This window comes from Cinclus cinclus, chromosome 3 (genome assembly GCF_963662255.1).
Source record: "Cinclus cinclus chromosome 3, bCinCin1.1, whole genome shotgun sequence".
Lineage (NCBI taxonomy): Eukaryota > Metazoa > Chordata > Aves > Passeriformes > Cinclidae > Cinclus > Cinclus cinclus.
The window spans coordinates 71,823,927-71,896,015 of NC_085048.1; positions in this window are offsets into that span (position 1 = coordinate 71,823,927).

A 72,089-nucleotide genomic window follows, 5' to 3' on the forward strand; every position below is an offset into this window, starting at 1 on the left:
GTGAGGTGAATTGAGAACTAGCTGAATTGCTTGAGCAGCCTGCTGGCTGTTATCAGTGGCATGAAGTACTACTGGAGGCCAATCATGAACAATGTAAATACAGAAAGTGATCCTGAGACCTCTGGAGCTGATCAGCCTGGAGAAGAAAAGGCTCACAGGGGTGATCCTATCAATGTGAATAGATATCTGAGTGGAGAATTAAATAAGGACTCAGATTTCTCAGTGGGGTCCAGTGATGGCACAAGAGGTAATGGACAAACTGATATAATGAAAATTTCATTTAGATGTAAGAAAAAGCTTTTGTAGTTAGTATAATGAAACCATGTCACAGGTTTCTCAGGGAGGTTTTGCAGTCTTCATCCTTGGACATATGAAAAATGTGACAGGATACAGTCCTCATAACCTGCTCTAGCTGGGCTGATTTGAACAGAGGGTTGGATTAGGCACTCTCCATGAGTCCCTTCTCACTTTCAGCTATTCTATGTTATTCTGTGAAATGCATTTGTAGGGTTCATTCACATGAGCTATTGCAAAGTGACAAGGGTTATATTTTTACTCAGGAAGCATCTGTGTATCTTTTATGGCTACTTGTATACTACTCTGAAATTGTCTTAGCACCACATCTTCCCAGTGCTAAAGGTGAATGTACACAGAGATTTGGTCATCCACATATGTTTGACTGCACGAAATTGCTTACCCTTCATGGCCTTAAAGGAAAGAGGTTTCTCTGCATTTTCTCAGGCATAATAATAATAAAAATAATAATAATAATAATAATAATTAAAAAACCCTTCTACTGCTGACCTAATTCTAGTTTGCTCTTGTAATTCTCATATTTGCAAAAATCACAACCCAACGTATGCAAACACTTTGATTGATTTGAACTGTGTTCCTTATATAAATATATGTCTCAGCAGCCCCAAGGGACACCCTGAGGAGTTTGCTGCTGCTTCTGCTCTCTGTCTCCTGTGATGTTTTGTTATGGCCTTGGAAGGTTAGCAAAGAAACACAGCATCCTCTACCTTCAGTGCACTGCTTCCTATATTCAGCTGAACAAACTGATGTAGTGGAATAAATGACCCAGTTAGTACCAGTGATGAGGTCGATGCTTCAGCTGCACCATACTGTGACAGACAAGCTGAAGAACTGATGAAGGCTGACATTGAAACTCCTGACTTGGAGGCAGTGCAGCTGGCATTTGTGAGAGGTCTGCAGTTAAGGAGGACGCTGACATCTGGGTTCAGCAACTTCTGAGTGAGAGCCTTGCTGTGGTAAAGCAGGGTAAATGCCACAGACCTGCATCTGCGAGCTTGTGCCTAGCAAGCTGAGACCTGCCTTGGCCTCACACTCATCCCTCCTGGGTCCAGGAAACTTCTTAAGTCCTTTGTGACCCTCCCCTTGCACACTGCTTAGTAAGCGATGTTAGAGACCATAACTGTGAACAGGACAGCCAGACTCTGTCATGTGCAGTTAGAAAGTTGATTGGCATCAGGCTGTGTGTCTACCAGATGGAGGGAGGGTAGGTTGTGCTTTTTTTAAATTCTCAGAAACACTCCAGGAGTTATCTTATGATCTGAGAGACCTTGAAGGGAGTTTCAGCTCTACCATAAATTGTTCAAGTCAGGCTGGTGCCAGAGCTCCATGAAAAGTTCAGAATGAACCTAAATGCTGTGAAAATCATGCACACACCCCACACACCCCCTTCCATTGTATAATGACATGCATTTTCTCCTCTGTGTTTCCCACTGGAGTTTAGAATTTTACAAGCATTGGAATACAAGAGAGGACAGGGAAAAACCAGCTCCTGCTGTGTCACTGGCTGCTGCCCATTTCCTTCACTGGCTTTCATATGTGTGCTGGTTCTTGTTTGGCATGTGGGACACTTTCCACTCCCTGGTATTTTTTGACTCACGGGCTTAAATTTTAGAAATAACTTTTGAAATGTGCTGATATGTTTTATGAAGCAAATCGGCATTACACATCTAAAATATGCCTGTGAGGGATTATATGCTGCTCTCCTTTGACAGGGTGTTGAGACAGAGAACAGCCACAGACTGGTTGTGGCACAGCCAGGTGTGTTGTAGGGAGCCAAGAGCAGGGCAGGATGCCCCCAAAGTGTCTAAGAAGAAGTGCATTACTGAGGGGTGACACATTGCTGTTGTCTGAGTGAGTAATGGTGACTTTGACACTGAAAAGCAAATAAGCCTCCTGAAGAGACATACATGGCTTCCAGGAGCCATCACTTCCTCTTGAGTAAGATACAGCCTCCAAATTCTGTTACGGTTTGTCAGTAAACCACATAGGTGGCTTGGCATTAGTTTCAACCAGGCACCTACTTTCTATCCAGGACTCTGCAAGAGGTTTTCAGCAACTCACCTCTTCTTAGAGGGATACCTAAGTTATGTTAGATGAGTAACTCTGTACAAAAGCATGTTTGCATCCTTTGACAGCAAAAGGAGTGACTACTTTTGGAGGAAGATAGGATGTCTGGAATGAGGTGGCATGAAGCCCACTTGTGAAGTCAGGGCACAGCACGGCACTTTGCAAGTGCAGACTGCAGTCCTCACCCAGCCATGCCCTGCCTGAACTCCTGCTCAGGTCTCATTCAGACAACAAGAGGAGGACAGTCAGTGATCCCTGTGAATACTTAGGTGCCAAGGCTCTCAGCAGGGCAGCAATCTTCTGTTTTGTTGTTGACTCTTTTGTTGTTCCCTCTCTGTTTTTCTCTCTTTTATCACTCCTCAATCCCCACCTTTACAACACAAGACACTGAGAATCCATAGATTAAATCAGAAATTCTTGAGGCTTGACTTTATATCTAAACCTTACATATATGTGGTGGAAAATTTGAAGTGTGACAAATCACTGAATGCACTGAATGGAGAAGTGCTCCCACAAACAGCCTAGCTGAGAGATCTGAGGCTGGCAGTAGTCCTTGACAAGAGAGAAACAGCAAGTGTTCCCGGAGGAGTTTGCATCTTGCTTAGCTGGGTTGGGAAGAGACCATGAATCTGCAGGTTCTGAAGATGCAGCAGAGGGGTGTAGGGAAGGTCATGTCCACTCTTCTCTTGTCTCTCTTTTCTCAGAAGTGGCTGAAATGGAGCTGGCTGATGGCTGTTAGGGGAGGCTGACTGTGCTAACTGGGGTCCTGGATGGGTAGGAGGGCGTTTGGTGCCACCTGGAACAAGGCAGAAGTGAAATCTATGGAAAATCCAGAGTGCCCTGCTTTGTAGCAACAAGGTGCAATATCCTACCTGGAGTGGGTGCATCTACAGGTAACCCCTGTGTGCCCTTTCCTTTGGAATTGGTGCACAAGCCCCTGAGAGGAGCGGGTGGGATTCACCTTTGTCTGTGCCTGGTGCATGTCCCTCCCTCATGTGGCTTTGGAGAGTGTCCATCTCCAGCAGTGGCCTCAGGGGATGCGCCGGGCAGTTTGCAGCAGAGGGCAGGAGTGGGAAGGAGCTGCCATCTGCTAACACTGAGGATAAACAGACTGTTTTTCCATTCCCACACTGTTTGTGTTGCGGAAGTACAGGAGGACACATTTCCAGTCTACAGCCTGCTCTGTTTACTTGCTCTGAAGGGGCTTGAAGGGGGAGGAAGGGCAGTGTGACCTGATGATCCCACACATTAACTGCTGTCATTAACTTCTACCTTGTCAGCTCCCAGAAGGAGGTGACAGTTCTGGGGGGGCACTCTGGAGCTGTACAGAGGCACCAGGCAGGACATGCTCTCCACAGGTCCAGATTTTCATGGGTGACAGCTGACAATTAAAAAAAAAAAAAAAAAGAGAGTGAATAAAAATTAAGCTCTATGATATAAATATAAAATCTTAGAACATACTAGAGCTTCCCAGGCCATGTATAAGGCTTTTGTTAGTTATTTAATTTGATGCATTAATTTGTTATTTTTATTACATACCTCTGATGTGGGGTGGAAAGAGAAAGTGTTTGCAATGCAAATAAGTTTTGGGCAGTAGTAAATAGATGCCACAAAGGTCTGACTTTTAGCAGTTTCTCCTACAAATCACAGCCTTCCCTTTTATCACATATACTTTTAAATCAGGCAGCTTTAGCTTTTTTTGTTTAGCTTTTTCTTACTGAGTTTGCATCCCTTAGCTGGGTGACTTGGATTTGAGGGATTTAAAGGACACCAGAAAATAAAAATGTGCAGCAATAAATTCTATTTATTTTCCAAATGCAGAAAATCAAATGTCAAAATGTGTGTTGATATTGATTTCCAGTGGTTAATTTGCTAAAGGTTTGAGGTAAATTAGTTTTTGTTCTTTAAATGAGGCCTTATTATGACTTTGTACAACTTCTTCCAAGAAACCTGACCCTGGGCTAGAAGTCTTGAAGGAGAGACAGCCTCCAGAAATGTTTTGTGGTGTTCCTTCTAGGTTGGAGGAGACCTTTCCCTCTGCATCCCCAGACAGTTGTTAGCACTGAAAACGGGAGCAAGGGCTGCTATATTAAAGCATTTCAAGATGAGCTTTGGGAAAATGCACGAAGTCAGGGAGGAGAAAAAGAAGGAAAACCTTCTGGCTGTTGACGGCTATTTGAACTGTTTCTGTCAATAGCCAGTAGGGTTGGGGTTTTTTCCTCCCTCTCCCCCAAACTGACTAAGCTAAAGCCTGGAAGAGGGAAGTCTCATTATGTTTTCTTCCCAAAAGTATCTCCACTGACATAACATTCAAGTGCAGCTGGTGTTATAAAGGAAGCTGGTGCTGGTCCTGGAAAAATAGAAAGGGAATTTTCACGGGACTTTTAAGGATCAGTTGATGCCAGAACTACTCCACTTAGGAGTCACTAAGCCCTGGCCATTCACTGTGGGTGGTGGTTGCATCTCACGTAGGACCACAGGGAAGGGAACAGCTTCTCTGTTTGCACCATTTGCTCTCTGTGAACACTGAAATGCTCCCTCAGAGGCTTTTTATCAGAAGGACAGATGGAAGCAGGTGAGTCTAAGATGATCTTTCAGAAGATGGGGTCCTCTGTTCCCTCCTGCACCACCACCATTGGATCATTCAATGCTGGTCAGCAGACTTGGGATAAACCAACCACAGTGGAGCAATCTCTTCCTGTTCACAGTACCAGAGGAGCATTTCAGCTCTTGTCTCAGGAGGTGGGAGCTCAGTGACTCTTAGCTTGCCTAGTGTGTGCTAGTGAGCAGGAGGAGATCCCTGATGTAGCAGGGTGGGATATGGTATTTTTACATGTAATACCACAGAGCTGACCATCTTGGGTTGCTACAGCAGGATGGACTGGGTTGTTGCACCCCCAGCTAAGCATCCTTCCCTCTCACCCTGCTTTTGGTCCTGGAGCAAACTCACTCAGAAATGGCTCAGGGATAATGACACTGAATTTGGTGGTCAAGATGTACCAGCTTTTCATTCAGCTATCTCTGAAAATGTATACATTGCTAATGGACCTAATGAAACCTCACACTTGCTTTCTATCTGTGTCAAAATTCTGCTTTTAATTGGTAAATTTTGGATCTCTGTCACTTGATTATTAAGAAAAGGCTGGATTTATTTACTTGGCAAGCTAAACCAGTCTTATTAAGACAAGGCTTGGATGTAAACAATCATTATAGGCCATCTAAATACCAATTTATCATTAAAAACATATTCATTTCAGATTAATGCTTGTGTGGGACCCAACCATGCAACTTCTTAGTCATATAGATAAATTAACTCATACATGTAGTCTCAATTAATTCAATGGGTCTACTCATATGAGTAAGGACTACTCAAATGAGCAAGAGCTGAGGGATCTGGCCCTTAGGGAAACATATTTATGACTTTGTTCTTAATTCTCATGACTTATGTTTTCAATAAGCAAATGGTATTAATTCAGCTCACAATAACTTCTTAATTAACCTCTATACATCAGAGGCATATTCAGGAATCTTAATTTAAAGCATTACTATCTAAGCATGTCATCATCCATCCCATTCGTCAGGGTAACAATTGACTCTGTGCACATGGCAAACACTTTTAGTGGGTTGACACAGTTCAAAGCGCTTCATAAAATGAGTGGGAAAGACTTGGGCATGGTGTACAGGGTGATATTGTATCAAACTGGTTACTCTTCTTGAAAATGGTCTGGGTCCATAAAGAACACTGGCTATTGAAATAAGTGCTTTGGCACCACAAATTGTAGTAATTCCCTCTATGGTGCGAATAGCTCCAGTTTTAGACAGCATGTCAGCTTTGTGATTTGGGTAGTCTTTTTTCTGTTAGTCTCCCACCCTCCCTGTCAAGACCCAGAGACCCTCAGCTTCAGCTGTTTTTGCTGTGTGCCACCTCACTCTTTTGACACAGGATGGTGGCCTCTGGGTACCCCAAGATCATGGTCCCACCCAGCTTGTTTTACCTTCATTGATGCCTAAAACTGCATAGAGACTAGGGAATCCAGACAAAGAAGATTCATAACAGTAATAAGAAACTGTGTGATCCATACAAGTACCCTAAAAAAAAAATAAATCAGTTCCTCCTGAAACTAGACATAAGAAATTGGCTAAATCATCTGAAGAAAAAAAGTTGCAGTAGGGACAAGGGCAAGTAATTGTTATTTGAAAGGAACTTTCTGTACAAATACAAGCTGAAAGAAAAACATCTCTACAGTAAAAGACAGTACACAGTCCTGACTGATACAGAGTTGAGTCTTGTATACTGGACTTCAAGAAAGATGTCAACCATCTAAAAAAACAATCCAGAAAAATCCCAAGGGAAATACTGGAGTAAAATGTCATCTAGCAGGTAAGATCAGTTAAAATGAGGTGAGACTCAGAAGACATAAATATATAAAAGTTGAGATGATACAAATATACAAAAGGTTTCCACAGAGGAAATAATGTGTGTTTTACAGTGCAGAGGATAAGAAATAATGAGGGTACATTACAGAAAAGAGATTTGTATTCAGAATTAGGAAAAGGTTTAAAATATAAGGACAGAGAATCACCACAAGCAGTTGCAAAGGCAGAACAATATATCTAATTGAAACTATTCATTTATGACACTCTGAGCGGCTATGTATATTTATGTACATGCAACACACACAGTGCAATTTAGTACCATGATTTTAGGAGAAGAACAAGAGACAGTTTTTTGTTCACACCAGGAGAAAAGTGAAAAGGCTTTCTAGTATAATTCTTTGTGAGTAAAGGGACCAATTCCAAGAAACAAAGTTGGTAACAAGGAGAGCCAAATGAAATCATACTGCTTGAAACAATAATCTCATCACCTAGGAATATTAATAATTTTTCTCTTTCCTTATTAAGCCCTTAAAATTTTTCATTTCAAATATAGAGGAAAAGATAGGAGACAGAATGCTGTATTTGGCTTTTTATTGTAAAATGCAATTTGAAAATAGTATTGTGTTGATAATTGGATAATTCTTCCCTCAAAGAAGAGAGTCAGCCCCACAGGTCTGGAATAGTGAAGCAGAACTCCCAGGTTCTCAGTCACCCTGTTCCACACAAAGCTGGCAGTCACTGTGGTGTAGTTTTCATTTCACCCCTTTCTTGCTGGCCGTCCCACAGAGTGCTGGGCTCCTGAGAGAGCAAACACACAGAATACTCGTCCTGATCACGTGTGAGCTGAAACTGAGACTGGACTCAGTGGAAGGTGGCCACACGCAACGCCATGGGATCAGAGCTTTCCAGGAAGTCAGGCAGGAGAGATTACTATTAGGAGATACCAGAGGTACTCTGGGGTATTGTGTTTGCTTGCTCCATTAAATGTGTGATTTGAGAGGCAGATGGGGAGACAAATGCTTACCTACCTTAGTGTTACTTACACAGGGATGTACTGCAGCTCAGAAGCAGAAACTATGCCATGTGACTTACGTTATTTATCAACCCTATGAATTGCAAATATATTCAAATTGCAATTGACAGCTTGTAAACAATCTGCAAACCAAGAATTAGCCTCTCCAGGGCATCACATCTCTTTCAGAGCAACATATAAATATGAATATTTTACAATCTGGATGAAGCAATTCATGAGCAGTCGAAAGAGTGACATGCATGAAAACCATCAGATAATGATGTATTTATTTTTGCTAATTATATGTTTGTCTTTCTTTACAAGCAATCTTCCCCTTCCCCCATCTTTTCTGGTTGTCTTCTCTGAAAAGAAAAAGAAAAACAAAAAAGAAAACACAAAAACCCCCAGTTGGCCTTAGATGCTTTTTCAGGCCAGAGAAGAGAGCTCTGGCTACATGCATCTGGCAAATGTCAAAAAAGAATAAACTCCTGCAAAGATAGATTAGAAAGTGAGCCTTAATGACAAATAGAAACAATAGTTGTAAGAAAACAAAAGCAAAACCAAAAAAACCCCAACAATCCCAGGCTCCCATCACACCAAACAATAACCAAGCGTTACTGCATTTGTTTGCACACAAGCTGTGCCCACTGAGCTAAAAGAAGTGTTCAGAAAATGCCAGTACAATCTGGTAGTGGGCAGACCCAGAGCCCTGAGAGCTTTCTTGCTCCCATCATCACCTAATTAATCGGTCCCCTCCTGGAATGAACACACACATACTCACCAGCCTTGTGTGCAAATGAGAGCAGCTTGAGGAGATTCAGATGGCTCTCCTCTCCTGGTCAGGCTGGAATTGCTGGCCAGGCTGTGAGGGCTCGTGGTGCCCAGGTGAGAACATGGCTGGGTTGGAGTGGGGCTGCAGCTCTGGCACTGCTGCTGCTGCTGAGATCAAGAGGGCTCAGGCCAAGCCCCTGCAGACCTTTAACCTCTGCATTGCAGTCAACACTGCCCATGCTGGCTTAGCAGAGCAAAGGAAGAAGGCAGGAGTGTTGGGAAAGCACAGAAGGCTGCAAAATAAAGAGGAGACTGGAAGATGGACCTCCGTAAGAGGTGGTAAGTGGGAGGGGCGCTTCTCACACAACAGAAATGAAGGTCCACGAAGCAGTGTGGTTACATCAGCTGCTGAGATCCTGTTTCTGGTGTGTCCTCGTCGACACCCCTGTCAGAGCTCCGTGAGCACACCCTGGCAGCTTGTGCATGCTGGAGAGGTCGGTACCTAGAATGGGCATTAGCTGTGGACATTTGAATGGAGAGCAGGGCAGAGGGTGGTCACCTCTGTAGTGGCACACGGTGGGAACATGAACCACCTGGCACCTCCTGCTTCTGCTAAACGTCCTGAGTCACAACACCAAGCAAATGTGAGCACACCCATTGCACCAATCCCTGCATTTCCTACCTCAGATCTGGGCCCAGGCTCAGAGCAGCCCCTGCTGCCAGGATGAACTTGGTGTCCATGAGCCAGGAAAGGGCTCAGATGAACCTTCTGTAAAGCACAGGCTCTGGACAGAGAAAGAAAATCCCACTGCAGTTTTCCACCAGCACAGGAACTTAATCCAGATTTCTCCAGAGTGAAAAAATATTCCTGATTTCCCATCCATGTTGTCAGGTACAACATACTGAAGATTTATTGGCCTAGGAGATGCTGCATATTTTACATGTGAAAGTGCCAGGCATTAGTGAGAGCTGCTTTTCTTTGGTAGCAAAAAAATTGCATGTATTTTTCTTTGTTGCTTTCTCACTTTTTTTCATATCCATCCATTCATCCTCTCCTCTCCTCTCCTCTCCTCTCCTCTCCTCTCCTCTCCTCTCCTCTCCTCTCCTCTCCTCTCCTCTCCTCTCCTCTCCTCTCCTCTCCTCTCCTCTCCTCTCCTCTCCTCTCCTCTCCTCTCCTCTCCTCTCCTCTCCTCTCCTCTCCTCTCCTCTCCTCTCCTCTCCTCTCCTCTCCTCTCCTCTCCTCTCCTCGTTGACTGATGCACCTTTTAAGGACTCCTGGAAAGATTACTGGCCTTTAGCACTGTCTGCAGCCACTGTTGTCTTTTCCCTCCTTACTTCCACACAGGTGATTTGGCTCCAAGACAGAACATCTTGATTAACATGTCTGCCTTCCAGATGCACCCTGTGCTTTTCACTCATCTGAGATGTGATCATGAGTAGCAGTAGATGGCCTGACTCAGTGACATGGATGGTGTCTCCAGGCATCCCTCATCCTACCCACAGCCTCTCTGTTCCCTTGGTTTCCCAGTGAATCCAGGGTGATTGCATCCATAGCCACTGCACACATAATTTGGTACTTCTCTGTTCCCTCCTGGCAAACCTGATAGCCCCCTTTGGTCCCAGCCTTGTGCCAGCAGTGGTCAGCACTGATGGAGGGCTTTGCTCCCTTGATGAATGCACAGTTGAACTTCCAGGTACAGCCCCAGACTGCCCCAGTTACTTTCCATGTGGTGAAGGTCAGGGAGAGGCCAGTTTTCCCTTCACGCATCCGATGAGAGCACAGGGTTTGGCAGCAGCGACCTTGGGCGGGGAGCTTAGGAAAGGCGAGGCGCGGTGTGCCTTCCTACATCCTCACTGGGTACTGCACCTGGAAATGGGAATTGAGGCCGTCACAGGAAGCCTTTCCCCTGCCATTTCACATGTCTCAGCAACATGTGAAGGACACTGCTTGTCACTGCAGGAGCTGGCGGTGGAGTTGGGAGTTAATGGAGGTCAGGCAAAGGAAGGGAGGTGATAGTTATCTGACCTGATTCCAATCTGGAAATAGAATCATCTGGTTTACATATTTGCTGCCCAAATCTGCCCAGATGGGATCGGTCTAATTCAAGGCACTATATGGGCTGTGGATCTCCCTTAATTTCAGATGCTTAATAGGAAAAACAAAAAGCTAAAAATATATACAAAGAAAAGATTTTTAGGTATGTATCTGGTCTGATACAGCTATGTCAGTGGCCTGTGTCACACTGTTGTGGCCTATGGCAGAAGGCTGCTGGCAGCTTTTCACTGTCTGCCTACAGCTTTGGACTTTGACTCAAACTACCATTTATCTCAGAGCCAGAATTTCACTGCCTTGAAGATGCTGCAGACCAGATCTTCTCCGAAGTGTGTCAATGCAACCTGGGGCAATGGCCTTACATGAAGAGTTGTATGATGCTATGGAGAGCCCTATGGATTTCGGAGCATCCAGAAGGGCTCTGAAACATAGGTTCATGCACAGAAGAATATCATGGGCTCCATGAGGACTATAGACCTTCAAGGTGTTCATGTCAACATGACTTGGGTTTTCAAGGCAGCAGATTTGCTGCCACCCCATGGCAGTGCACTGGAGAGGTCCTCCTTGGTCCCACAGATGTTGTTTTCACCATTGTTTGTTCCAAGCATTTTGACTCCAAGTTGGAAGCACTGACATGATGTATGGTAGCCAAACAGCCACAGCCTTCACATACTTCTGTGCAAGAAATAGCAATGGCAGTAGGATGATCTACAGTCCCTTTGTAGCAGCTATGCAAGGAGAAAAGGACTGCCAGAGCTCTGTCCTGTCTTTCCTTTTGGCTTCAGAGCACCCTGAAGCTACAGTTCATGTGCTTCTCTGACCATATGTCATTTCTAAAGAGAAAAAATTAAACTCAGGACTGAATCTTGATCTGTTAGTGTAACAGGCAGGAGCCCCCGCATCTAGAATGGCCGGGATGCATTTCTTTTCTTTGCAATACAAGCACGTTCTTTCCGGAGAACTGGTAAACCAAACACCAGCCCTTAGAGAGGTTCAGACACGAAGACCTGACCCCAGGCCATCCTGCTGAGCCCCAGACAGAGAGTAGGCACCAGCAGCCAGAAAATTCCCATCCCCTCTGCCTGCCCTTGGGCGCCTTCCACTGTGGAGACCGCCCTGCTCACAAAGCTTATTCTTACATGTTGGGGTTTGGACTTGGTAACAAAGGGCCTGTGTGTGCATCTTATTATGCTTTCTTATTTATTTTCTGAGATGAGTGTTTGGGGCTCAGGCCAATGCTAAAGGTCTGGGCTGACCTCTCCTCCCCATCAGGAGCTGTCTTCTTGTGCGATCAGTGTCTGCTGAGGCACCAGGCAGGGCTTCTCACCAGCTGAGAAACAGCTCCATGGGATCATTGTTCGTCTCCAGGACCCCTCCAAAGAACTGGGGAAGGGACAGCATTCAGAGTGAAAGAGTATATGAGGCAATAAATTTTTGTGCGTGTGGAAGATGCCAGATTAAATCTGAGGCATTTGAAAAACCACAAGAATACTCCAAGGCCATGAACATTATTCCTGCTATATAACAAGAAAAACAGAAGATTCAACAGACCATAAAATGAAGGGAAAAATCATGTTTTCTTGCCTCAGGAGGGTTTGAAAATTCAGTGCTTCTGCTGCTGCTGCTACCGCTGCTACCACCGCCATTAAGGATTTTTCACTGATGTCAGGTCAGGGGCAAAGCTTAGGTGAACGACAGCTCAAGGGCATTTAACCCTCCAAGTGCTTCACAGCATTAATTAATAGAGCTGGGCAAATAATTTGCAGTAGATTATCCAATGAATTCAGCACCTGTCTCTGCTTGCAGAGAGTTAGTTTGTGCCCTGCTTTTGCTCTACTGAGCAGAAAAATAATTCTCTCCTCATAAATGCTCAGCCTACATGTTTTTTTGGGTTTGGAGAGGAGAGCAGATCCCTCCACCCAGGTGTTTTCCCTGTACAGGTGAGCAAAGTGAGGGCAAAGATGTTGTTTTTCTCTCCTCACTTTCAGGGTCAAGCTAGGAGCTGCAGAAAAATTACACTGCTGCTGGCCTCAGCAGGGGCCAGGCAGTGCCCCGATGAGTGTCCCCTGCCTGGCTCCTCCTGGGCTTATGCTTGTCACTGACTCCTGCATGTGCCTTCAGGCATCAAACCATCTCCACACCGCTCTGACTGAAATGAGCTCTCCTGGTGACAGAGCTATGCTGCTGCAAGTGGGTCTATCCACATGTCCCACCAGCAATCTTCTGCCTGCCAGGGATCATCCGGTCTCCAAGTGAAAAATAACGAGGCGTAGTAAAGCAAACATAATGAGCACAAATAGCTAATAAATAAGCATGAGTATGCTTTAAAATTATATATATTGTTCCTGATTTTTAGCTGGAAATTGTATGAAAATTTAAAAAAAAAACAACCAAAACAGTTGTTTTCTGCAGGTATTTCTATGCACACAGGTGTTTGTGAATGTGTTTGTATGTGTGTAGAGATGCATGCATGTCCCTTGGAAGTCTGTGAATCTGCTGCTGTACTGGAACAAAACTTTGCAGAGAGAGGAAAAGAACAAAGGTGACTGTGACGATAAATTTTATCTACCTTGCAGGACAGCTCTGTACAGTCCAAAGGAGACCCAATATGAAAATCCCATATGGGATTTGATGGACAGAAAAGCCATAGCATGAGCTCAGCTCCCAGCAGACTTCAGAGAAGCTATGTGAGGGAGTGGGAGGAAGGCCTTATCCTTTTTTTCCCAGGCACCAGGAAAGCTTTATTTCCAGCTGATATATTCATATTCACCAGTTTTAAACAACTGTGAGAAATAGATCTGTAAGAAAACATTTTCATGAGGGGCACAGGGAAGCATAGATGCTGTGCATTCTCTATCCACAGAGGACTTCAAACCTCAGCTAGAACAGGCCACGAGGGCTTGGTCTGGCCTTCAAGTCCTGCTTGGCCTTGGGTGCTGCATAGCGACCTCTGAAACCCTCTTGTTACCTAAATCACTCTGTGGTCCTATGAAACCAGGCTTAATCTATGGCATTGTCTATGGAGCTGCATGCTCAGCTCAGGGAGGGAAGGATCTTACCAGCAGTTGATAGTGAAACATTTGATCAAAGTTTGGTGGAAAGGCATGGTCACAGTAGAAGGCTAATATTGCTGCCAAGCAAGGAAAATAATGTACATGAACTTACTAGGAACTGACATAATCATCCATAATACCAGCCAGACGTTGCTGTTGTGGGAGATTTTAATTGATTAGAAGTTTCTTAGGAACAGATGTGGGGCAGCCTAAAAGCTTTTAGAAGTCATAAATGGCCAGTTCTTATTCAGAAAGTTGTGATAAATAAAACAGGGAACCTATTCTAGATTTAGTGGATGAAGATCAATTCATTGACCTTTTACCATCAATTTACCTGGAGCACACCAGGTAAATTATTCCATAGAAAGATTATTTACTGGCAAATAGTGTCAAGAAAGCTGGTACATTGAGGTGTCTTTTACATGCACTAGCAAAGAAAAATCAACTTCCATGCAGTAAACACAACTACAAGCTTGAACTGGTGAAGGGATGGATGAGATAATACTTTGGTAAATTACTTTGGAAAATTACTTTGGCTTTCTGTTTGGCCAAGGTTGCTGCACTTTATCCTAAAACCTTTGAAGTATTTTCTGTATTAAACTGAGAGCCACTTTTGGTTTGTGAGGACCTGGAAAAGATAGATGAGGTATCAAAACCTGCAAGAATATTTTTCTGATAATAAAAACAGGAGAAAAAACAAGATATAGACCAGTTATTTTAAACTCCTTAAAGAACATTAGAGGAAATAAAGAAACTTCTAAAAGACTTCTAAAAACCTAAGAGTTTAAAAGATTCATAGAAGTTTACAAGGATTTATCAACACTGATCTGGTGCTCTTTGTTCCCCAAAAATCCTGCTGCCAGACAGGCTCAGGATCACACATCCTCTTCTGTTCCCAACTTTGGCCCCAGTCTGCATAAGAGTAAAAGAAAGTCACATTCTTCAGTGTCTTCCCTTCTCCTTGTCTTCCAAAAGAGACCAGTATGTATCACAGCAAAGGTAGTTTCTCTTTAGTGCCATGGCACTGTTCCTGCGTCCAATCTGAAAGAATCCTGCTGGAAGAAATTCAATTCCCTAAATAATGGTATTTATAATCTCAAAACTTCTACTTGCTCATCAGTGTCCTTATTCCTTATCCTGAAATAGTCTGTGTAAATTAAAGGGTCTAATGTGAATAAAAATGTACATCTTGTCCACTTTTTTTTTAGTACCATTTGAATTGAAGGATCATATACTCTGCATGTTCAAGTCAGAGAAACCACAGGGCATAGTGAACTAAGAAACTTAGAAAAGACAGCTATAGTAACTTCAATAATGAGAAGCAATTTGCAGCCTTAAGTGAGGACTTTGTTCTGTAGGTCAACTAGCACCTTCCATTTCCACTGAGCTCAATCAGTGGTAGGACAAAATGCCAAAAAACCGGGAAAACTAGCCATGAAAAATCAGACCTATGAAAGGAAGAGCTGAGTTGAAAGGCATGTGGATTTAATCATCAAAGACAACAACAACAACATTTACAACATTTACTGTGCAAGATAATCTTTATACTGAAAAATCAGTATCAATGTGGATTAGCTAGTTGTGCAATACTGCTGAAAATAATGGCTTGGTGGTATTTACTGAGGACTACAGCACACACTGAAGTTAGTAGATTCCATCTACCTTGGTTAAAAGAAAAGATGCTGGCTTGTATACTTCCAATATAATGTACAAAGAACTCTAGGGAATTGAGTAGGGCTGCCAAGGGCTCAGAGAAAATGGTAATGTAGAGCTGAGATGAACAATAAACCTGTCTTTATTACAGACCACAGGACAAAGCCTCTGTCCTGAAAGACTGTAAATAAGCTGGGGCAGAACAATTTCTTGGGATAAGGTAAGGGGTTCTGGGCTGGCAAGAGGGGTGGGAGATCATGGACAGGGGTGGCTGCTGTGTGCTGCGACCAGCCCCACAGCCCGAGACGGGCACTTCCACCCCTGGTGCCTGGCCTTGATGGCCGCCCTGCTCCTTCTCCTGCTTTCAGCTTCAAAGCTGGCAGAGGCAGAGCAGCAGGTGGGCAGTCCTGTGCTTTGCTCCTGCCAGGGAAAGAGAAAGCTCTTACATTTTTCAAAATCATTCTGTAAACACACATTCAAAAGAACAAGTCACAGCACACAAGTACAAGATACACAATAGATTTGGATTTACCAATTCCTTTGATGGCACTGTCTCATGATGCAACAGTGCACATAAAGAGCAGTCCAGATAGGCTTTGCACAGACAGAAATAAGGGACTACATATTGCCAGCTGGGATTAAGGCAAACATCCATGAATGGTACAGTCCCAGTATAGCCAGCTGCAGGGAGGTATCTTTCATGTTACTGTAATTGAACAGTTTTGAGGTTGGATCTGGGATATAAAAAAATCAGTGACAGACTTTCATTTGAGTGCCCTTCTGATCTTTATTCAAAACATGTATTAATGACCCATGGAATTAATTAATTGCATCTTAACAAATGTACAGATGATGCCTAGCTGGAAGATATAAAAATTTCTGATGACACCAGGGAATTACAAGAATTCAGAAAGCTGAAACTATGGGCAGAAAGGAACAAACATACGCTATAGATGGGAGACAAGCAAATTTAAAAACAACAATGCAAATGTTTAGCCACACTGTAGTATAGAATATAGAGATGTTGGGTTCTGGGGTGAAAATAACCTGAAAATGTAATAGTTCACCAGGTGCTTTTGCCAAACAGGTTTATTTAATGGTTGGACTCCATGATCCTAGAGGTCTTTCTCAACCTTGACTAATCTCCAATTTTGTGATTTTTGTTGCGATTTTTGGTTCAGACCTCACACTTGGGAGAGGGAAAATGAGGTTTTATCTCAACAGAGCCTGGGACTGGCATGGAACATTCCACCCAGATGTAAGGGCATCTCTGTGGGTGCATAGACAGATAGAAGTATCCCATGAAGCCACACCAGTGTTCAGAGAAGACCGTGGTGCTCCAGCATCCCCTTCCCAGAAATTGCCTGCAGAGCCTATTTAGACAAAACTTTCCTATCTGACTACATTCAGGTTTGGATTCTGTCTTGAATCCTTGGAGTCTTCCATGTCTTTAACACAAAACTTCTAGACTTGATTTCATACACATATATCTGCTCATATTCCTGCAACTGAGAGTGGAATATTTAATGTACTTCCAGAAAAGACTCCTCTTACTTAACTTGTTCCTTGTCACAGGCAGATAATTCTCATTGGCATTTGTCTTTGCCTAAGGAAGAGAGGTTGCTTTATACTTTGCCATCTCTATTGAGCTTCATATGCCTCTTCAGTGAACAGCAGAATCCTGAGGCCATATGAAGTTCTCTGTGTCCACTGGTGATACAGTGCTGGTGACTCCCAGCTGGGATGCAGTCCCAAAAATCTGCTGGATTTGGTAGCACTTTGAAGCTATTTTACACCTTGTTGCGGCTGCAAGTGAGTCTGCAAGCATCGCATAAACCAGCAAGCATGTTTAGAACTGTCTTTCTTCTGACACAGAGCAAAGAACTTCATAAAAATACGGTAGTGACAAAGCTTTCTCTATTTTATCTCTGCATTCTCAAGTTGGATATTTCCTTGCCTAGCTCCGTGCTATAAATCTGGAAATTTGAAAAAAAATATTGGAAGTAATGGAAATAAATTGGAATGGTGGGAAAATTTAGTACAAATCCAGAAAGAACAATCACTGCATTTTTACTTTATCGGACAGTTCCACCAAATTATATTCTTACTAACCTCCAGATGGTTAGACCTAGACTAGTATGGAAATATAAATGTGCTTCAGCCAAAAGAACAGACTGGATGATAAGCTTTTAGTTTTCTAACATCTATGATAATAGTCTGGTGGCAAGAAATCTCTTAGAATGTAAGCTGTTGTAGCAAAGCCTTGGGTTTCATGTGTAACCACAAGGATCCAGGAGTAGTGTTTGTTACAGGTATTACACCCAAGACACTGGGATATAAAAGAGACAAATCTAGAGAAAAAAAAAAAAGACAAAATAAAGAAAATACAGTTTTATGATGGAGTGTCAGTTTGATTCTCAGAGAGGGCAAATTGACTCCCTCACTATTTAGAATGACAAAAATAAACAGGAACATCTTATTGTGGCAAACACTCCTAAGAGCACTGAATGAGGATGGGTAGGACTTTCTCTTTTTGCTGCCTTCAGGAACTAGTGAGGACACTTGCACACGTAGAGTCAAGCTGTGGATTTCCTCACTGATAACACGGGCATCCTGCTGCGTAAGTGCTGCTGGATCAGGGCTCTGGGCTGCTCCTCCCATTGGCAACTCTCAGAATTAATGAGTTATTTCCGGAGAGGCATATTCTGTCAGCAGCTCACACTGATTGCAGTAATAATAATAGTAATAACAACAATAACAACAATAATAATATCATCACCTTTTTCTAGGGCTTCTGCCTGAAGTCAGTGACTACAGCCTTCCTAATAAAGTTGTCACAAGTCAGTGACTGCAGATGTCAGCTCTGTGAGTTGTGGTGGTGAGCTGTGGTGCACACCATAACCCCCCTGCTTCAAATGTACTGACAGGCTGAGGACAGTGTGCTTGCCCAGGACTGCTGCAGAAAGGGAAGAAAAACATTGCTGATGCAGCTTTCAGAGCTGGATGTGTAACCAGGTCACTTCGTTTCTGGCAGCTTATAAAAGTGAGAGAGGAAGTCTACAGTGTACACTGATGTGAGGTGGAAGGAGAAACAGGAATGAGAGAGGACAAGAGAAATGTGCACACACACATACAAATAGGAGAAAAAGGAAGAGCCCTGATAATAAAGTGCCTAAGACATCTTCATATTAAAGAGTGATGAAGTAATTTCAAATTTAGGTCAGAAAGCAAGCACCTGCCAGCAGTGCTGAAGTACTGTTTTATGCAGCTTTGTAGCCACATCCTCTTGCCTGTCTCTAAGTACTCGCATCATGAAGTCTCCGAATGCTGAGGATCACAAACTCTTGGAATGTGATAGCAATCAATTCACTCCAATGTCTGTAAGAAGCAGGGCACCAGACTGGGAAGAAATTACCTGAAAATTTGACTCCCCAGGGGCTGGGGAAGGTGATAGGGATTGGTAAGCCTGGCACATGTGCATGGGGAAGGGGTAAGCCTGGCCAGAGGTGACATGTGGCTGCATCAGCTGTTGTAACCCGGGGGAGGGCGGGTAGCTCTTGCCATACTGGAGCACAGCCATGTCCACCTCAGGCAGCATCCTGCCAGTGACCGGAGCTGGTGCCGGATGCTTCAGAGGAAGGTGACGCCCTCCCCTCTCACCTCGGATGATGAACACGGTTGATGATTGCACAATCCTGCTCGGGGGAAGGGGGGGCAGACAGTGACTTCAGCCCATGATGAGCTTCCAGCCTGGAACATGGAGATTAATGGCTGCTGCAGCATCTGTCCCAGTCAGCATAAATGGAAAGTGCTTTTTTACTGCGTGGATATTTAACCTTTTCCTGAATCTCAGCATAATTATCATCTCATGAGAACAAACAGAAGACAGGCTTGCCTCCACCAAGTCAGGGTCTCAGCAGAATGTAGGATGTCGGAGTTACCACAGTGCATCACACCAGAGCACATTTGATGGGCCATTGCCCAAAGACACGTGTTCCTCCCAAGTGAAGCTCCAGCTGCACCAGGTGTGCCTGGCTGCAATGTGGGCAGGAGAGAGGGCTGTCTGTTTTGGGAGCTTGGCAATTTGAGTCAGCCAGCCTGAGCTGTGGGCAGCTCTAGTCTCTGTAATCAATCTTTTAACAATTTCTATTGTTTGAGGGGCAAACAGAGGAGAAGGTGAAAGATCAGTATGATTGAAGACATAAGAAGCAGTGCCTTATAGCCTCTGCCCTACAGTGGCAGGTAGTTTTCTCCTGTTTCTGGTTCATCAGCTTGTGCTGTTGTCATAAAAATATATAGAAAATACTAAACTGAGCAATATATTTTCCAGTGCAATTGTTATCTTTCTGCCTCTTTTTGGAGAGTAAGAAATTAACATGCAGCATCTTTTCTGCCTGCCTGCTTCCAAATGATAGTTACTTGCTTTTCCTCTGGGGAGTAACAACGTGAAATATAAGCACTTGGCAACCAGGGCTGCACCCAGAACAGTTTATCATTTACTTGCCACAGGTTACACATTGTATAATGATGGAACCAAGCCCCCTGTTAACGTTTAACCAGATGTTAACTCCACCCTGGCAGCACTTGGATATCCCCTCTTGAACAGATTTGCAGGTGCCCAGAATTTCTGAACAGCTCTTGTATTCCCAGTAGTGCATGAATACCCAGGGGCAGAAGGGAATACATTCACCAGTGCAAGGCACAGGATTACATGTTTAAAAAAATGTAATAATAACAGCAAAGTGCACTTTCAAAACTAGATATTAAATTCAACACTAAAAATGTAATAGTATCCCCTACAGGAGGAATCCTGCTAGTTTTCAAAGAAGTTTCACACTAATATACATTATAATAGAAGCTTCTCTTTCAGAAATACTGCCCTGCTCACCAACAGCACCAACCCAGCTGTCAGCACCAAGCCCAGGTCAGCATCAACCTGACCTGACAGGGCTTCTGCTTTGGTCCAGTGTATTTTTAGTTTTTAAACACACAGTGGCTACTACCTTTTTGATTACATGCAGTAGTGGAAACAAAATAAGCTTGTGTGAGAGGCTGCTTTCCAGGTATTTTTTGAGTCCTGACTTCAAGCAAGATGTACAAGGTTGACTGCTGTGATTTCTGGTGCAATCTCACAGAATTAAGCATATTCGAATAATTCAGTAATGTTTGGCCCACCACACCTGGCTGATCATCCTATGAGAATATGAATCTCTTTATTTACCCTCTGCTTGCTACACTGATATACTTTCTCTCAACATATCTAATGCAATAAGGGCTGTATCCTCTGCAGAAAGCTCTAGTCTTTCACGGGAACTCTTCCAGACTGGATCCCGCCCTAAACACATTCAGTCCCTGAGTAAGCATTTCCTGGGTCAATTCCATATTGTCTTTTAATTTTTGGCATTCTGAAAATTCATTCTTAATCCCTATTGCTTCACTCTGAGTATTTTGGTCCCTGTATGATTCCACTAATCCTGAACACCCCCTGCTTGTAAACAGGACAGCAGAGTTATCTTCCTATTATTTTTGCTAATATCAGGATGATATCTGATGTGAGGGTGGATTTTAGATAAAATTATTATGCTTTTCACCTGGAGACAAGCATAGGAGTGTTTTCTTTATGTATCACTAAGTTGAATGGAGGCTGGGAAAGTTAATATTTTAACTACAGTACTGGATCAAGGCTATCTGGGACCAGCTGGCGTGTGGTCTGTCATTTGTAAAATGCATGTAACTCACTCTGTAGCTGCTTCTCGGGAATTTTGTGGGCGAAAAAAAAAAAAGATTTATCAAGAATAAATGTGTTCAGAGTTTAAAAAGATGCAATTTTGAAAACTTTGGCTCAACTTGAGATGAGCTGTTTTCGAGACTGAAAGTCTTCAACCCTAGCCCTCAGTCTGGATTTGAAAGAAAAGTCCACAGCATGTTGATTTGGCTAAACTGTATACAGAAAACTATGCTGAGCACAGAGATTTGTCTATGCCTCAACACAGTCCAACGATGCTGTAAGCAGCCAGGCAAACAATGACAGCTGATTTTGTGAGCCATGCAGAGCCCAGAGGCAGGGACCAGCATGGCAGGGTGGACACCTGGGCTTTCCCAGTCACAGAAAGCATAAGCAGCCTGACGAAGTCCTTGTCACAATAGGGTAGAGGAGGGGATAAGCAACTTTCCCACTTCCATATGAGTGATAGATGTACACAAAGATAGATATTTCCTACTGTGGTGGCTCGTGGGGGATTGCTAAGGGGAGCAAAGAGGAGAATGAGGGCTGTGACCAAGTGGGAAGGGGAGCAGCAGTGGTGGCAGCCCTGCTGAGTGGATTGTAACAGGTGATTCAGAAACCAGTTGTGCTTTCAACAGCTGCTCTGCCTGCTGTACCAAGCACAGCCCTGAAACTGCACAGCTTTTGTGCCAGAGACATGCAAAGAGCTCTGCAGCTTCAACAAAGCAGGATGAGGTGAGTGGGTGTGTGCTGAACGTGTCCAGGAGGTGAGTGCTGTATGGAGATGCAGCTCTCCTGCCCAGCCCTGCACTGAGCCCCCAGGGCTGGGGACAGGCAGCAGCCCAGGGGAGCGACAGCTCTCTCTCCCAGTGTGATACCTCTTTATTGGTGCCAGCTGAGTCCTGAAATCTCTGCTTTGGAGAGATGAAACACATGCTCATATATTGAGATAGGACAGCTCTAGGGCACAGCCACACTTGGCTCTATTTATTTCATTGTCTTTAATTTATTTGTTATGTGGTATTCACCCTACCAGAAATATAATAATAATAATAATCAGAGAGATAGATTAAACAAACAAGAGCCTCTGCCTAAAGTTTCAATAAAAATTGAGCTTAACCATCTACTAAGATCAAACAAATGAAAAAGCCTCCTAATTAATTTTCCTTTCTGTCCTCTCTTCTATTTAATTTAATTAAAAATATTCTGTGTCCTGAAGTAGAGCTATCAAAATCCTTTGGAAAAGATGTGCATTTCCAGGTCAGCTAGAAAGAAGCTTGCAGTCCTCTGTGGGGACTCATGTTTTTGTCGCTTGTAACCTGTTTTTGCAGTTACAAAAAGATGTCAGTATCTTAGTACCACAAGTGCTTGAATCAGCAGAATTTCTGAAGCTCTCAAAGTTTGTCTATTCCTGTGGGTTTGTTTTTGTTTAAAACCCCCACAAACCCAACAAAATGAAACAATGAAAACAGAGGTGGCAGAGCCACTCCTCCAAAAAGGGATGCAGGAGATCCCCGAGTCCCAGCATGTCCTGGCAAGCCAAGCTGTTTTTAAACTGTGCACACATTCCTGTCCAATGAGTTTGTTTAGTGAGTCTCCATCCTTGCCCAAGTATGAAAATGTATGAAAGCAAATCTATTTTGATCATCATCATTGCAAAATAAGACTTGCCTTACAACAACTAGCAGCAGCAGAAATTTGTCCAGCAAAATTCACTTGCTCCTGTGGCACAAAATCAGAAATCAGTGGTGAGAGGAGAGGCAAAGCCATGCATGTTTTCTCAGCATCGTGTACCTGTGTCATTTATCCCATCCCAGTCACTTGGACACCCCAGCCCTTCCTTTCTGGCAGTACTGATGTTCTTCAGGGAGGTGGCTATTGGAGGATGATATGGCATAATGAACAATGCAAGGTCTTCTTGTCTCCATCCTCCACTGCTTAAATGCTGTTGTTATAGCTGTTCTAATTAATTCAAAAAAAGACCTTAACTGCTCAAAGCTGTATTCACATTTTCCATCACTGAAATGCTGTGGGGCAGTGAAAAGCATTTCTAAGAATGCAATATCCCGGGATATCTCTAGGCAATAAATTATCCTCTCCCCAGTCCCCCTCCCTACTCATTTCATTTAAAAGTGAAGGGTGCTGAGTTTTATTAGGCCCCCTCTTGTCATCACGGCCTGTGATTTGCAGTCCCAGGGCTAGACTTCTCTTCCCTTTTCTCTCCCAAGAACCATGAGATCGCGTTACATTAGACGCGAGGTCTGCCAGGTCACAGCCCCGGTCACTGTCACCCACTTCCCATTTCCTGCAAAATCCATACGTGGGAACATTTTCCCTTCATCTTTGTGAACAAAGAGAAAAAAAAAATAAAACAAATGGTCTGAAGGTTTGCCTGTGCAAAGTTTAGTAAACACACACACTTGTGTGTTCACACACACTTGTTCATGTGTATTGATGTACATGGCTCTACCTATGAGCCAGATGGAAAGAAAACCTAAAAAAGAAAGGAGGGAAAGTGGTTAAATCTGGGTGTCTGGAAAACACATTTCCCGCTCTTGTACCACTTGTCACCGCCTTTCAAGCAAGCCATCACCCTGACAGAAATGTATCTCTGTTCAGCAGCATCCCCCTCACTGCCTGGGCACACAGCAAGTTGGCCCAGCTGCCTCTCCAGGATTTGCCAATTATTAAGCTCAAAGCAAAGTAAAACAAACAATGATACAAGCATCAGTGTCAGCAAGGAAGCAGAGTACATGCTTCCCAAAAAGATTTATTGTGTGAGACCCGTAGGGTTCCAGGATGATTCTTAGAGTGTAGAATTTATGTCCATGTCATTGCATGCAAATGAGTTAATATTGCATTCATTTATACAGCACATGCACCCAAACCTTCAACCTGGGCATACCAGCACAGCCGGGTAGTCAAAGAGCCAGGAGCCACCCTGGCTTGTGTGCCTGTCCCTGGAGGAGCACCTTGTGGGTCCTGCAGAGGGACCAAATAGAGGCTGTACCTCCTTCCCTGAGCAAACAGCTATGGTTATGGAAACTCTGGTAAAGGGACAAAAAATATCTTAGAACTGGCCAGGGGAATCTGAAATCTTAAATGCTTTTGTTCCCAAGTGACTTAGTCAGCAAGTTACAAATTACAAATACTGCAGGGGGATTGTCAAGGATATTACTGGAATTCCAGTTCTGGAAAACAAAGACTGTTCCTCAGAGGAGTGGGAGAACCAAATAATTTTCTTTCTTCTGTGTCTCTTGCATTAAATTTTCGTGAGCTGCCTGTCTTCTGTGCTAACACAGCCCACAGCCAGAGCTGAAATAGAGGACTGACTTTATCAGACTCTGCAGGTTACCTCCTTCTCTTTTATGGAATCAGTAACAGGAAGGAATTTTCTTTCTTATCTAGGAAGTGAACCTAAAATTGCTTTTCCTCAGGCTCCTGGTTTAGCTGAATGGTATTTGCCAGTAATAAACAGCAATTGTTAGCTGTAGGAGAATGGGGCCCCTTACCCTGCGAGAGCAATGGATATGACTGGGCTAGCATCTGGAGTGAAAGGATAGGAGGCACAGCTATGTTTCTTGTATGAATTATTAGGAGTAGAAAACGAGGATGCAACAGAGATTGAAACATGTGTTTACCCAGTGTCTGAGACCAAACTAAAACAGTGTGGACCTTCAATACAACTATGCTGTAGTTTCAAATGTTTGGCATTGACAGTGAAAGTTATACCATATTATTTTTTTTCTAAAAGGTTCATCTTCCATAAAGACACCTCTCCTGAAGCAGAGACACCAGACTTCTTTTTGAAGGTAAGCTTCCAAGTTGTACGACCAAAAAGAAATTTGAATACACAAATCTTGAAGGTTCTTTAAGTATATCAAGTGTAGAAGAGTGCACTGTGCATGAGGACAGCCATGAGAAATCCTGAGGTATTCAAAAAGGACAAGGAATGAGATGAAGCAAAAACAAGGAAGTTGCCTGGAGGGAAGCTATGTGGAGATTCAAGGAGAAAGACAAAAGAGACTCGACCTAACCCCATGGTGCCAGTGAGAGTCTGGGAGATTCACATGGGGAGTGACATCTGAGGAAAAGATGGTGCTGGTAGAGACAATCTGTGTGAATTAATTTCAGTGCAGATAGGAAAAAATGGTGAAGAGCAAAGCAAGAGTTAATGGATTTATGGGCAAGGGACTTCACAGTAAGCACAGGAAGGAAAGCAAATAAAGATCTGGAAAGGAAGAAAATACCCAACAGTTTCCAGTAGCATGTCAGGGTGATGAAAAGGGAGGAGAGAGAGAAATAACATCTGACAGTGGAGATGCAAAAGGAAGTGGCTGGGAAATTAACATCAGTGAGAGAGGCAAGTGGAGCACTGTGGTGGAGAGCATTCAGTGTCTGTCATTCTCCCTCTGCACACCTCAAATGAGAGGCAAAGGAACAGGCAGAAATGTTGAGTACAATACAGATGGAGATACACTGATAGGGAAGTAAGCTGGACAACGTAGGATTGTGTCTGCAGCTCAAGGTGTAAATGAAGTCACCTTAGGGAAGGTAGGGAAATTAAAGAGGATCACAAGCCAAGTTGACAATAAACTCAAAAAGGAGAAACAAAGATCATGCCAGTCAAGAAGCAAAGGAAGACGTAATCATAGAGAATATAAAAAGCTCAGGACTTGAAACCCTGGTGTCTAGAAATGAAATATGGAAGATAATGGCAAAAAACCCAATCTTTCAGTCATATCTGTTGCACAATAGAGGAGCAGTCTCCCCTCACTCCATCCAGTCTCTAAATCCAAGGGTTTTGGTTTCAATGGCAGACACTTGGTGTGCTGCTCCAACATTAACTTCAGGGAAAAGAAGTCAAAATTATGGAAGAATTCTGGTCTGGGACTCAGTTGAGAACAACTGGTTGGCATAGCTCAATTTCACAGTGTGAGGAGACTGCAGCTTTTCTCCTGTGGGGTGTGAAAAGGCAGGAAAGAGAGCACCTGATCCATGTCTGGAAGAGCAGAGCCTCTGTCAGCAGTGCAGTTACACTTACAAGGAGTCTCTGGCAGGCGGTGAAAAAAGCAAAGGTGGCCCAAGTAGACACTGATGATAATAATAATAATAATAATAATAATAATAATAATAATAATAATAATAATAATACAGATTGTGTTGCACTCTTAAAATGCAGCAGAGCTTTATCCAGCTTCATCAGTGTTCATTGTGGGTCTCTTCCAACTCAAATATTCTGTGATATGTATGTGATAGCTTTTAGCTTTTGAATCTGTCTACCCGTGATAATCCACTTTCATATGTCTAACCAAGTATCAAGTAAGGAGACTTAGCCTGGACCCTCTCTGATCAGGGTCTACCAGCTACAGCACATTCCCAATCAGGGCAGATACAGGTTAAGGAGATAGTGTCTTGTTCCAGCAGGCTCACCCCCACCAGCCCTGCAATGCCAGCAGGATAGTTTCTAGCTTACTTTATCACTTGTGCTTCTTTCACTCTTCCCCATTCTCCCTTCTCTGGTGTCTCAGCTCCTTTTCGTCTGACCTGAACTGGACCCCACAGGACAGCTGAGGAACAGCAGCAGCAGAGTCTGGCTGAGAGTGAAAAGATGCTTGGTCTGAGCAGGCAGGGGAGAGCAGCAGTCTCAAAGACCATGTTGCAGGTGGGTTACTCTTCCTGTGGGACTGCCTTCTTGTTTGTCACGTCCAACAAGCTAAAGCAGTGGGCGGCAGAGGTTTCAGTGCAGGCTGCAAACAAGCATCAGTGTATGGGGAGTTTAGTGGTGAGGAGCTGCCTGCTGGTGTGGCTGCCCTGCAGTGTTCAAGGGGCTTAAACTTTGCTAGAAGATGTCTTTGGGAGCTACCAGAACCACACAGGTGATGGGCAGACATCCCAGTGCCTTGTTGCAGGAGGTGTTGTCACCCTGGGCCACCACAGCTGTGTCACTGGCACAGTGGGTGGCTTTGCCTTGCTCTTCTTCATGGCAAGAAAACAGCTTCCAGTAGGAGTTACAACTCTCAGCAAGTTTTGCCTGGCTGTCTGAGAGGAGGATTTATTCCAGGATTTTGCTGCCTTTTCTGCTGCAGTTTTCCTGCTCTGAGTGTATGAAACATTTGAGGTGAGTCTGATTTCCCTGACAGTCCCAAGGGGAATGAGAGGAAGCCTCAAGGAAAGGCAGAAAATTGAAGATTTAATGACTTATAGATGCTCTGCTCATCTTCCTGCTCTCTGTTAAGATTAAAAGCTTGACCTGCTTCATATGTATCTCATGGCTGGATTTTTGTTTTATTTGAACAGAGCAATGCCAGGCCTGTAGGACCTGTGACTCTGTTTCTTCTGCTGGGAAACACACTGTAGGGAGCAAGGGTTCATGAGCCAGGCCTCTCTGTGGGTCAGAGGTCAAAGAAACGGGGACAAAATACTTTTAAAAGTAGACTTCAGAGCGGCACATGAAACATTAAAATCTGATTGAAAACCATGTACAGCTGTGTCTCCTCTTCTGCACAAGCTAATGCTCACAAGTCTCCAAAAAGTGGGACATGGGGAAAGAGTTTAGGCTGATAAAGTAGCAGGAGACATATTTCTGAACAAATTTCCCCAAAATCCCTGTCAGTCTGGAGTGCCACAGACACCTAAGGGCACCTAATTTCTTTCTCATAATGAATCCATTAAATATTAATCTTCCTTTAATTCTTTCCACTGCTCTGTAAAGGCTAAGATGTCTGAAAGAACTAGGTTGAAATATTTGGGTGAGCATTCATATTTAGGTTTCTCAGTCTAGAATTCATGTAAGACACGAGAACAACTGAAGCTGATAAACTTTCTGGCCTGAAAACACAAAACTCTTGGACAGAGCATCCCTTATACATAGTGTGTGTCTTTTGGACTGGTTGTGGACATCCTCCTATCTCACTCAAAGGTCCCTTATTGTGGCTTAAACTTACTTCTCTCAAGTAAGTGAGGTTTAAATTCCTTCACATATAACTACCCCTGAAGTGAAAACACATTTATAAAATTATTGGAGATCAAACTTTTAAAAGTTCATAAATGCATGAGTATTTAAAAGTCTTTCATAAAGGGTTCTAAAAACTCTTACTTGAAGATAATTTGTCCTCCTAAAATTAATTTCTCACAGCAAACAGGGCAAAATTTTACCACAAATTTGCAGTTTATATTGTTATCTGATATTAGCAAAATTAAACACATCTTCATTGGGAAATGTAGCCTGAGGTTTAATTTTTAAGCTGACCATGCAGCAATAGGCAGCAAAGTTGATGATATTACACAGAAACTGAGCCCCGTGCTCGTGATTCAAAACATGCTGGGCCATTCACCTCTGAATTTAAAGTGAACTTTAAGCACTTCTTTGGTGATTAAAGAGCAAACAAAGAGCACCAAAGAGATCACATAAATGTTTTAAGTTACATATGCTTTAGTCAGTTGTTGGATTTTGGTTCAAGTAAGCATGCCAGAGTATGAAATCCAATTGGGAAAATCTCTGTGAGCACTTCAGCTTCTTCTGTCTGTCTACTCTGGTGGCATTTTAAATATAGGTACAGATACAGGTATAAATATACATGAAAGAGGGGTTTTTTCCCCCTATTTCCATTTAGGTTGAATCTAGTAACAGCTTGTGCTTTATCCAGAGAAGCCTACAGAAAACTTTTTCATCTTTTCTACTCCAGTAACGCTCTCCTGGTACTGGAGATACAAAAGCTTTAGACTCTCATAAGGTCTCTTGGTTACCTGACCCAAGCAGACACAGACAAGCCTTTACCAATTACCTGACTCATTAAGAACTGGTTAAAAGGCAACTGGTCTGCCCCAGCTCTTTGCTGTCTTTGCACAATTGACTGGACTCAGGGTTTAAATGAGGCTGTGGTGCTGGATGCCTGGGCTGTGTTTGTAGCTGTGAGAGCAGGGGAGGGCAGAACTGTAGTCACACATATACATGCTATTTAGGCAAAAGTTAAAGCAGAACTAGTACAATTATTCAGCTCCAAGCAGGCTTTAAGGGTAAAATGTAGTTGAGACCCTTCAAGCAGCAAGCAGAGAGATGTTTTGTCACTAATGTCTAAAACTATGGGAGTGCAACATTTTTTTCCACCAGTGCTGCAATAACCCACTGTGCAAGGCAGGGTTAAATTTTCTCTTTCATCACTAGCCAGTTGCTTGAAGTGTTGCTAATGTCTGAAATAAAATTTTAATGTATCCCCAGACAGTGAGATTCTCTGGGCCTCTCTTTTCTCTTTGGGTTCCCATCCCACTGGACATGTCATCACATTAAATATGTATATTCAAGTTGGCTCCTGGGAGAAGCCATGACTGTGTCATGTACTAATGGCCATATTTTTAGGATTACCTACCAAGATTGTACCTTAGCCACTGGCATATTGCCTGAGAGCATAACGATAATGAGCAGACTTGCACCTGCCTCTAAAATTTTCTTACTAATTTGCTATTTTTTTTATTCTTCTTAGTGTGCCTCTGCCCTTCCCTGTTTTATTGCAGGATGCTCTAAGGCTTGTTTGATTTCAGTTAGTATGTATGGAGAGAGAAATAAAGTTTGCTTACCCCAGGTAGGTGTCAGGACTCATAACTCTAGTTAGATGTGAGTGTTTCTGAACAGAATGTGTGGACATAATGAAAAATAATAGAAAACACCAATAATTAGAGAAACACTGGTGCTGATGCTTAGCATTTCATGATATTAGTTAAACAGAAATTTGTTTAGACATTGCAGTCAATGGGCAACTACAGTTCTCATCACATTGGTGTAAGAGACCATTTACTTACATGTCTCAACAGAGACAAAGACTTTAGGGTCTGTGCTTCAAAATGCTGGCCTTGGCCATGAGCCAAATTGTGTTACAGCTACTTTTTTTTTGTTTTAGCACAGGGAGATTCTGTTGTCAGCTCCAGCTTCAATTATCTATGACTGTTGCTCTGCACCTTGGTGTCCCTACAAAAAAGCCCCTAATTTTACAAGAGTTGAAGAAATCAGCTATTTTTACTTGGCACAACAATGGCTGAGAGGGGATGTGACTGCTGAGTGCGAATACATCAAGGAGCAGTAAACCTGAGGGAGGTGACAAAAGCTATTTAAGCTAAAAAGTAACTTGGCACATGAACAAACAAATGCTAAGTGTCCATGAATAAAATTAGCAAAAGTAGAAGCAGGTTGCCAATGATCCAAACAATGAGGAAGGACCTTTCCAAAAGAAGGAATCCAAGCACAATAGTGAAGTATTTTGAGGAAGTAGTTTAAGTAGTTCCTGAAAGGGAATAAGGAGATTCAACTTGTTGCTGTGGCTAAGCAGAAAGGCCTGGGATCACTTCCATGTCAGGTTGATATTTGGGTGAATAATCTCTTTCTTCTGTCTCCTTGCAGCCTATTTTACAGCAACAAAGACTGCAAGTCCAGTAGTAGAAAGCAAAGCAAAGAGGTGGCATGGCATGTCTCAGTCAGGTCACTTTCCTAGAAATACAGGAAGCTGAGAATTTGGTCAATGATACAGAGTGAACCATCATTCAGGTCCCTCTTGAGATGCTGGAGGATTGGAGTAATGTTCAAGATTCACACCAGAAGGCAGCCATTTGTTTTCACCAGTTAATACTTTCCTATTTTCTATATTTAGAAGATATTTAAAGAAAAATACCCCACTTTTCATATATGAAAAAAGGTGAGATCTCCCAAGCATACTTTATCCTCAAAAATCCAGACACTCTGGGAAAGAGACTATCATTCCAACACCTAAATAACTAATCTTTAGTTAAGCTAGTGTTGATTATTAAACTGGACACCTATCTGTTATCCTTACAAGTGTCTGTAAGACCACTGATCCTTTGACTAGCATGGTGACTTAACTTTCCATCTTTGAAGAATACTTCCCTTTAGCAGATTCCATAATATTGCTGAAATGTTTGTTCTATTTCCTGGCTTGACTTCTACTCTGTCACTGTCATGGCTCTTTAATCACCGTATACTCTTTTGTTACATGTAAAAAAGTCAAAACAACTTCTATTTTATCAAGGGAAAATGTACCAGGCAAAAATCAAACACCTTCTAAAAAGTAGAATTTGACTATTGATATTTAATGTGACACATCCCTTATTCAGCTGCAGACAATGTCCCACCATTCTTTCCAAAATGATTGACCCACTTGTTTGTGCTGATAAAACTACTAGATCTAAAATGTGAAGGTCAAACTAAATATACGAAGCTATTTTCTGGCTTTTTCCAATACTGATAGACAGATTGCTAAGTCTCAAATATCTCATATACTACCATTTACTTAGCCATCAATCTTCTAGCTGGACAGTTTATTAATTTTCTCGCCAAGAGGTCCCACAACCCATGTTGCCCTTCACTTGAAGATAATATCATGAAAATGTTCTCTGCAACTTGGATATTATGTTGCTACTTTGTTTGCCTTTTCTTCTGGCTGAGTGACAACCCAGTTTTCTGTGGAGTGATAACAAAGTCCAAGTCTTCATTCCTTGGAGGACCAACTCTCCCACCAATTTCAGATGAAATCTTGTGGAGACAGTCACCCAACATATTGCTCAGTATTGCCCAGCCTCTTTCCTCAGAAGACAAACAGCAAAGATCTTGGTTTCACCATCATCATGAGGAATATCTTATCACTGTCCTTGTGAGCAGGTGTTGATTAACCTCATCTCCTGGGTGCAGAGTGTGCAGACAGCCTTTGTGTCCTGGGAAGTGATCCATGCACAATTGCCTCACTTCTCAGGACCATTACCATCAACTATTCCTCTCTGCTGATCCTTTGAAAGGGGAAAACTTTTCCCAGGCTGTTCATTACTGTGAACAAGGGAAGGAGGGGCAGGAACAGCAGCCACGGTTTGACAAATGACCCTTAGTAACAGATTAAACAAATAGTAAAAATTAGCTATGCTACAAACTCCCTTAACTCCCTCTACCTTCACTTCTGCACAAGCGCCTTCCTTCCCACCTGCATCCATATAATAGGCTCAAAGAGATCTTCTCAGGGTCTTTAATTATCAGGAACACATTAATGGAGAGGAAGGATGACCAAAGCACACACAATTAGTCACTGAATATAATTGTAAACCAGGACGGAATTGATGACTAATTGATTCTCAAATCCAGCATTGCCCAGGCACCAATAGGAATGCCCAGAAGGGGAGTGCTCTGCCCTCAGTAAGCATTTTCACACCACAAACTGTGCCACTATGACTTGCTTCAACAACAAAAGCCAGTGTGTGCAGCATGCAGCAGAGTCAATTGTTAATGTGCCCCACTCAATGGACTCTCACAATCTCTGAAAATGAAAAGGTGCAGCGTTTGTGCAGACCTTTTGGCTCCCATTTGGAGCTGAGGAGGCAGCGAGGGTTAGAGCACAATCTGTCAGTTTAGGACCACAAGACTGGCCAAATTTGAACTATCACAGCAAACCTGTGTTCAAACAGTTCCAGTATCTCCTTGATGAAAATGTTTTAAAACAAGATCAGAACAGAACAAAAGTGTGGTTAGAGGCTACATGGTTCACAGAGAGTTTGTCTACCCCTGAAAAACAAGAAACTCCAAATAAATATTTACAGTCTGCTCATTAGAAGTTTAGACACAAACCTACTAGAGCTATTTAGTTTGCTAGTTAGGAGTTTAGATGCGCACTAATATCAGCACTCAAGAATTAGTCACTCTTCCTATTCCCATTATGCATTGAATTCAAGAGGAGAGTTTTCTTCTCTGATGTTTGCTGTGTGGAAGGTGTATTTAACCACAGGGCAGCTGCTCAGAGGTGCAGAGTTCCCATTGAGGATGTGCCACCTCACTAGCATCCAAGGCAGCGTTATGTGAACAATCTGGATCCTTCAAAGTGCCTGTCTGTGGCAGAGCATCCACACACCTTAGTAATTTGCCTTGGTCATTTTTCTATGGGGTTACTCCTCAAAGGTGGCTAAACTGAGAGTGGTTTGACAGCAAGAAACCAGTCAGAAGCCTTCTACATGGGCACCTGTTTTGTTCAAGTCTCTGTTTTCAGTGTCATCTGTGTATGCACCAAATGCTGTCAGCTGCCTGCTCTCCAGGCTGCTCAGTATCTTCAGAGAAAATAAACAAGCAAACCAGAGGCCACAGGTAGGCTCCATCTGCCTCTGCCCAGAAAGAGGTACCGTGTGACACAGCCTGTACTTCACTCCTGCACGTGCTCTCACTGCTTCACATTAACCACTGCCCATTCTGCGTGTGTTCACCAGACACTTCTTGGGGAAAAGCCTCTGGGAAAAACAGCTTTTTGTCGCTGAAAAGGGTCTGAAATACAGCTATGAAAACAGTTGCTTTTTTAAAATTTTCCTTGCAGCATCATTTATATTTATTTTTAACATGGCAAAAGCTTCTACTGGAATCACTCCATTACAGGAAAAGAACAAAGAGTGAGATTTAAATGCAGCCCAGGCAGGTGCATGTTGTGCTCCCAAATGCTGTTTCCCTTCTTTCCCATCTTCTTCACCTTTGACATAGCTGGAAGGCTGTTACCTTAGCACAACTAGAAAGTGAGTCAATTGTGGTCTCAAGCAGGACACTTTTGGGCAGCCGTGAGTTAAGAATCAGTTAATATTAGATAAAGTAAACAGCACTATTAGTTTTACCTTTCCAAAATGTGGTAATAAAACAATAATTTAAGTCACTGATTCCTGGCCTTTCTCCAGTATTCTGAAGTGTTGTTGATTTATGATTTACTGGATACAACAATGTCAGGCAAATCTATTATCTTTCAGATGGCTGTTTATCTCAAGCCTGGTCTCCAGACCTGGCTTTTTTTTCCAAGGCATGCAGCTTTATCTTTAATTCACAGAGATTGACCTGTCTGACTCCTGCTAGAATATGCTATGGTTACTTTCCAAACTATACACAAATATATACATGAAAAAGCAAAAAAGAAACATATGGTAATGCCAGAATTTTAGTTACATTTTGTGTTGGGGAAAGTTTTGTGTTTATTTTACTTTTAATTCCTCTGGTGGAATGAACCTAGTGGTATACAATACCAGTGAAACATTGGCATGTATATTAAGCAATAACATTTTGGTTTCATAAACTCCAGAGTGGATCTCCTTCTCCTCTTGATATCCTTTACATGTTCCACTTTTACTTTTTGTTTTGTTGGATTGGGTTTTTTGTTTTGTTTTGCTTTGTTTTAATCTGGAATTTGAACTTATTGCATGCAATGAAATGACACATCAATAAGATTAGCTTCAGGCTCCAATATATTAAAGGTGGGGTAATTGCAGTGGGCAATTACTTTACATAAGGTGGGGAATGACAGTGTGTGGATCCAGGCCTCCTTTAGATTGGTGTTCAGATGTCTAACTGGAAAGGACTCATTGCTAGGTCTGAAAATGTTTATTGGTGGTTATTTGTCCTCCAGTCTTTCTATCAGGTCTGCCTACTCAGCTGTTGTGCCTTCCTACTGCAGTGCCCAATAAACTCTTTGTGTCAATCGCACATTGTGTTTTCATCAAGCACTCTAACATTGGGTTTGCTCTTCAGTTAAAAACATCACCTCAGAATCTACAGCACGGGAACATACCATTTTGGAAAAATATTGCATAGAAAAAAGTATGTTTTCCATTCTGTGGTATAATTGCTTAGATATAAGCATTTCCATAGTTAAGTATAAAAGCTGGTATTAAGTAGGAGAGCTGTTTAAAGACTGGGTTCATGCTATTCTCAGAATATGGCAATGATGTTTTGCTACTTATTAAGTATTAATTTACAGAGGGTTGCCACTGCATCCTGCAGCACAGAGGAACTTTTGTTGTTTTCAGAACCAGAACATGAGAGGTCAATAATCCACCTGCTTCTTTGCAATATCTCAGCAAACCTCTTCTCAGTCTAGAGGAGCCCTGCCTTTTCATCTCTTTTGATGCACCCAGGGGCACACATAGAGGAAAAAATGGTAAAATACAGTAAAACCGCAATTATATTTTTATTTCATGACAACACACTGGCTACTGATGACGTGTCTGGACATGACCACCTCATTGTCTCGTTCTTCACAGTGTAAATGTGGAGCAGGATGCTGGAAGGACATCTACTTTGGGTTTATATTTATACTAATATTGGGTTTGTATTTATACTAAAATCAAGAGAGGAATTGTCCTGTGCAGCCTCCCCGTCACACTAACACACAGAAGAGCCCTGTTGAGTATGAATCTAGAATGTGGCTGACAATTTCTTGTTTCTGGGTTCTGATTTCTTGTCAGGCATGTCCTGGTTTGAAAATACAGGTGTGTGCTAGGGAAGAGCAGGGCCTTCCCTCGAAATAGAGCTAATAGACCCCTCCCTCTGAATCAGTATAATTTTGAAATTAAGGGGCTCTCAAGCTAAGATATGGGGATAGTAATAACAGTTTTTTACTAGTGTATCTAACAAGACAAACAAAGCCACCAACAGCTATGAAATCAACACCAAACAGAGCAGTACCCCAGTTCCATTCCTTTTGGGCTGCAGGCACCCTTCCCTGTGCTGCAGGTACCGCTGGTGGGCAGGGGCAGGTCCCACACAGCTGCAGGAGGGCTGGGGATGATGGTGGTGGTGTCCCAGGTGGGAAAGGGATGGAGGAGTGACTTTTGCTCACGGTGTTGGTCCCAGTGCTCAGCAAGGTGCCTGGAGATAGCAGGCTGAAGCGAGAAGACAGCGGTGTTGGGATGGCAGCGATGCAGGAGCAGCAGCAACCATCCTCCTCCTACTCCAAGAGCAAACAGGGGCTGAGCAAGTGCCTCCCCCTCCCTTTACTTGCTGCTGATCTCACGGTTCCCCCCCCCCACCCCCACCCCGCTTTCCCCCCACTTTTTTCCTCCCCTCCCCCTGTCACTAGCCATCAGCACTAGGGTCTAGCCATCAAGACTTTCTTAGCGTGTCAATGGGGAAAATTCCATAGAGAGGAAAGGGAAAAACCCCCAACAGGCACCAAAAGTAACCACAATGTTGATGAGGTTATAACTTGCTTCTCTCAGAGAGATGTCAAACCATTCTCAGTAGTTTTTAGGAAACACAGGATTGCCCTAAGAATTTGTGGATGACCCCTCTCTGGAAGTGTTGAAGGCCAGGTTGGGTGGGGCTCTGAGCAACCTGATCTAGTGAAAGTGTCCCTGTCCAGTGTAGTGGACTTAGGTGATCTTTAAGGGCCCTCCTAAAAAAAAAAAAAATAATCCTGTGATTCTGATTCATAGCAGTGGGAGGCATAGCACAAGAGCTGACCACAGCTATATCTGCTGCAGATGTTGTTCTTACCCAGGCCCCTCAGTAGAACTTCCCTTGAGATCTGACCTGGTTAGTGAAAGAAAGAAATAGTCCACCTGCAAGGCACATTACCCAGTCATTTGTCCCACCACCTGTATTAAGCCAGAAATGTAGTGGAAAATGTCAATGCCATTGCCTGTTTTGCTCAGCAGGCTCCTCTGTCATGGAAGACATAAATCATTAGACATCCCAGACTGAGGCTGAAGGCAGTTTCAGCCAGATCAGGAATGCCAGAGGCACTTCATCTAGTGCACCATCAGACAGAGCTGGCTGCTGCTGAAGACCAGCCATTTGCCCTGTACACTGAATCACAGAATCATATACTGGCTTGGGTTGGAAAGGACCTCTAAGATCATCTCATTCTAAATCTCCTGCAATGGGCAGGGACAGCTTTCCCTAAGCCTGAATATATTCCACTAAAACAAGCAGCAGATTCAAGACAAAGTGTCATATTGGTTGTAGGAAGAAATCATAAAGAGACTGTGTTAACTTTTCCTCTGATGCAGCCTTCCCTCAGCTCCTGAGTCCTGGTACTAGGACTAGTGTCGTGGGTGTGTTGGGTGGTTTCTGGAGAACAGCATGACAACATCAAGTGATTCCTCTAGAATCAGAAAGGAGCCACATATTGTGTCTTGACAGAACTGGTTCTAAGGCACTACTAGTGGACTCTAAATCTGCAGGAAAATGCAAATACTTGCCAGGCAATTAGGTTGGAGTTAAAAGTTCCTCTCTGTTGTCTTTGCAAGGATAATTTTCTCTAGTTTTCAATTAAGCCTCTGTTACCAACCTAGCAGCTTTCTGGCTTGCCTGTTAGATGCAAATGGTGTTCCCTGAACTCCTGTCTGATACCCAGGTTGGGGATCATGCTGCCATGTGCCTTTGCAAGACACCTGACCCTGATTTGCAGTCTTGTCTAGTTGTGAATGCTGCACACCTGGTCACGAGGTCTGGGGGGCATTCCTGCTTTTTCTCCTTGAGGGTCATTAAAATCTGACCTGTTTACCCACAAAAGATACCCCTGGCTGGGCTGAATTTGTTGTGTCCTTGTCTATTTTTAATTTTGTAAAATAGTGACTCTCTAAACCAGTCAACATCATCTGGGAACAGCTGCAAACACCAACATTTTTAAATTATATGCACACGTAGTAGTGAACAAAGATTTGTCAGTGATCCTCTCGTTGGCACATCTCTGCTCAAAAGAAACGTCTGTCTTTTAACCATACTCCTCTAAGCCTTTCTTTTATGAAGCATCCTGTTATGCAAGACCTTGGCTGTGATCCAAACCATATTGGGCCCCTTTTAAGCATCCCTTTTACAACCTATCCTTTACAGTAACACACCAGTCCCTTGTTTCCCAACAACAACTTTCTGTACAGAAAGCTTTCAGCCCCAAAGAAGCCTTTAAACCCAGCAGTTGTGTGATTTTCACCATAAATAACAGCTCTTATTAAACAGCAGCGTTAATCTATAAAGGCATTATTCCAAAAACTAGCAGCTTTTCAGAATTTGCTGAGAATGTTACAAGAACAGTAACACATAGAAAAATCCCTTGCATTTAATTACTGTTGCATTTTTTTGCTGTTAAGATACTGTCTCTCAGTCCTTGCTTTTGATTGACCAAGAAGACACAGTGTATATACCGCTGATCTCCTGGTCCCCAGAGAAATTCTCCTGAACTAATCACTGAGCCTGCTATGGGCTTATCTCGCAATGACTTAAGAACTGAGAATGAGGAGATCTTGATATCCTGTTACACACCCTCCTTGCGTTACCATCTGGTTAACAAGATGCTGCCAGGGAAATAATTCATCTATCTGTAGGTCTTCCTGAAGAAGGCAAAGAGAATGAATTTCTGAATGAAATTCAAAAGCAGGTTGTTACCTAGGATGTGGAAGAAATAATAATAAAAAAAGAAGGCACCATCAAGACTCAAATCTCTTCCTGTGAGTTGTAATGTAAAATTTAGCAGCTTAGTTAAGACGTAATTCTGTCCTGTAGACAGAATACCTGCTCATTACAGAGCTGTCCACCTCTAAACAGTGTGAATGTGTTTTAAACTCTCAGTATTTTGATCTCTTAACTTAATTTTTTCAAGCATTATGCAGTAGTAGGTATGTATAGATGCTTTCCTAGGGAAGTTACAGCTGCTTTTTGACTCAAACAGGCTTGGACGAAAGGGTATTTTGACAGGAGTGTAAAATACCACTGGAGTTTTTTTCATTATAATTAAACATAAAGCTCAGAAGAGCATAGTTTATGTCTGGATTGGCAAATTTTCAGGCTGATTTGAAAGCTGAATTACAATACCTAATTGAGAAATTGCTTATTGAACCATACTAGCCACAGTACCTAGTGAAAATTTGAAGGTGTCTGCATTTAGAGACTGGGAAGTAAACCATAATGGATTACTCACAGCAAATATGTTGCAGCAACAAGTGCAATTGTAATCTGGTACCATGTCCTCAATCCTGTCACACAAAAAATTAAAATTCTTTGCTCTGACTTTTTTGAATTATGCTCCTCTAATTAAGAGATGACAGATTTTATGGGAAAGAAGAATCAAAATTAAACCTGACCTTCCTGCTGCATACATGGACACCTATAGAAGTAGGCAGTGAATCACACTGATGCATACATGCCTTTCACAGAATCAGAGAATCACAGAATCACAGAGTGGGTCAGGCTGGAAGGGACCGCAGGGGCTCCTCTGGTCCAAGCTCCCTGCTCAAGCAGGGCCATCCCAGAGCACCTGGCACAGGATTGTGTCCACATGGTTCTTGAACATCTCCAGTGAGGGAGACTCCACACCCTCTCAGGACAATCAGCTCCAGTGCTTGGTCACCTGCACAGTGAAGAAGTTCTTCCTCATATCCTGGTGGAATTTCCTGTGTATCAAGATCTGCCCATTACCTCTTTATCTCTTGCACCAAGATGAGCCCAGATGAATCCTCTTCACACCCACTCTTTAGATATTTATTCACATTGATGAGGTCCTCTCCCAGTTGTCTCTTCTCGAGACTGAACAGGCCCAAGTCCCTCAGCTTTACCTATGCAGAAGCCCAGAAAATAATGTGTATTTATGCATATGTATCAAACACTGGTAGTCAGATTGCTATGGAGCCAACCAAGGACTGTTGGTAATAACAGCCAAGACTGTTGGTAATAGGCAAGGACAGTTGGTATTAACACACTGTGAAAAAGATCATTTCTACTTACCTTGACAACCTCTCTATTCCAAGAGGTCTGACTCTGCTTCCATCTGCTGTGTATTTCCTGCTCATGCTTGAATAATGACTTTGCTGTGTCTTCAGCATTCTCCAGAGCAGAGTATCTCTTAGGTTTACTTTTCCCCATTGAACTTAGAGTCTGGTCTCTCCACACACTGGGCCAAAGGCAGCTGGTGAAGAAGAAGCTCCTCTATCTTTAAACTACACACCTTGCTTGTAAATCCAGGTGGGATAATTGATCTTACTTTTGAGATAACATCAGAAGAATGAGACCCACAGATCTGTGTAATAAGAAAAACCAGGCACTGCTTCTAATGAATTGCAGAACTTCAGGACCTATGGCAGTCCTCTCCAGACTCTTTCCAGACTTACCAACAATGTGAAGTTTCATTAATTTGTGAGGCTAGTCTGGTCAGGCTAATATATTTGGAGAGAATTTAAGTTAGATTATTAAATATATTTTTGGGAGAGTGGGAATAGGAACAGGGGAAGGGCATTTTCCCCATTAGTTCTTCACCTGAAGCTATCATTGTGCAAACATGATTGGAAACAAAACAAGGATAAATGAATACATGACTTCAGCAGGGCCTTAATTCATTTGCTGTCAGGTATTAATTTAAGCCGCAGCTAAAACAATGGGCTGTTGGGCGCCATTGGTGCAGCTGAAAGCCTGGTGCACATGACTTTTCCACTGGAATGCTTTCAAGGTCTTTTTCCTCTTCCTATCCTAGCTGTGAAACCTTTATGCAAACGGTCTTAGTCACAATTAGATTACATCAAAGAATGTTTGTCTTGGTTTCCAGCCTGCTTGGGCTAAAACCAAGATAAATTGCAAATTGGCTAAAACCACCAACAAACACCCACTTTTTCTGGTCATTACAGATGAGGAATGTACAGTGCCTTTAGGTCTTATATTTCCACCGCCCTATCCTGTCCTTAGTCAGCAATTTGTTAGGTAATTGGAAAACAAAGTTCAATAGACTGTCTCAGAGTGGGTGGGGATTTTTCTTTCCCCTTTTGGCTTTTGTGCGTCACAGAGTACTTACAAAGGAATGAACTCACAACCTGACCTGTGTAAAAGCAGGCACACGTGAAGACAAAGAGAGGAGGCAATCCCCAGTTCATAATCCTCAGAGACAAGTAAAACTTAACATGACAAATGGCAAGGGAAGGCAGCCATTTTTCTGTCTCATCCTCTCCCTCAACAGTGACAACTGAGGAAAATACCGAGCTTGTCCTCTTCTGTTGTTAATGTAAAGCTGCTTAAAGCTGTTGTCCTCAAAATTGTCTATGGGCTAGAAAAGGTAGCCTAAGATCATTTTGGCAGCCACCTAAACAGAGATGCCTCTGGATGGACACACGGACATGGCACAGCAAAGCAGTGGGAGCAGAGCTAAACACCCTGCAACCAGCCAAGGAGAGATTTGAATAACAGCTTTACATTAACTCAAGTGTTTTCCTCAGGTCTTGACATGAGATAGGTAGTGAAAGTGGGAGCCTTGTGAGTCTGACCTCCATAGGCATGGGAGGCATGGAAATATCTTGTTTGCACCAATAATGAGTTTTTATTTCATGGAAATGAAACGTCACTGCTGGTGTGGATGGAGATTTTGTCTGTGGTAGCTGAGGGGGCTGTGAGATCTCATCACCTCAGGGCTGTGTTGCTCAGATCCATGCCACTTCTGCTACTTAAGTTTTAAATCTGTAGCTCAGTAGACACCCCTGGATTTATTCTGAACTTATACCATTATCTTTTAATAGAGGTGGACAGAAAAAAAAAAGAAAAATAGTTAAAGTACAAAAATACTCCTGTCTCAATATTCACCATGAGAAATATTTACTCCTTGACATTTGCATTGGTCAGTCAGCCCAAAATATATTTTCTCAGAAAACAATTCCATGAAGGTACATTTGCAGGGACATTTTTTTCAGATTCTTTCCCTTAAGTATTCCTGTCAAGGCTGAAGGTGGCTGCTAATGCCATGCTGAAATCTCTGTTATTTAATCACGGGATGGCATATAGGCTATGCAGAAAATTTTAACAGCTGAAAGTTCAGGATGTCAGATGGTAGTTTCAGCTGTGTGCTGCCAGATGCAGATGATTAATGTACTCTTCTGGGATGCAGAACAACCATAATCATCGCTTAGTCCAAACTGCATGAGAAAAGTGTTGTTGATGGTCAGCTTCCCAGATACCTGCAATTGTCTGCTTCCTCACCTTCCCTTTCCAAGCATTCCTCACCTCAGTTCCATGTCCTTCACTACAGGAGTTCCTCTGGGTTTTGATCTTTCACGCACTACCATTCTTTAAATAGCAACAAGATTATTTTAAGAATAAAACAATCCTTTACAGTCAGAGTAGAGATATGAAGAACGATGCTTAAGCTAGGATGGAAACTATAGTTTTAAACAAGAAATAAAGAGACATAGCTTTTAGCAGATAAATGTGATACTACACTTTAATTGTGTGTGAATAGTAACTGATACTCTAAATGTCACTTTGGACATTTCATGGTTCATTTTTTCTAAGAAGTTGTGGCTTACAGGGTAAAGTGATGCTGAGTCCAGAGAGACAGAATATGGCTCACACTGCTCCCACACTTTGCTGATATTGGCATACAGAATGATCTGGTCTGGAACAGTGACAAGAACTTCAAGTTGATGTTTTCATTTCCACAGCCACTGAAACTGTCACCAGAGACCAATCAAAAATTCAGTATGTCGAAAACCCCCCCCAAACCACTTCATGAACAAGCCCATGAGATATAAATCCATCAGATTGGCTAGACATATGAGTAATTTACAATGAACTAATCTATATTTTCCCATTCAGATCTACTGCACAATATGCAGCACAAAATGTCCTGGTGTCTTGGCCATCTGCAGCTGTGTAAGGGATGCAGTGGCAAAAAAACCTGTCAGAGGAGGACAGCTAGTGCCCAAATCTCAACCCAAAAAGAGTCATTGGGTGGGCTTGGTGCTGCACTGAGGCTGGGAGATTGTCCTCCAGGTATGAAAACACAGATGTGACCTAAGATATAATGTATACTCTACTTGATGTGATATAGAAGTGCAAGCTGATAGATAACCAATCCCACTGCACTATTTTTCAGAGAAGAAAATATTTTCAAGATAATTCAATGACTTTCACAGATTTTGAATGCCCTCATGATTTACTAACCACATAGACATTTTCTCCAAAGTTTTGAAGTACTAAAAAAATGAAAGCATCCCTCTAAAAATACAATTAAAATATAAGAAAGACATTTTTGCTATTATGAAATGTTCTGTTTCTGAGGAAGTTGGCAAATGCTCCTTTGATGCTATGATAATGAAGTAGAAATTTATATTTTCAAGAAGTATGGGTACTTTGGGGTGAATTGTGTCTGTGTGTTAAACTAGTGTCTGATTTCAGGCCTGATTTACAGAAACGTTGAGAAATGCATTTTTGGAAAACAAGCCATCTAACACTGTTGAAAATCTCAGTGAGAGCTCAGATCCAAACACAGTTACAAATTTCAGGAGTGATTAAGTCACTGGTGGTCTGGTTTTTATCCCTCACAATTATTGTGATGACTTATGAGGTTGGGATCTGTTTCCAGATTTCCCGAAAGCATGTGACAGTTCTGATCTGGCATATTCTAGGGTCAAGTGCCCATTTAAATTAGTGACTTGACTGAGAAGCATGGATTAAAATAACATACTAGTTTTTACAGAAAAAGGCATTGGCAAGCTACTGCAGCCTACATACATAAGCAATTGCCAACAAGCAAAATGTTTTCAAACTCACTGACAAGGTAGTCTGAGAGGTTTCTTATTTAGTAAGAAACTTTATAGAGCTCTCCAGGGTGAAAAGCTTTCACATTATTGCATTGGACACACAGCTCCTGTTCTACATATGTGTTTCCTGATGCCAGTATGCCATTAAGAGATTTTATGGCCATACCAAGGACCTGATGGTTGGTCTATCAGGGTTTTATGGTTCTCTGCTTTGCACTGCCCACACTTACCTTCCACATGCCATACAGCAAGATCTGCCTTCCCATCCCATGTCTGCAGTGCACAGAAGTCTTCTTCTGTGATCATGCAGTTATTGAGGGGGAAAGACAAACAAATGCTTGTCTGGTATTAACTAATGTTATCAAATGCTAATAAATGGATCTCATCTGACAGACCAGCTTGGGTCAGGTGACATACAGCATTCCCCATTCTGGAGCTGTTCAGCCAGCCTGGTTTAGGCTGCTTGGTCAGAGGAAGGTTGGTGGTGGTTTGGTCTCCTACAAGATCATCAGGTCAAGGGGTTTCTGGATGTTACTCTTGCCTGGAAATGCCTTGATGAGCTTAAAACAAACTCTCTTTGTCCTCTCTTGAGGCAGTAGTCCAAAGCTCACTGCAATGGCAAGATTTCTTCTGAGCTCCACATTAGACAAGTGTTAGATTACACATATAAACCATGAGTTCTTTGGAGTATTTTTGTGTTACAATTCCTAGCCCTAGGATGTCCCTGACTGCAGAAATAGAACCAATGTCAGTAAGAGATGAATATACTCAGTGAAACAAAGAAAACAAAACATATCTAGTGAATATAGAACACATCATATCAGAGACAAAAGCATAAACCAGGAAAAGAATTCTGTTTAAACACTTGAACCAAAAAAATTCTGAAACACTGTAGTTCTAGTGTATCTGATTTCTCTGTCCTCATGACAGAGACCCAGGAACTAGCTAGCTCTTCCAAGGAAGAAATGTTGACCTGGATTAGGTTTTGAGGGAAGGATTTTTAGTAGACTTGAAAATTAAGTTCAGACTTCCAAGCTACATTCAAATTTAAGTATGGAGCACAGTCGGTGAGCTACAGAGACCTCCAGAACACCAAGCAGTGATTTGGTGCTTGGTTTGAAGATATTGTGGGAGAACTCAGCATTATTTGCTTTTGTGAAGAAACATTAATCTTTCTTATATCAAGCCAATAGCATTTGTTGTCAGTAGTCAGAGGTAGAACAAACTATACCTGGGAGCATTTGTAGGGTTCCCAAATCCTCTGTATCCCGGAAGTATGACCTGCATGCTGTTGCATGTTGCAACCCAGGAAAGATAAGAGAATGATCAAACCACTTTCCCTCCCACCCCTGTGTTAAATCCAGCATCCAGAGATGTACCAGCATCAAAAGAAGCACCTGCTGTTAATACTACACTGAGTGGTCTGATCAGAAAGGGAGAGGTGATGGGAAAATGCCATCAGTGCTGACTGTAAGAAGGCATGCAAGACAGAATTCCTGGCAGACTTTGGGTGTTTTTATAACTGACTTGCAGGTTGCCAGGGTTTGTTCCCTTTTTTATTTATTTATTTTTTTAAACTCACTTTCCTCAGAGTGATTTTTTAATTCCTCTCCCTCACTTCTCTGCACAGTCATGCATCACTGCACAATTTTTCTGCCTTTCTTGGTGGTGTAATGGGGAGGGGATGTACGGGCAACAGAGAAGTCACTGCTCATGACCCAACAGTGTGACAGCCATTGTGGCTGGCAGGGAGCAGAAGGAAGGTTCTCAACAGAGCCATTGCTGAACTTGGTTTTAATCAATTTAATTGTTAATGTTCTGGGGAGAGAGGGAGGAAGCGGACCACAGACTAACACAGTGGGGTTAATGGAAAGCGAAGTGATAAAATATAACCTTACAGCCTGCTGTGCAGCAAGTCTCTGAGAGATTAGAAAGTTATCAAGCGAGAGAACAATTAAACTGATTTGTAATTAACTCTGCAGAGGGTAAAACCAGCAGAGTTAATGGAAGACAAAATACCGCTTGCTGGGTTTGTCCCTAAAAACTGTTCCAATCCCTAAATTACTTTCTCTGTCCCCCTCAGCAATGTCAAAGATCTGGATAGGAGGTTTGGGGTGACCTTGCCCTGGGTGGGGGCATGTTGGTGCTGTTGGGCTCGCTGCAAGCCCATGGCAGTGTTCACCCTGTCACCGCTGCCCAGCACTAAAGCTAATCCGTGGAGAGAGGGAGGCAATTATCCCTGATGCTTCAGGCAGCTGCACAAATGCCCACCATAGGCATGGCAGGTGCCAGCCAGGGCTGCAGGCGAGGATAGGGAGGAGGCAGTGAGCTCCATCCCCACACCGGTGTGTGTGAGCAGAGCTGGACAGGCTCCCCCTGCGAGCTGCCACTGCACGGAGCTAGGCTGACAAACAGCAGTGCCCTGATAATGACCCACAGGGACTGTGGGGACATGGGCAGGATAAGGCAGATGGATGCCCAGCAGCTGCTGAGGATGGCTGTCTTAGCTCCAGACCTGGAAATGTTTCTTGCTGCTCCCTTATTTTCACAGTCACGTTCCTCAGGCCTTACTCTCATGGCTGAGTTTGCTGGAGCAGCAATGTCCTGGTTGCTTGTGAAAACATTTGTTTTTGTGGCTTAATGGGGATTTGAAAATAATCTTGCTCAAAGAGCAATGCATCCTCTTGGAGATCCGTATTTCAGGACGAACCTGGGCATATTTCAGCCCAGTTCCCATCCATTCCCAAAATCCCTTAACTCAAGGCTACCAGCACATTTAACTACGACAGTCATCCTGTCTTTGGTTATAGACCAAAACATCACTCTCAGCCCGTTTACTCTGCAGTGTGGCTATAACCTAAACCCCTAAATGCTGCCAGCATGTTCCTGCCTTGCCACAATTAGCAGGGTGAAGTCAGTGCAACCACAGGGCGGTTCTGCAGTGTGACTCTTCTCCCCGGGGCACTGCGTGTGCGGTGCTAACCATGGCAGTCTGCAGGGAAGATGTGCTAATCATTCTGGTTTCCCTCTTATCTCTTTGCCCATGGCTCACATGGCCACTTGGGCCACACAGGTGCAGGAAAGTACCCAGGTGGAGGCACAAGTGGGACAGAAGGTGTCACCTCCAGTGATTCAGATGGACAAGAGACAATCCCAGTTAACTGAGAACTTTGCTCAGCAGCCCTCTATTTCTGCAGGGTGCATGCCTGTGCTTTGCTGTGTTTTGGGGCACGGTGTGTTTTTTAGTTGCAGCTTATTGCTCTGAAGCTGCAAGCAGCCTAAGAAACTACAGGGTGAAGCTTCTTTTACTTTCTGCAATAATAATCTAGAATAGAAGGAAGCAACGGAAGAAATAGAGAAGAGAGGAAGCAAGGAGACAGTTAAAAAAAATAGGGAGGGGAAGGGAGAAGTTAATGAACTTGCTCCATCTAATACACAGTTTCCTTCTCTATCCTCCTGAATGCTTTTGTTTCACCAGTCTGTGCCAGTTTCCCAGTGCTCCCTGCCCCCATCACAAAGAGAGTGTGTCCATCCACTACACAGCATTTGAGCTTTCTCCCTGCCTCAGCAGTGCTGCAGGCAGAGTAGCTACCTTGAAGGAGGGAGTCGGGAAGCTGATCTTCATGGCCCAGACAAACCCCAATTTCTTTTCTCAGTGTGCCAACAGGGATGGCAATTAATGCCAGGGGGGTGGTGGCTTTAATGATGTGGACACCTGTTCCCTGAGAAATGGCCTCAGCTCTCTTTGGCACGAGTCACTGCTGAGGCTCCTCAGCCACAAATTGCTTTTCCATAAAGGCAAAGCAGCTTTGTTTATAAACTGCTGTAGATAGGCTGGAGTTTTCATGATGAGAGCACAGAAGCAACAGTCATTACAGCCATATAAATGAGTTTATTTATTCAGCAAGAGCACATCTGCCAGGCTGTCGTGAGGTAATCTGCTGCCGCTACAGCCCACAATTAATGGCTGCTGGGGACAAATGAGACGGGAGATCAACTTGTGTGCGGAGAAGGGGGAGCTCCACCAGTTTCACAGGGGACCCTGTGCTCCCTGTCCCAGCATGGGCACCTCATGGTGGTGAGGGTCTTCCCAGGGAACACCCGAGGAGCTGGGGTGGCAGACCTGGCCCCAACTTTGATTCAGGCGTGCACAGCAGGAGCGTGCTCCAAAGAGGAAGGTGCTGGGAGTGCACTCGTAGCAGCTCCACCCCAAAATGAGCAGTCCAGAGGGTAAGGGTGTCCTCACTCATTCTACTGAATACTAAAACACAAGAATAAACCTGGACTGGAAACAGAGGGTGGATTCAAGACTAAGATTTCAGATCCAGACTGTAAGAATTATATCCTTCAGGGGCTGTTAGGATTCAGAACTTTGACTTGATTCACTAAAAACTTTGGAACAGCTTCTTGAGTCTGTATCACTTTCTTGGCTCTGATTTTGGGGTAGGGGTGAGTGCAAAAGAGGTGTTAATCCAAGGGTTTGGTTTGGCCTCTTGTTCAGCTGGAAATGAATACACTGCCTGTGGCACATCTCCTGGGGGCAGGTTGCAGGAGATTAGTCGGCTGTCATCTATTTGACCCAATGAGGCCTGAAGAATTTGCTTGCAATGCCACTAAACTGGTCAAATGCTGAAACATGAAGGACAGATGGAAATAACTGTAAAATGCTGTAACCTGGCATGTCACCAACACTTCACAGCTTTCATATTGACTGCCAGCAGTGGCAGAAAAAGACATTAACAGGAAAAGTGAAAACCTAGAAGATCTCTGTTACAGTAGGCAATGCTAAGAGAGTTTGTGAGCTTTTCTGCACAGCCAGGCCTGTAATCTTCTGAATTACTGGAGAAGCATGGCAAAATAAGTGGGTGTCACATGCAAAGACCAGACGGAATTCCCCCATCCTTTGCCTTCCACCTTCCAGGGGAAGGTAGAAGTGACTGGCAGTCCCAGCTGACACTGCTGCTGCTTGTCTGGTCCCATCCAATGGTCCTGACAGATGTTTTAATCTACTGTTTGAAGAATTACTTCTGCACAGCTCTGCTGTTCAAACATCTGTTTCTGTTTAGATAGACAGAGGCATTTCAAACTGCACTGGCCATGCCACACACTGGGAATTGTTTAAAAGGCAACCCAAGTTGCTTACATTACTCAGTTACAGCATGAGGAGGATTTACTGCAGCAAACCTTGACATATTTTTAAGCCCTGTAAAATAGATCATTCACAAAGGGAAACCGTTTTGCTTCCTAAATACATCCTTTATAAAAGAGGGTATTTACAGTTATAAATCCATAAAAGCATTGCTGAAAGGCCAGGGCTTTTTTACTTGCATCCCTGTTCCCATGTCAGGGGGAGAAGTGCTTGTTTAATCATGATTTCACTGTCCTTGGTTTTCCCAGCTTTTGTAGTTGAGTGTGTGTGTCTTTTTGCTGTACTGCTTCTTGCCCCACTGCTGTCAACACCCGCTGATTACTCCTGCTCCAAACAGCCCATGACACATTGCATGTCAGAAGATTTCTATGCTGAGCTTCCCAGTTTCTCTGTGGAAAGAAACAAGAAGCAGCTACATTTCAGACAATGGTGAGAGCTCAGTATCACTAAGCCAGTTATATTTAAATCACTTTTAAAATTCTTAGGTTCTGTGTACCTAACATCTTCTTTAATTACCCTTGAAATTAAAGATGTTATCATCTCTCTTCTTTTCTTCTGACTTGCCTCGTTGTTCAAGCCCTGAAATACAAAGCAGATGGCAAGATTTTCAGCTGGTCAAAAATCATGGCATATCACGTGTAAGTAATATCCTGACTGCTGACCATCAAGTGAGAGCTGCCATCATCCAGCCCTTTGCTTGCATTCTCGTAACAGGTGGAGCACTTCGTTAATGCATTTGGCTGATTTTCAATGGTGAAATATTCCCCCAGGGTTCTGGTTTTAAAAATAGCAGAAATTGGAGCTCTGTCTACAAAGGGATAGGAACACACTGTGGGATCTTGCCTCTTTTGTCCTACTGGGAATTGCTGGGCTAAAACTGTGCACTGAAGGATCATGCTGCTTGTTTTCTTTAGCATACTTCCCCCTTGTCTGTAACTTTTCAGATTTGTGAGCCTAGATGAGTAAGAAGTCTCCCTGGTTAGCTTTTCTTTCCCAGTTACAGCCTCCAATGACAAGCACCTCTCAAAATCAAACATAAAACAATACTTTCGTCCTTATACATTGTTTCTATTTTCTATGAACAAAAGAATAGGCTAAAAGGAAGCCCTTCCATAAACCCGAACACACTGGGTTGTGGCTGGCTGTGTTTCTGTGCACCAACAGTACTTCTGTGCTATGCAATACTCAAGGGATTTATTTTTCTTTAGAGGTTTGGTTATAAGACACAGCTTATCAAAGTCCTCAACCTGTGCAACTCTAAGCCTGTAAATAATACCAAGCTGGATGAGCAGCTCACCTTCTTTAAATTAGATTTGTTCAAATATGTTCCTCATTTGGGTCCTGCAGTAATTAGCCTGGAAACAGTGAGCAACCAGTTGCATTGAGCTGAACCTTTCTTTCAAAGAAGTGCCAAAAACAATTGAAAGAGATTAATGATATTTCCTGAGATCCACCTGTTGCTCAGTTTCCCTTCAATTAAGCAACAAATGGGAGGTGCGGGAACTACTTCTTGTTATAAACACAAATTAGTATTCGGACAAATGAAGCTGGGAGGAGAAAGGCGAAGGCAAGGAGAAACAATGAGTGAAAAGCAGCCTCGGCTTTATCATGGGCTGGCCATGCGCAGGGGCTCTCAGGAAGAGGCACATTCCGATGCGATGCAAAGGCTGGGAGAACAATGCAGTCCTTCCTCAATAAGGCGTTTGAACATGCTAAATTATCCCTCTGGACATTATATGGAAGTGAAATACATCAAAATAAGAAAGGAGGAAGAAACACATTTTTGCCTTGATGAGGCACAGCCCACGATTTGCTGAGACATGACAATGGACTTCTAGTAAAAACACCAAACGGCAGATGAAGGTTTTTCAGGGGGAGAGTGATTGCCCGCCTGCGCTCCGCCACTGTGTGAATGTGCCTTGGGGACTCCAAGCTTTTGGACAGCTGTCTCTGCTCCTGCTGCACTCCTGATGCCTCCACATCCCTGTCCTCTCTCATGCAGCTCCTTGACAGTTCTCTCCTCTCCATTCTAACACCTTCATTGACACCTGTGATCACAACACAGTTTTAAGGAGCTACAACCCCACTGCAGCATTATCACTTTAATGCCTGTAGGCACAAAGCAGAATAGATGACAAATTCATGAATCTTTGGGAACTACCCAGCACCCGAGAGCACCTGCACAGTGTCCTGGCCTCCTTCTATGGAGTTACTGCTCCATTAAGCAGTGTCTGTGCCTCTTCTCACCACACAGTATCTGAGGAACCAGGTATTTACTGACAGCTGCCAATGGGGGTCAAATGCCCTGTTCCAGCAAGAACTTTCCCCACGGTTGCCCTACCAAACTCCCTCTGTCCTGCCTGTGGCCAAGGATAATGGTTATGGGAATGATCCCTAGCCATCTCTCTGGCGAGCCAGGATGAGTTTCCTCTGGTTCAGTGGCCCTTGCTTTGCTGCAGTAGGTGTCCAGCTCTGGTCTTAGACTCTGTAAAGAAAGGCATCCCTTGTTGTCTTCCTTGTTGCCATACGGGATATTCCATTGCTTCTCCAAGAAAAGCCAGGAGTCAGGAGGGATTTTTCAGGTATCCAGGATATTGGGAAAGAAAGAAAAAAAGAAATGCTTAAACAGAGATCTCCAGAGGTCCCAACACTGAGAGACACCATAGCCAGGTACTTTCCCAACAGCTCAGGTAAGAGCAAGTAATTGACTCTTCAGGAGAAGTCTATTCTGCTTTCAATTAAGATAATTTGTGATGAGATTACACTGGCGCCTATGCTTGTGAAGCATTCAGTCTTATTCAGCCGATGCCATCCCTGGTGATGTCCATTTTGGCAGCTGTACCCTTGCTCTGACATGAAAATTGTTGCTGTGGAGGTGAACATTCACTGAGAAGGGAAGTGAAAAACCCATCACTGTCTTGTAAAGAATTAAAGATCATACAGTGCAGTTTAATTTGGGTGTATTAATATGAGGCTCAGTTGGGTATGGAGGTGGCAGGGATCTGGTGATGAGGCCTCACTATGGTGACTGTGAGCTGGGATAAAGTCACAGAGAACAACCTCTGCTAATGACCCCAGCTCTGGCATCATGTTGCCCAAGGAGAAAGTTTTCTATATGTGTAATGTTTGTGTGTTTACATCCATTTGCATCTTCAAACTGCACAACCACTGTTCATACTGCTCTCAGAGCCTGCTGGCATCATGTTTTCACAAGTCTGAAAAGCAGGGGCCAACTCCAACTCCTGCTCTGACCTTCCAGCAATTTGTGAAGTTCTTTCTTCAGAAGCAAAGCTTCATTTAAAACAGTGGTTTCTTGATTAAATGCTCTTTGGGGCAATTCCCTATTGTACATGAAGGTGGAAGAACACAGAAATATTGCAACAGAAAAAAAGAGAACATTTCAGACTGGAACACATTCATGAGTATATGAAAAAACATCTCCATTAAAGAGAATGTAAATGCCCTTGAACAGTGCCCATCTCTTCAACTCTTACATTTGGGTTTTTTCCTTGTGTACATGTACTAATAGCATTTTGCTCAGGGAGAAAAAGCACCTGCAATAGACAGTTCACTCAACCAATCATTCCATCAATGTCTTATATTATCATGGGATTAGGATTATCATGTGATTAGGATTATCATGTGATTAGGAATTGTCAATAAAGTCACCTTCACTTTTTTTTTTTAATGTTGTGTTGACTATGACAGTAAATCCTGCACTGGGTTGGGTATGTTTGAGCATCTGGTACCTGTTGTCCAGTATAAAAATCTTTATGTAGAATGTAATCTGTATTTTAAGACAGATATCTTGCTGACTTTTGCTTGGGGAGCAATGCACATCTTTTGGTTAGATACATACATACACATTTATTCCGTGGTTTTATGTAAGGTAAGTGTTCCATGAGATTGATGGAGACCAAGGAGAGGAGCTATCTGCTGTGTGAGACCTCAAAAGGTCTGAGATGCCCAGTCCTTTGCGGGGCCACAGCAAGAATTTCTTTGTTGTGCCTCACACAGTCTTAAAGGCCATTTGTACTTGCAAAAGCTAAAAAGGTGTGTATGTCTGTGACTGGGGAAATGGGAACCTTCCAACCTTCCCATCTTACCTTGGCTCAGTTTGACATTATTTCTACCCAAGTAATAACAACAGCTGATTATATATAATAAAGATAAATGCTACATTACAGTGCTGTGTTTATTAAACCACTGCATTTGTAGGGGAGTTCCTTGGCATTGTTTGTCTGTGATATAAATATTTTAAGTCTCTGTTGGTAAGTGAGGCTGGTGTGTGTATATTACATAGTGTACTCTCTTATCCGGTTAAAAAAAGCAACAGATGCAAATTGTCCAAACAAACATTTTGTTTCTCCCCACAGCTGGCCTGACTGTCATCATTCCTTCCAGCCTCAGGCTCCTTCTCTGTTTTTGGTCAAACATGTTACATTTACAGGTGTGGACTACACTGGTGAGGGACAATTGGAGCCATGGATTTTCCCCTTTCCCCACTGCTCAGACAGTCTCCTACAAATTCAGCCCAATGCTCCACCAGAAGGTCAAGTTTATATCCATCTACAATTCTCCACTAGAGCCCCTTTTTCTTTTCTAGTCCACAGTCAAGAGAAGAGAGAAGAGTTTATTTCCTCCCTCTTTGTAGCAACCACTTACATAACTGCATTTATGTTATTGCATCTCCTCTTAGTCCTCTTAGTCTAAACAACCTCAGTTCTTTCAGCCTTCTTTCATAGGTTATGTTTTTAAGCTCTCTCATCGCTGTTCCTGGATTGATTCCAGTTGGTCCACATCCCTCTTGAAGAGTGGTGCCCCAGTCTGGATACAGCACTCCAGCTGAGACCTTCAGCACAGAGGAGTTACTTTTCTTGCCTTATTACGATCAGCACTCCCATTATATTTTGTATTTCACTTACGCAAAAACAGAGCAAAGTTATCCACTACTGAGGGGAAAGCAGGTTTTCTCTGTTTCAGAAATGACAATTTCCTCACAGAAAGCCAAAAGAAGATCACACCAGTTGCATCTGAACTAAATTGTAATGCTCTGCTGTGGCTTACTTCATGGTTCTGAGCATTTCACAACTCTTAACAAGCCACTGTCTGATGAAACTGGGATTTGAGTTTAGCAGTTGTGTCTATCCTCCTCCACAGTGACCAGGTAATGTTTGCAAATCCGCCCTTAGTTTAGCAAGGGGCACCTAAACAGAGCTGGGATGTAAAATCAAGGCTACAAAAATGACTGGCAAGCTCAGCAGAGAGGAAGGAGATGGCTGTGGACAGTGAACAGTGGGGTCATAGCAGCTAGCAGCAAAGAACACCTAATTCCTGAAATGGACCCAAAAGAAGTGGATTTGAGGAAAGGCAAATTTCACTTAGCATTAAAAAAAAAAAAAAGAAAAAGAAAAAGAAAAACAACAACAAAAAAAAAACAAAAAACAAAGCCTAAGAAAGGGTTATTTCTGATCTTGCTGACCTTGCATTGCACAGATGACATCACACAAAATAAATATGGCAGAATTACAGGAACACCGCATCAGAGACTGACATAGACTCCAGCAGCACTGATGGATCCTTGTGCTCTCGTATCCCAGTTGTGTTCAATTCCACAGAAGAGATTTCAGGTTAACAAAAAAGTTAAAAATTAGCAAAATGCATGTAGGTGTAGTGAAAGAAAGTGGGATGGAGCCACGTTTTTAATGGATCAGAAAAGGTGATTGAAAACTGATGATTGCCATGTGACAGTGAAAAAAAAAAAAAAGCACTTGAGAGGTGAAGCTAACATGGGGGCTGTAAGGCCTGCAGTGTCCTTGGTGAGCAGAAGGGGTCTCAGGGTGTAGGTTGTAGGTACTCACTGGTGGGTCAACTCTTCATCTCAGCATCAGCTCCCATACCTCAGCATCCCCAGCACTTCTCCACATGCAGCACATATGGTGTAGCTTCATTTGAAAAGTGCTATTTGTTTTACAAAAGAAAAAGCACCAGAAATACTTTGGTGCAAAGATGAGGAAGTAAATTTTATTTAAAAATTAAAAATGTAGCAGCTTCTCTAGCTGTTGGAAAAGTATTTTCTCCTTCATAATCCAAGCAATTGAGAAGGCCCCTTGTAAACATTTAGAACATTAAGTGCAACATTTTTCATCATCTTATATTAATGAAAAGTGGATTATTTTGGCAAAAATTCAGATGATATAGAAATTTCAAAACCAGAACTCTTTTCTGTTTCAAGGGTGATTATGAAAGCTATTCAGCAATAGATACTACAGAAGAAGCTCAGATAGATTCAAGGGTTATCAAAGGAGTGACCCAAGATCACTTCACTCACCATGATTTTTTTAAAATAATCTTGATGCACAGGTGATGCTCTGATGAATTGGGAAAGAATTTTATGTTGCTTCTACATTAAAAATCTAAATTGAATAACCTGGTGCCAGATAATGGAATGGTTCATATAAGATGTGAGCAAGAGTTTAAATTTGATTACTCTCATTAACATAATCAACATAGGCTTATAGGAGACAGGGTTTACCTAACTAATCAACTTTTAGACAACAAAGTTTAGGTAGCCAAATTTTTAAGCAGCTATTCAGATTTAACAACAAGGGCTAAAGTGTTGATGAAATTAGTAATTAATTTTCTTATTTTATGGTGTCATTTTGAAAAAAAAATCACCGCAGACATACTGAAGGGTATAAGTCTGTTTCCTTTTTCATGCTACCAAGTAATCTTATTTTACAACCAGCAGGAGACCATGCTTTGTTTCTTTGGTTGAGTTATAGATGAAAATCCAGCTAGGGTATAGCTGCTCAAACTTTTCTTCCTGTCTCAAGAAAACATTATAGCTCTGTTTGGAATGTACCTTTAAGGTTTTCTGAGTAAAAGCTTCCAACTTACACACACCACTGCCATCTCCAACCAGCCCTGACTCCTTGAGGACAGCAATGTGGGAGGATGGTGACACGTACCCTGTATATACAATAGTGCCTGCTAAACTCCTGGGGTCAGTATCCTAGAAACAAAGAATTAAAAATACCAAAACAAACCATAAAACTATAGCAAAACCAGGGTGCTAAACAAGTCACCTATTTCCAAAGTATTTTCCAGCAGAAGCACTGCTCAGGAGACTAGGGAAAGCAAGGCTAAAAATCAACTGGAATATAAATATTTTCTTGGAAGGGGTAAAAAAGACAATCCATCACCTTATTCTTTCTTTTGAAATGGACAAAAGCACCAGTGGTTAATAACTGAACACAAGTTCACATGACAGCATCTCTTACAGTACCACTTACCATATGTATAATAACATGTAGTCATCTGTCAGACCCTGAGATAACCTGAAGGCTGCATTTTTGTTTAGTAAATAATTTTTCTAAGGAAAGTCAATTTAGGCTTAGGATGACTGAGTTCTCTGGCGTTGTTTCTCATTCCATGATACATTTCTCACTGATATTCCTGGTAAAACTATTCTTTATATAATAGAAAATACAGTATTTAACAAACACTCTGCATTTTGTATTTACTACTGTTCTTTGGCTAATTTCTTCCCCAGCCTATGTCAGTATAAAAGGCATAGCCGAGTTTAGATTCACAAGTGATATTTGAAAGTCCAGCGTGAATTTCATATGCAGTACTTGGCTCCTGGTATGATTCCTGTGGAGAGTGCTGGAAAAAGTAGCCCAGCCCATGCCATGCCTATGGCACAGGGATGGAGGGCTTGTCTCAGTCTCACCTTGGGCAGGATTTGGTGTGGTGTGACCCTGTGGGCGTTTGCCAGAAGGCTGGAGGAGGTGTTCTCCATGTGCAGCTTGGCAGGGAGGTGGGGGCAGTCCCTTGCAGCTCTCAGCCCTCCAAGGTTTTCCTTAAGCTCTTTAGGGCAGGAATGGTGCTGGGCAGGAAAGTTCCACTCTTGAACAGGAGATCTAGAAGACAATAGAATTAATCTGTTTTTGATTTACATTCTCTATGTATTTTGCTTGCATCACGTGATTTCCTAGCACTGCCTTAAATATGTGCAAATGCTGCTTGTGGAATATTTACATAGTTTTAAAGGCTTTTAGTCAGCCACAGTTCCTGAACCCATTCAAACACCTCCTGTACTTGTGTCTTTCTGTGGAGTTTGCAGGCTTTTTGCTGAAAAAGAAAGACAGACCAAAGGTAGAATATAATCAGGCTTTCACACACAAAAAATTGGGAAAATCTAAATAATCTGCTTCTAAACTCCTCTGAGCAGTGTTGGATGTTATTCAAGCAGATTGTGCATGCTGGAAATATATTAAAGATTGTTGTATTCCAATTTGTATTTTACTGAGATGCTTACCTGGAGGACACTAAATATGATGCAGAATTGTATGTTTTCCCCAATGGAAAGTGAGTGCAATGTACAACCACTGCTTTTCTTGTTCCAAAGAAATTTTAGCATTAAAAGTATCCAGTGTAGCAAGCAATGCACATCTTACTGGGAGTTTTCCAATAATGGATTTTGTTCTCAGGGGATGGCTTATTAATAAGCAGAAAGAAGCCCAACAAATTTTGCATTCACATAAATAGACATAGGATTGCAACAGATGGGGTCTGTTTAGGTTTGGCTTTTTTAACAGCACGAGGAAGGGTTCTCAACTAAACTGCATTAGATGATCCATCAGCAAGAGGGTTCAGTCGAAAGGATTGAAAGGGGAAAGAAAAAAGTCCCATTAATTTACAGCTACAGCCATCCAAGTTAAAGCCTCTCTCGCCTGACAGCAGCAAGTGGCAAACTTAGGGAAGCAATGGGTCATGGGAAAGGTCCCATTAGATCAGTGGGAGCACACACTAAACAAATACAGTCACATGGATGCACACATTTAAATACTGCCCAAGGGAATATGTGGACATATGTTCAGTGTGGCAGCCTCTAGGCCTCAAGAAAGCTATGTTAAAAAAAAAAAAAAAGAATTCCATCAATCAGTCCCTAGGCCCTGTGAAGTATGAAGATGAAAACTGCAAAGGAAACATGTGCTAAGCTCTCTCTACCAGCTGCCCCATTAAGCAGCACTGCTCTGCAGTACTGCTCTGGAGACCCTGCCACTTCAATTCCAGTCTCCCTTTAAGCCCAGATGAGAAAGAGAGAGCGAGGGAGGGAGGGAGAAAGAAAGAAAGAATTATAGACTAGCATCATTTAGCTTTTTCTGTGACCCATCCTTTTCACTGGTGATAATGAAATTTACTTTTTATATTGGTCTCTGTCCTTTTGAAGGAGCTGACTGAAGCCTATACAGTAATAGAAATGCTATTAGCACAGTAAAGCAGGGAAAAAAGAAAAGACAGACACAAACTCAAACATGATAATCTGACTGTGCCAACTCACTTGGTACTAGCTAGGGCTTTGTGATGCCATCTGCAGTGATACTGTCACTGGGGCATTTCCCTGCCTAGGAAAATGAGATCAAATCAAAGTAAAAGAAATGGGTCTTTATCCCATAGCACTGTACCACTTGCAGATGATAATTTAACAGTTGGATGTGCTCCCTTGCTTCTCATGGCCCAGGCACATTGCCACAGTGTGTGCACAAAGCCTCCTTCAGGATATGCCCAGAGGCAGGCGGGTCAGGGTGGTCATGTCCTGGGCTGTGCCCAGGGGGCAGGCAGAGTAGGGTGGCTGTCCCCAGCAATGGCAGGACAGGATGGCACTATCTACAGGGCTGGCAGTATCCAAGATACTGGCCTTGCTTTGGGGTGCAGATTTTTGTCACTCCATGGTGAGGTGCCAGAGTTGCTTGGTTTGGAATAGCCCTGAACAGCTGGACCATCCAGTTCTGTATCCTCCCTTGTACCCTTGGAAACACTGTAGAAGGTCCTTGGGATGTATCAGCATCAGCTGTTAGTAGTTTTAAGAGACCTTGTTCTTACCTGGCCTTGCTACCCAAACTGGGCACGGGATTTGATTTCTTATCTTGTACCAGGCAGTAACCCCACCACTGCAGCAGCACTTGCAGAACTTCATCTGAGAATGTGCTTCAGCCACCAGGCTGCCCCCAGAGAGCAAAGGGACATTTTGAAGGCTGTCCCCATGCTTAAGGGATCACCCACTCCCATGTCCCTGAGGATGTCTTTCCTAGGAAAAGGAGCACTCTGCCCTCTGTTTCCAGACCAGCCCTCTCTTTCCAGGCCTTGAAGTACTTCTTTCAAGAGTCACTCTCCCCATCAGAGTCAAGATTGGATATAAACAAAGGTGGCTTTTGGGACACTGCAATGTTTGAAGCACCAATGTAACCATGGATCTGCTGCTCCATTTGTACCTACCAGAGTCTGCTGGCCCTGAGGGTACTGGGAAAAAGCAGGATACCTGCTAGAGCATGTTGAAGGAGAAAACCCTAACCTTATGTGGATATCTGGCAACCCTTCAACACCCTTAGAAAGCTGTGGGGAGCTATGTTGTAGTGGGGGTTGAAAGTGGTTCAGTCCACAGCATGCAGTGCTGCCATGTGCTCTGATAAAATTGCACCTGGCCCCCATGGGACCTTTTCATACTGACAGAATTTGCTCTGTACTTTGGGAGTATTGGGTACAAGGGCCAGATTCCTAGCTTTGAAATAGGTAGGAGCTTGTAAGGGTTGTGGGAAGCGAGAAGGCATTTTGAATGACAGAAGAAAAGCTATACCATAGTGACTGATGCAGGTTCACCACCTTGATGTGCTCAGTGCTCCCTGCCAAAGCCTATTCCTGGGAGCAGTGGCTGGGAGCTGGTCAGAGGGTGTGGAAGAGAGGTGTGTGATAAGCAAGGTTTGGGCAGGTTAATATTTGTCCCTTGGCTTTGTACTGATGTCCCAAAAGATTTCGTCCCCTCCATCCCCCGTATCAGCCCCATTAATCAGTGGTGGGGAACCTCCAGAAGTGCAGCCACTCCAGGGGCCTCATGCTGACTGGACACGGGGAGAGACAGCCCCGACAGTCCCTGCTGCAGCACTGGGTGTCCATCTGCTCACTTTGGGACAGCCTAAAGCCCAGCCTAAGATTTCCAACTGCTGACATTTTCCTTCTGAAAGACAAGACCTTACATTTTGAGAAGAAATACACAGGCTTCCATTAGTCTGTAAACCGAAATATGCAGCTCACCTCCATTACAGACTTGCTAAAAATTTAAAATATATAAATAATTTAAAATCTATGCATCTATCTATCTATCTATGTATCTATCTATCTATCTATGTATCTATCTATCTATCTCCATCCATCCATCCATCCATCCATCCATCCATCCATCCATCCATCCATCCATCCATCCAACCATCTCAATATATGCTTGGAAAAGTATTCACAGATAATTGTCACTCCCTGCACAGATATAAGAGTGCTCCCCCCTCCTTCTCTCCCCATGCACAGAGCCCTTCACACACAACAAAGAGGGAGGCAGAAGCCTGCATTTTATGTCCCTTTTGACCTACAACGTGGATCTGTTCCAATCTAGCAGGTAATTAAGTGATGAGGCATCCTTTTAATCCACATTTTATGTTCACAATCAGGTCTTTGGGGTATTGATATAATTAAATCATGTGATCCCCTATAATGAAATCCTTAATTAGGGAAAATATAATTAAACAGGGTTTCTTAAAAACTGAATGTCACAGTGCCTAAATGTGTTTTTCTTTTAAACATGCAGGGCATTTTCTTTTAAACGTGCACAGCAGTCAGACTAAATCTCCCACTGTTTTACTTAATTTTCTGTTTAAAAGACCACTATCCATATTTAATAAGTTTAAGTAGCACAAAAGGATTTGAAACAAATATTCAGATATATTTTTTTAAATTAGATCAATGCAAGATTACCAGCTTCCAGACATTTTATTTTGTACAGCAGAAAAAAAATCTACTCGGGCTGAGACCTGTGTTTGGCAAATCTCATGCTCATAATGTTTAAGATTTCAATCATGAAATACTGAAAATGAGACATATTTTTGGCTTTGTTTGCTTTTCAGCATTAAAACATTTCTTTATAAAAAGTTGCCATGCAGAGAGGTGCTGAAGACCCTGAGGAACTATTCCTTCCCTGGTCCCTAACCTCTCACTGGAACATTATTCAGCAAGTTTTTGGTGGGGGCAGAGAAGGGGGAGACAGAGCGGGGAATGTGGCCCACCTCTGGCCCCTCTCTGTCTGTCCCTTTGTGCTGCTCCCTGTTGGAGTTTTAGTTTTTTGGGGCCAGAGATTGCCTTTTTGTCCTCTGTTGGTCCGGCCGCAGTGCCACCCAGTTTTGTACTTAGTCTTCATGGTTTCTCAGGTGGTGGAATCAATGACATTCAGAAAGGATGAGCAGCAACAGTCCCCACAACAGCAGGTGGGGATTTTTGTGGGATGCATACCTGATACACAACAGATGTGTATTTAACAGGTGGGCGCTACAGAAACACGAGGGTGAGATTCCCAGGATAATTTTTTGAGCATAAAGACATCCCTTCATGCTACCTGGCACACTCATCTACTGGCTTTCCTGAGGGAACAGCAGGAGCAGATCCCTTCTTTCTTCTTTCCCCATTTATGCTCACAGATGGCAGATTGGTTGTAAAAAAGCTTTGAGTGTTGAAGACCCTAAGCTGACAAGCATCAGCATCTCCTAGATGCTCAGGTCTGCAGGTTTGGCTCAGGGTCACAGATGCCAGGGGACCACCTCAGCAATGGGCAAACAAAAAGGCTGGCTCTGCTCTCTGCATCCTGCCCTGGATGCCTTCAGGCCTTTGCTGCCAGTCCTGCTTTTGGGGGTTGGGCTAGTAGTGATGCTGTGGCTCCTTTTGAGTTGAGCAACATGTCTTGTGCTGGTTTAGGCAGGAATGAAAAAGGAATGGGCAGATGGAGGAGGCAGCATGCCTGAAATTGCTGGAAAAGTCTTTGCAAGAAGAAATAATTTAATGTATGGTCATTCCAACCCAAGCCAGCCTGTAACTCCATGCCTCTGTGTACAGGGTAGTGGTTGCTCCTCAGCAGCAAACAGCTGTGTCTGATGGTGCACTTGACAAAGTGCCTCTGGGGTTCCTGACCAGGCTGAAACTGCAGCCAGAGCTTTCTCCCAGCCCTGAAACACTGAGCCATTGCTGTATCAGGACTGACTGGCTGGGACAGGGCTGGGTCTGAACCTTTTGCAGTAATAACAGACATGGCACAAGGGTGTCCAGAACTGGGGAGGGAGCCACCCTAAAGGAATCTTGGCAATATGTTCCTAGAAAACTTGAATGAGGAGCCTGGGGTGCAAGCCCCATATTGTGGTGTAATCTCCTGCCTGACAATTGTTGTACTTGCAGCAAAACCACTGGTAGCTGTGGTTTTATCCCTTGACCACAGGAAAAAAATTCTCTTGTGGTTATATCTGCCTTTTAACACATTATGTCATGTCTGTGGTGCAGAATGAGAGAGAAATGTGGCTTCCCTGCATGCCTCAATGCAGCTACCAGTGTGGAAACAGAGCGGTGATGCCCTTAGCACCAGCTCGGGGTAGGGGCAAGCAGCACACAGCAACACAACGAGGAGAAAGCCAAGGGTTACAGGGCCAGTACAGCCAAGTACCCGCTGCACACACAGCCTTTAGGCAGGATCTGGGGTCAGGGGGAAGCAGGGGGCCAACACCCTGCTCCAGTGTCACAGGGCACCTGAGGCTTTCTGCATCTTATGGTTCCTGATATACTGAGTGTCAGCAAGAGCTGGAAACCACCACCACAGCCCAGGCAGCCCACACAGCCCTCCCAGTAACACCAGTGCTGCTGCACAGGGTCACTGCTACTGGTGTCATTGTAAACTAGGATGCAAAATGCAGAGATTAAGAGGTGGTGAGAGGTAGCTTGCTTTGGCTCGTGTGAACCACATGTCAGCTCCTCCCTCGATAGTCATGTCATGTTGTCTGTTGGAAACAGGAAAAAAAATTATTTAAGTGTGCAGACTGGGTAAGCAGTAGCATTGCTGAAAACACCTGCTAATCACAGCATGCCTCAAACTGAGCAAGCAGCACCATGTCATCTCTGGCAATTTTTTTTTCAGAAAGTGAAAAACCACAATCTTGACTGGATAACACTTTTGTCCTATAACAGCCATTGAAAATATTTATTTCAAATGCTTCTGAGATCTCGGTTGGGTAGTGAGCCTGGGTTTGGGTTCTGTTACTAGAAAGCAGGACAAAATTAACGAAGCTGAGGCATCACAGAAGGCTTCAAGGAGAGATTGACAGAAATAGGTTTGCATTCCCAGGGAGGAGAGAGAGTAAAAAGTGCTACAAGGAGAACATCCCTGTATATAAAGGGGTTGTTGTTTTAATGAGAAAGATCAGCCATTCCTCAATCACCTCTGGCACTGTGACAAGATTAACTGCATTATGAGGCAACAAAGGAGATAAAAGCAATGCAGAGAGAAAAAACATAATAACTAAAAAGGCATAATAGACTTGTTTGGTACAGTCATTGGATACATGTTGGAGCAGGGTAGTTTGTGAGACCGAAATGCCCCTCACTAATATTTAAACACAGGGTCAGGCAAGCCCACAGCCTCAAGGGACCAGAAATGGATCCCTGCCAGGGGTTCTGGAGGTCCCTCCAGCCAGGATTTCAATAGTGCCGATGAAAAATAGCAATGAACCAACAACATTTTCAGGTTTTTTGTTCTAATGGAAAATGGTGTTGAGACAGCAATCTTCGATAGATTGTATATACCACCGTGTATTAAATTAAACTACTTTCATGCATACACTTTTATTTGTCTATCTTGCTGTAATTGTTTGTGCTTAGCAAGAGGCAATTTGAAGGCTGTTTATCTTCAGCTCTGATTTGCAGTCTAAAAAGAAGAAAAAAGGAAAACTTCCCATGGCTGTGTTTCAGCTTAGACAACTGAGTACAAAAAAATTGTAAGTTAAGTAAATTATTCAACATGTTTCTCTACTCCATAAATAGCATTTTTAGCTGATATGACCAAAGAGAAATTTTTTCCAGTACTTCTCTTTTCTTTCTGCTTTCCTTGGAAAACAAGTTTTCCCCAACACTAGCAACTGTATTCTCACGCAGTGACTATTGTCTTGATTGTATTGTTGTTGACTATGGTTCTGCTTCGGTGTTCCACCCAAATATAGTGGCTGTTAGTTGTAGCTTGGTTTTAGTTGGTTTTTGGTTTTTTTTTTGGAAATAACATCTCTTAATGATTTGTTTTTTGTTGTCAGCTGTTTTATGTTTTATCTCATTTTTGAGGGGGATTTAAGCTTCTCTAATTTTGAGAAGTTTTATATGATTCTCTCAAAGTAAGAAAATTAGCTTTATTGTCCTCACTGTTGTGCACATGCTGTGCTGATTTCAGGTTAATGAAACACCATGTCAGAGCTAGGTAAGTTTCACAACAGCATCCTCCTCCTTACAGAGATCCAAATGGAGCCTCTTGCGTGCACATTTGAAGATGGTACAGAAATGAGCAATCAGTCTGCATTGTCTTCCTTTAGAACCATGAGATGAAAAGCATGTGAAATACCCAACAAGCCTAAATGAACATGACTCCTAACATTAGCTTTCACAATACTGAACTGCTGCTGATGTCGTGGCTTTCCCAGCAAGCATGAATCTCCCCTGATTTTAACAGCAGGCTGCAAAATGATGTTTCCACAGAATCAACACTTCTGGCATTTGAGTGGAGTTTCTACACTTAACAAATTTTGTGCAAAGCATTAACTGCTAAAGTGCTCCCAATGCCAAGTGCCCTGATCTATCCTCCAGCTTCTTCAGCAACCAGAGAATAATGGAAACTTTGCAAAGTGTCAACTATTTGTTTGATAACTGTCGTATGCTTCAGGAAGATGAATTGTCAATAGTTGTCATCTCAGGAGAAATGTTTAACAAGAATGCGTGTTTGTTTAGCAAAGCTAATGAAGACTTGGAAATCGAGCCTTCTCATAACACACATCACACATGGAATCCCACAGGACCTCACACACCGGATTTGCTTCACTCTACGTACATCTCAAGCTCAGCGCTCTCAAGTTTTATGAAGATTTTTCTCAGGGCTTAATTTGATGCAACTAGCAGCTATTTTTTTTTTTTTAACTATCCAGAAATTGCTTGCTTTACAATTTGCTTTACTGCTACAATGTTTGTGGCTTGAAATCATAATATCCACACTGTTCCTTTTCTTCAAACATTTGCTTCCAGCTCTGCACTCTGTGTGATGCTGTTTAGTGGCTTCTTCACATGTTCCATTCTCACAAAACAACTTCGCATTTAATTAAATGTACATCTTTTTTGCATCTAAACATCAGGCTTTTATTGACAAGTTTGTTTTGGCAGAGAGGGAGCATGGTAGAGGAAAGCTAATTACAAATTGCCTCTTAAGCTAGGAAAAAAAGCCACCACAGTATACCAGTGAGACTTCTAGCAGGGAATAATGCATGGGAAAGGGATTGCTTCAATGGACAGTACAGAAAGGCTTTACACTGGCTATACAGGTGTGTATATATATATATATGTATAAATATCTATATATATGTAAAAACAGTATATATACTGTTCATACAGGTCTCTCTCCTGGAGCACCCACAGAAATAGAGTGAATTACATCACACTCAACTCATTTCATCTTGCCTATAGCTCTCACCCCTAACCAGTGGGGAAACACTAGGAGCTAAAGAGCTGAACAGGCTCACCTTCTCTGGCTATGGAGAAGAGAGAACACATTATTTGAAAGTTTCAGGAAGTATGTCCCTTTCTGTTCCCTCTTCTCCCGTTTTCAAAGCACACCCTCTTTTCCACTGTTTTTTATCTTAGGCACTTTTCCATTTCAGGGGAAAAAGACCCGTCAATTTGGCGGGCTCAGAGCTATCCCTGTGAGGACAGCTCAAGCTGAAAACCCCCAAAACATCTTCCAAAACCCAAACAAAATCCACTTTTAAGACACTTTTTCCCCCCCCCAAGATCCCTGCAAGTAATTCACTTCTGTCCCTTGGCAAGCTTGCAAACTCTGATCCTACAGCCTCTGCCCTCCTTAAATCTTCACTATGCAGTATAGTCCTCAAGCACTCAGACTTCTTTCCTTATTACTGGAGCCAAGAACCTTGTTCTGTTGATTTCATGAAGATAATGTCACAGATAAAAGCAGGCATATCTTTCCTTCAGCCAAGGCACTACCCTCCCCAGCACAGAACCCTTTTCACTCCCCAGGACAGGGGAGCCCTCTGTCCTCTATTTACCTCCACCTGTCTGATTCACTGGGAAACACCTGCGGTAGCTTTACTTCCACCCACCTCACTGTAACCAGTAACATTTTGTGATAAGTTACAAGGATAGAATCATCTGCTTCAAAGCCATTGACACTTTTTCTTGCTGGCTTTTAGCTGCTAATTGAGAATTAAACTAGCCTGACACAGTGTACAAAAAAAAAAAAAAAAAGCAGCATAACTTGAATTCACACCTGAGCTGCACCGAAATTCATGCTTGTGTCCTTATGGCACGGTGGGCTGCATTGTGAACTATGTGTCTAGAATACAACCCATTCCACTGCCATGTTGCTGGAAAAGGAGTGATGCCATGTGGAGGACAAAGATACAGGCATAACTAGGTAGAGCAATGGGCAAATTTCTTTTCCTTTGAAGTATTTTCTAAGAGACAGCACTATTTTAAATTCACAGGCAGTGGAAAGGACAACAGTTCTGTATGATTAATCTCACAGGCAAAAGATAATTAAGATATTCTCTCTGTACTGCTAAGAACATGTAAGTAGAGATGTCTCTGATCTTTACTTTGTTTTATGTTTTGTTCTTTTTTTTCTGGTATAGCCTCTGAGAGGCAACAGCCAAGGGAATTTATAGCAGTCAAACCTCTGCCAGATCACATCACAGCTGACATCGTACCTCCAGCAGCAGCCTCCCACTAGATGCTCCGGGCAAAGGCAACAACAGAAGGTGCCAAACCAAACCTTACTCCCCGTGGGCAGTCCCTCATCCTTTAGCTGCAGGAATACCAGGATCACAAAGAAATCAAGGGCACCACTATATAAAACTGTATGAGGACTCAGCTGATTGAAATTCTTAACAAAACTTTTGGTGTCTTTCAAAAAGCAGACTTAGGCTAAGCTCCTAGTGAACTAAAGTGGGCTTCTCCTGCCTCTCAAGGAATTAATGGAGTCCACATCACTCAGCCTAAGATAACTACGGGAAAAAAATTCTTTTAAACCTTCTAGCAATTGGTCTGTGCCCTAAGGCAAGTTCAGCTTATTGTGCAGATGAACACAGGATCTTCTGCTCTTCTTTTATTGGGATCTATTCCCAAAAAGTTAACCGTCTGTTTTCTCATTTCTCTCACAATGTACAGAAGCTTGTAAGTTGACCATCAGTGTATTCATGAGCCTCTTCTTATACTGGGCCTAATTCTTATCTTCATTTATTTAACATGATGTTATGACTGCCCAAGAAATACCTCAGAAAGAAGTGAATTAGCCTTCCCTCCATACTTCTTAGGTACCCAATAATTATTTTATGATAAATCAAAATGGAATAAGCTCAAGATTTTCAGGAGTTTGTCTTCTCTTAAAATTGTTTCCTGATCAAATATTCACAGATTATAAAACCAACACCACTGTGATCATCCTGTATGATCTTCCCTGTAACACAGTACCTAAAAGTCCTCTGAATCGAGTAAATTATTTTTTTTTCCCTTTGGGGAGGTGGGAGAAGAGATGAGAAAAATATGTGTTTTGAAAATCATGGGTAATAGAGAATCCTCAGTAAGTAATTTCAGTGGTTCATTGTCCTCTGTTGTAAATCTACCCTTTAGCTTGCATCTGCCTAATTTCAATTCCTTGCTCTAGGTTTTGTTGTCCTCTGGCAGACTGAGACTGATGCATTGCCAGATTTCCTTTCCCAAGGAAGGTGCTTGGGCAGGGCAGAAGCCCTTGCTGCTGCACTGGAAATAGACATTTCCTTGTTTTCCACTCAAGACTATGGCTCTGTCCAGCTCCCTGCCCTGAAGCCTGTCTCCCTTGCAAACTTTGCTCTCTGACACTCTTTGTATATAACACAGCTTTCATTTTTCTTCCAGATCACTGATAAAAGTACTAATGAACTTGGTTCAAGAAGACAGTTGAGAGCCACTAGGAAGATATTTTCTGCTTTCTGTTAACTTCGGAGATGTATCAGCTGGTTCCTGTCCAATCCATCTAGTGCATTTTATATCTTTCTAGCCTCTTCATTAGCAAATCTTGCAAGAACAAGGCTTCCATACACAGTCCAAGAGTCTTAGTCACCCAGATATGTAAATTCACTTAGAAGAAGAGAGAAATCCACATTGCTTGGATAAAATCTATTTCCTTACTTCCTAATTTGCTGGCAGAAACCACACAATTGCCTTCTAATTCCCCATTAGGTAAATCTCACATTAGCTATTGATTCAACATTATTTGTTTGTTGTCACAAGAAAGGAACTCAAAGAAAAAAAAATGGTTTAATGTAGGTAGGAGGCTGTGTGGAAGAACATCTGTTCTCACTAAAAGCATCAGTTTATTGCATAGCATTAATTGCCAGTACCAGGACGATACAGCAGTGCTTCAGAGTGAAACCACCCAAGGCTCCCACATTTTAACATCAGCATGGGCCTTCTAAACAGCTGTGAGCAAAATAAAAGCGCTCTTTGCCTGTGTGAATAACATTTCCCAGCAATGCACCTAATGTGGAAAGCAAGGGTGGCTTCTCTAGGAAATTGAAGGAAAAATAGGCCTTGTCCAAAAAAACACCCATCACAGCCTTTTTTTTTTCTTTCCAGTTTTTCTTTTTTTCCTTTGTTTTCTATTAGGGGGAGGGGAAAGCTGCGAGAAGGCTCAGGCAGAGACAAAAGACGAGATTTGTCTTCAAATAGCAGCACTTAAATGCTAAGCCCCGGCCACGGCAGGTGTTTCTATCCCTGATGAGCAGGTGCAGCAAACTGGCTATTGGGTCTTGCAATGCCCTCCAGCCAGATTAGACCATTCATTCATGGAAAGAAAGGGAATGTGCAAAGCCATTGGGGATCTGGCCAAACGCTGGGTGACTCTCAAGACCACCAAGCTCGGAAAGTGCCCAAGGCCAAAATAATGGGAGCCTCCACTCCTAGTGCCTGCCTTGCATCTGTTGCTGTCCCCTGGAGCGAGCCCGGCAGAGCGGCTGCCACCGCCCTGAGCCTGTGCCATGCGTGCTCTCATCCTGCACACCGTCCCTTGCCAGCACTGCTGTCTCCTCCTGCCCGGGGGAGGCAAATCTGGGCAGGAGGCCAATGAAGGAAGCATTGCTGGGATGGCCTCTTTCCTGCTTTGGGATGAGGGATGGGAGCTGAGAGACCCAGAGGGTGCCCATATCCCCTGCCCCATGGCAGGAAGAGGAGCTGCGCACGCAGCACGGGCTCAGCCTCTGCAACTCCTGCATCTGGGGTCACCTGGAAGTTTAAAGGCTGAGAATTTCTCTTGATTTGCTTCAAGCCTACAGTCTGAGTTGGAAAAGCACCGTGTCAGTGAGCGAGGCCCTCAAGGCACCCCTGATCCGTGGGCAGTGCAGGCAGGGGGACATGGGGACAGGGAGGGTCTCCTCAGCAGCAGCCCCTCACCAGGCAGCTGGGTCCCACAGCCCATGTGGTTGTGCCTGTGTGGAACGGGGCCGTGGGGGAGACACGTGTTTCTCCTAAAACACTGCAAAATGCAAAACAGCTGAGTGCCGCCTGTGTGGGGCGGCCGTGCTGCCGGCAGCTGCTGTACCCCACACAACTCCAGGGCTGCCAGGGAAGGGACAGTGTGCCACACGCATTCCTGGGGGACACAGTGCGCCTGCACAGGCTGGGGGACCTGCTGGGTGAGCATCACTCCTCTCACTGCCCTTGGCCTTCTCTATGGGTAGCACCTTTCACCTCTTTAGCTGCTCCTCAGCTACACACAGCCTCTGGTTTCCCCACCGATGTTTCCCTGCACCCTGCAAAAATGAGACAACAGCAGGTGTGTTCGAGGCAGAACCCACAATCCTGCATTTGTCATTTGTGAATGGGATATATGGCAGCCCAACAGCCAGCAAAGAAATCATATGTATTGGCAAAGGGCAGGCTTCTTCCACCTCCTTCTTTTTAGCTCCACAACTACCATTACAACAGACACCTTATTAATGGTTTGTAATGAGCACCAATAAAACATGTGCTGGTAAATAATAAATATATGTGGTTATTTGAGATGGCAGTCGAAAGTGTAGCTGATATTGTTAGAGGACTCAGTTCTGAAATATTATGGCTGGGCAGGACTGCACCAGCTAGTCACAGCTTGGTAACAAGGAGCTGGCAGGAGCTTGTTACCTCCTGACCTGGCCTTCCTCCCCCTTGGAGGGTGCAGCCTGCTTTCCTTCCATTCTCACAGGCAGCTCAGTGGGTGTGATAAAAAACACATTCTCTGATGCATATTTGTGCAGAAAGTATCTTACTGCCTGTAACAGTGCCAACATACACCTGTAGAAATCATTTCTGCAAAAGAGTCAAGCTATATGGCCAGGACTGGGGAAAGCTCTCAGAAGCATGATGAATTGTAAGCATCACTTGCTCCACTGGAATGGGTGTAGAAGTAGGTAGAGTAGGTGTTTGTGGAATAGTCTGAGAGTCCAGAGACATTTTGCAAAGAGTAAATTATGGTCCTGAACCGTTATACAGGTATGTAAAAATGGTGCTACCCCTGTGCAGAGAAAGAACCTAGCAAACTTGAGGAAGTGAGGATCTAAAAAAACAAAAAATATAATCACAAGATACTGCAGCACTTATGTATGTAACTGTATGGCAACTGGTGACAGGGAGGAGGCAGGAAGCAGGATGGCTGATCTCTGTGGTCAGGAGCCAGCCTGCAGATGTTGTCTACTCCCTGTTCATTTCTTGCCCTTATGGTGTAGTTCTTGAAGTTTTTTTAAAAATTCCTAAACTCCCCCAGTGGAAAATGCAAAGGGTTATTCTGACTGTGACTACATGGGAACTGAAACCCAAAAGATAAGTCTGTTATTCTGGCAAGGGCAAGTTCATGAGCCCTTTGCAAAGCAGTCACCAGCTGGGTCTGCCCTGATGTCACAAGTTTCAGGCCTGTTGTCTTCACTGGAGACCAGAGCATCCTGTCAAGCCTGCACATCTGGAGGGGTGCAGGGCTGACCCAGGGCAGGGCAGGCTCAGAGGTGGCTTTGAACACATGCTTTTTCCCAGGTTTTGGGTAGTAGCATGGGAAGACTACTACAAACTCACCTCTGGAGCCATCAAGACAGGCATCAGGAAAGGCACCTCCATGAAGGAGTATCTTAGAGCCCACTGCCTCCAAGCATCCATGTGCTGCAAAGGCTGCCCATGGACAGCAAATGTGGAAGAGAAACCCCATAAACAGCCTTCACTTTACCAAGATTGTGCCTCCACCTGATTAAATTACACTTTTTCTGTTACCCATGAGCTTACTGCCTTAGAAAGGAGGGATGGATTTGTCCCAGATGGCCAAAATACTATTAAAAAGGCTATTTCAGTAATTTAACTGACACGTAAGTGCTAAAAAACCCTTAGAAAAGTCTAAAAATCTGCAGTTTTGTGAGGCTGGCTCATCAAAGGAAAGTCTTCAAAAATTAGTCATGGGCAAAGTAACCTGCCTTATTTCCTCACAAGAAGGGGCAGAAGACAAAGACCACTGGTTATTCCTGCAGCTGCCCTCTCAGACTGCCTCCCAGGGTTGGATGACATCCTGGAAGACTGGGAGAGCATGGGACAGAGACATTTCAGGTTGGCATACATGGCACAGCAGTGATTTTATTCTGCAATCATAATAAGCATCAGGGGAGAGAGGAAAGGGAAGATCAACAAGCAAAATAGTGCAAACATAACACCTCAGTCTGGCAGCAATGCATCATAGCCATCCTCTCTCAGGCTCTTTGGGTGGGCATGTTTACAGCACAGAGCACAGAGCACTAGCAGGGGCATGAGGAAATCATCACAGCTGAAGTAAAGAAAGGTTTGGTTAGACCTCCTGAGTTCATCAGAGCATTCCTGATTTTGGGAGGCAGATGACACCTATCTACAGCAGGCACCCCCTTGCACACAGAGGGTATAGCAGTGTGTGTCCTCCCTGTGTCCTGTGTACACCAGCACCACCAAGCATGCAGCCCTCATCTGCTGGCTCTTCTCCTGTCTTGACACATGGTCTAATGCAAGTCTCAAAAAAACTTTTCAAATGAGATGCCTTGTGTACCCCCAACTTCTGATGCAGTAATGAATGAAGGGTGTATGTTTGCCCTTGATTTTTCAGGTTTTGTAGATACGGTTTACATTTTGGAAGCATCTCTAGCATGTTTTTCACCCCTTTCACCTACACAGACTTTCATCTGTAATAAACTCCCGTAGCATCAAGTCCTTGGTTAGGACCCCAGGGCAAGTGAACACTTCTGTGTACCTACAACATGCTGGCAGGCTGCATGTTCAGGCACACGATGCTTTGTGTCATTTTGCACAACCAAAATGTAGCTGCTGAGAGTGAGTGTGGATTCTTATGGGGCTGGCTTGAACACTTCCAGGCTGATTCTGTGCAAGCATTTTTTTACCTCCAAAGCACTGTGTCTAGAAAGTGAGACCAAAGAAACCTGGGGCTTGAAAAATCCTGAGACACTATCATT